General features: G+C 40.6%; 1 protein-coding gene across 2 annotated transcripts; it reads right to left on the bottom strand.

Annotated features, from left to right (window-relative positions):
* Nucleotides 1–29,335: 29,335 nt before the first annotated feature.
* Nucleotides 29,336–70,727, bottom strand: BTC (betacellulin). 2 transcript variants are annotated; one of them, XM_032840149.1, is made up of 6 exons: nucleotides 70,323–70,727; nucleotides 45,241–45,339; nucleotides 37,186–37,303; nucleotides 31,983–32,129; nucleotides 30,804–30,914; nucleotides 29,336–29,389 (listed from the first exon to the last, which is right to left on the bottom strand). In XM_032840149.1, exons 1-5 carry the CDS (start codon nucleotides 70,384–70,386, stop codon nucleotides 30,806–30,808), a joined length of 537 nt encoding a protein of 178 aa, XP_032696040.1. In that variant the 5' UTR covers nucleotides 70,387–70,727; the 3' UTR covers nucleotides 29,336–29,389; nucleotides 30,804–30,805. The 2 variants fall into 2 exon arrangements, with proteins under 2 accessions (XP_032696040.1, XP_032696123.1); XM_032840232.1 differs by lacking the exon at nucleotides 31,983–32,129.
* Between the last annotated feature and the right edge of the window lie 1,362 nt (nucleotides 70,728–72,089).

The raw sequence follows: 72,089 nt of genomic DNA, 5'->3' as shown, positions 1-72,089 counted from the left end.
GTATAAATCATAATCAAGGATCATTCATTTATTCAGCTGACAGTTGCAGTATACCTAATAAGTGCCAGGCACTGTTCCAGGCACAGGAGATATAGATGTAACCTATAGATTTGGTCTTGTTATTATGGAGTTCATGGTCTAGTGAGAACAGAGAGAGGGGCCACAATTAAATGTGATGACAGAGAGTAATTGAGTGAAACCTGGAGTGACTTTCCATAAAAGTAACCTCAGGAGGTTTCAAGAAGAGTTAAAACTTCAGTAATGTGAAGCATCCATACTAAGATTTGGACAAGCAGATCTTCCATTGTTGTCTATCAAAGGCTGCCCTCAGAGGAGAAAGATTGCTTCGTGGAAATACAGGAGTGCTTACCAAGGGGAACAGCTTCTTATCGGCACCCCATGATCTCAGTGATAGACTTCAGAGTTTGTGAACCATAATCTGCTTGTATTGGTCAGGGTTCTCAAGAGTAACAGGATAGATAGATGATAGATGGATAGATAGATGGATGGATGATAGAGACTTGTTAGATGGATGATAAGAGACTTGTTATAAGGAAATGGATCACACAGTTATGGAGGTAAAGAATACCCACAATCTGCCATCTACAAACTAAAGACCCAGAAAAGCCAGGAGCTATTTCAGTCTGAATCCGAAGGCCTGAAAACCAAGGGAACTGATGATCCAAATCCCAGCCCAAGCGCAAGAGAAGATGAGATGAGATGTCCCAGATCAAGTAGCCAGTCAGGAACAAAAGAGGAAAATTCTTCTTTCCTCCATGTCTTGTGTTCAGGCCCTTAGCCGGGTAGACAATGCCCACCTACAGACAGTAGAGAAGACAAGCTACTTGACTGAATCCACCAGTTCAAACGTTAAATCTCATCTGAAAACACCCTCACAGACACACTCAGAAACAATGCTGAATGTAGGCACTTCATGACCCACTCAAGTTAGCATGTAAGTAGCCGTCGTATACCTTGATGCCGTACTTGCAGCACATTCATGGAGGAGCCGTATCAGAGTGAGCGAAAGTACTCCGGTTTAAATACCCCACACTCTAACTCAAACAGAAGAGATTCTGTAGAAGCATGACCCTAGGCCTCTTGGGAGTATTTTTTAAAGTTGGTTTATAGTGCCATGGTGAGTGGATGGGTGGGGGATGTATTACCGGGTTTTTTCTTAATAGGGTAACATTTTATGAAAACGTTACTTCTGAAATCAGTTCTTTCCTAGTCTCCTAACTCAATAATTACACTTCCACATGAAGATTATATTAGAGCAATTATTCCCAAGTGTGATTAAGAAGCTAAGAGAAGGGGCGCCTGGGTGGCTCAGTGGGTTAAGCCTCTGCCTTCGGTCAGGTCATGATCCCAGGATCCTGGGATCGAGCCCCTCATCGGGCTCTCTGCTCAGCAGGGAGCCTGCTTCCCTCTTTCTCTGCCTGATTCTCTGCCTACTTGTGATGTCTCTCTGTCAAATAATAAAATCTTAAAGAAAAAAAAAAGAAGCTAAGAGAAAATAAAGTTTTCATGGCAACATCTAGGTAAGCTGAATTACATTTGAATTGTCATGACCCACATAAGAAACATGAAAGAAAAGAAAAGAGCAGTTATTGCAACCCTAAAACCTCCAACTGTCTATCCTAACTGTCATGGATTATCTACAAATGTAGACTATTGGTTATTGCCATCGATTTTGACCATTCACACTAGGAAAAGTTTCATCACTTGATTAATGCTTCAATATCATTTAGTTGAAAAGTTTTTGTGGCTCACAAATGGAAAACTCCCAATTTAGAAACCCTCGTTTGCTTTTATGTGTCTGTCTATTGGTGCTGTAAATGATTTCTCAAGTTGACATTCACATTCCAAGCTAGGATTGTTCTCAAAGAATCTTGAAATGTTTTCTATATTTGGTAGAACCGTATCAGAAACTAAAATATGCACATTTAATTTTAAAAGAACATACCATGCTTTACATGTAAGCATAGCTCCCAATTCCCTTTACATTTTCTCCCCAGGGGGGAGAAAATGCCTTCCAACTATAGTTGACACAGGCTACTTGGCCTCAGACCAAAAAACTCCCAAAGTCCTGTGATTTCCTAGGAAAATGAGGTGTCAGTCACAGATGGCCTAGTTCAGTGGGCTAAGTGTGCCAAGCACCCCCATGACAAGAGGAGCTGGAGGGAAGATTCTTATCCTCTCCCTCCCCATCTAAATCCCCATTCCTAAGAAGCACTCAAGCACACAGAGCAGGTGTTGAGTAAATATTCTAGAACTAACAAAACATCCAGAGCCTACTAATTGTCTCCCAATATCATTTCCTTCTTCCTTTTCATTCTTATTAGCTGAGCAAATGACTGTCTATCTATAGACTGCTTCTCCCATCTAAGTAGGGTCATGCATCCAAGGGTTGACAAATGGAGTAGGAATGGAAATTGTTCCTCAAAGGAAGCTGCATACCCTCTACTACTCTTTTCTTCTTCCTTTGGATTAGACAACTTTGACCATGCAGGTGAAGACAAATTCTGAGGGGGTTGTAAAGCTGCAAGATAAGGGATTTTGGTGCCTTGAATGATATCATGGAGCAAAGCCACCTGCTTCTGTGGTGTTATAAGTGAGAAAAATAAGCCTCAGTTTATTTGAGCCACTGTATTTTAGAGTTTCTTCATGAAATAAGTTCAATTTGTGCCCCTACTTATAATCCAAAGCAATAAATTTGACCTATATTCAATCATCTGCGTTCTTTGTGCCACTGTGTTATGCTCAGTGGGGGAATTAAAATGATTTTAAAAAGTTTAATTCTTGCCCCCAAATAGCATAAAAACTGTAGAAAAAGATATGTACAGGAGGAACTAGAAAGCAAGGGAGGACACAGTAGTGCTTCAGGAAGGAAAGAAGCACAGTGTCCTGCCAACCTCTCAAAGTGCCACCAAACTCTTTGGTTTGGGTAGAACCCTTAAGCACTGAAAATGTGGAATGGTAAGCCATCCTCCCCCAAAATAAGAACAGTGAAGCTTATTCTCACCCCTCTTTCCTGCCTGTTTCATATTTTTTCTTCCCTCACTGAGAACCCAGGGGCCTCATGCTAATATAAGCCTCACCTGAGGAGTCCTTCAGTTTTGGATGGTACCCTATGTCCATAGTTCCAACTAAACATGTATGTCCAGTGTCCTTGTTCCTTAGAGTCTTACTACCCAGATGACTTTTAAGTAGGCTCCCCACCCAGCGTGGAGCCCAATGTGGGACTTGAACACACAACCAAGAGATGGAGATCTGAGCTGAGATGAAGAGTCAGATGCCTAACTGACTAAGCCACCCAGGGACCCCATGGATGATTTCTTTATGGGCCCAGGTATTAAAGGTAAAGAGGGTTGCTTCTTCTCTAATAATAATAGCTAACATTTTTTTAAATACTTCCTGTATTTCAGTTACTGCTCGAAATTCTTTATATGTAACTCACTTAAGATGCATTGCTACCCCCCAAAGAAAATTCTTTTAGTAAGGAAACCAGGGCTCTGAGAGTTTCAGCCACTTACTTAAACTTACACAGCAAATAAGTGGTAAGCATTTGAGCCCAGGTAGTGGGTTTCCTGAGCTTCTAGACTCTGTGTTTTTAACCACCACATTATACAACTTTTAGCATTTCATCTGTCATCTTTGGAAAATAAGCATCTTTGAATGCTAAGTGGTGTGATAATAGAAATGAAAGTTGCCTTGGAAGGACCATTAGGAAAGAGAATTTGATGTAATAATGTCCCCATATCTGCCCTTGTACATAAGAACTTACCAATTATCTGTCAACCAAGCCCACTGTCCTCTTCATAAGGTTAAAGGAAGCCTCTAAAGGAGACAAAAGACTATTTCCTTCATTTCAAGGACTTACTATGTGAAAGACACCTGCAGCATGTCTGTTCTATGATGGTCTGATGATTCTTTTAAGAAAGAATGGGCTCCTATAAATAAGAAGATAATACACTTAGATACCGTTCTATAGGGTGATAATACTTCCCAAAGTGAAGGGTGTTTTGGTCACCTCTTTAACTCCACTGGTGAGGAAAGGAGTTCCTCCCAGGGATTATCAGGATGGTCAAACACAAGACACCTGACACTGGATTGATGAGCGCCCAGCAGTTTTTCAGGCCTATACCCACAGCCTGGGGGAGGAGGACACTGCATGCCATTCTAGTGGATTTCACTCTAGAACAAAATGAACAAGTGGAGATTGTGAAAGGCAGGTTTTGCAGTAGCAAGAGTGTGCGGTGACCCTGGGTTCTTATGGAAGGATGCAATTGGCTGGTTATATCTTATAGACAGTCAAGGATCTAGAATCTGAGATTGAGGGATGAGCAGACACTGTGCCTGGTCACCGTGATAAGGAGGGTTGTTTGGGCAGGGGACTTTGTCCACAAGGTAGAGCAAAGGAGGGAAGCTTGTGGGTAGACCATTCAAGGTCCTCCAGTTTCAGATGTCAAAGCAGCAGGTAATATAAAACCTCAGTTTCAGGCCTGAGACCACAAGAAGGGAGCAGAGACCTACGGTAGTAAGATGTGTTCAGGCAGCTCACATACATGCCCATAATCACACTGAATCTCCCGGAGGTGAGAGTTACCTCCTTCTCAGGTCTCATTCGGTCCTCCAGTTTTGTCAAGGAGGATGTCTGAGATTAAGGCCAGTGTGACTTACCAGTTCTCTAATCCTTTCTAATCTTCCTTTTTTTTTCTTTTCTTTTTAAAAAATTTTTTCACCATGATTTTTTTCACCTTAATCTCATCACCTATTTCCCCCATTCCCCCAGCCACCTCCCCTCTGGTGACCGTCAGTTTGTTCTCTATAGTTAAGAGCCTGTTCCTTGGTTTGTCTCACTCTCTTTTTCTTTTGTTCATTTGTTTTGTTTCTTAAATTTAACACACAATACTACATAATGTAGTATTTTCTAATCTTCCTTTCAGACAATAACACAGCAAGCCAGGTACCTGCTTCTTAGGTGACTCTACAACTAAAATTCAGAAATAGTTTCCTTCCCATTGTGTTCATATTTCTAGTGGGTGATACTGATTTTCCAATTAAGTGATAGAGTTGCCTTTTAAAGTAAATAGAAATTGAAGTTGCAAGTATTAAAGGAATACTGAATATATGATGCCAATTGACAATAATAGACACAGAAGTAGAACTATTAATGGAGCCACAACATGTGGGAAAGATTCTGTGAGGGACATGAATTTCCTGGTTCCATCTGCTCTGGGCGCCGTGCTAATGACTCTTAATATTAACTGACTCCATCATTTTGGATATTAACACTATCTGAGGAAGTTTGGGGATTTTTTTTGTTTTGTTTTATTTAATTCAAGACACTTAAGCACAAAAGAACATACAAAAAAGTTTATTTGCAAAGACTAGAACCCATGCAATGGGATCAGTTATATACAGTTTACCAAATGGCAAATACACACACACACACACACACACACACACACACACTGCTAGTATGAGTAATAATGTCAACTATTGTTTTCACCATCGAGGAGAGAAACAAAGACTGATTTGGAGTGACAGAGGTTGAGTCTATGTCCTAGCTCTAGTCCCATTGTCCTTTGGGCTACATTTTTTTTTACTGTTTTTGTCATAGATTTTAGGTATTCTCTTTCTAGTTTCAGAAACACTGTTGCACAATGCACAGAAAAGAAATGGAACTCTGTAGCTACAAAGACCGGGGTTCATATTCTTGCTCTGCTACCTACTGTCTCGATAACTTTTGGCAAATGACTTAGCCTCTCTACACCTGATTTTCCTCTTCTGTAAAGCAAGGCATATATCTCATTTGAAGAGGTGCTGTAAATCCTAGAACTAATTCTGGAAAAGGGTATCAGGGTACCTAAGCGCACGTAAGTTCTCGAGAGTTAACAAATGCAGCCAGTTGTTCCAAGTTTGGGATTTAAAGGATAGTGCTTCTCTGCCTGGATTTTAGCTGACATCAGGTGCTTTACTACTCTCTGTATTTCTCTTATTTGCTGCTACAGAAATGTGACACCCAAGGACCCTGTAGAATGTTGTCTCTTCTTTTGCTACTGCTTCCTAACAAAATGTCTCTTAGAAAAATATGTGCTCCGGTTACAGTGACTAAGAGAGGATTTCTATCAACGGACTTGGCTGTAGACAGGGAGAAAGTCTCTCTCCTGGACTTTTATCCAGTATGAGCAAGGTGCCCAAAGCTAGAAGCCTCTGGAGGGACCCCAAAAAGGCTTGAGACTAGAAAATTTACAATGATACCAACACACAAACATAAATATCTTACTAAATTAAAATTGCTAAAAAGCTTAGCTAAAGAGCTACAAAATATAATATTGTGTTGGAGTGGGGTGAATGGTGGCCACAAAGACTTCAGAATCTCTGGAAGCCTTTAAATGTTACCTTATCTAGAGAAAGGATCTTGGCAGGTAGAATTCAGTTAAGGATTTGGAGATGAGGTAGTCCTGGCTTATCTGGGCAGGACTTAACTGCCATCACTAGTGTCCTTATTAGAGAGAGACAGAAGGAGATTACACACCCAAGAAGAGAGTGAAAATGGTAACGTGGCCACAAGCCAAAGAGTGCTGGCAGCCTACAGTAGCAGAAAGAGGCAAGGAAAGGATTCTTCTCTAGAGTCTCCAAAGGGAGCTTGACCCTGCCAACACCTAGATCTTAACCCAGTGAAACAGATTTTGGACATCAGTCCTCAACAATTATGAAAGAATGCATTTCTGTTGTTTTACGCTTTCCGGTGTGTCATGGCAGCTGTAGGAAATGAATGCATATGCCAGCTTATCTGCAGCTCAACTCATATAAATAATGGCAAATCTTACATCTAGAGACCATGCATCCTTAACAGCACTCAACTTTATAAAAGACCTTTTATGAATGTTACGGCCCCAAATAATTTATAATATGCACAGTGAGTGTTTTTTAATATATATGATATAGTGAAGAATGGAGCCTTTGGAATAAAAAAAAATCACTGGATTTGTGGGTCCCTAATTCCTCAGGACCGCTTTGTGGCATCTCCCTGAGTAATGGGGATCAAAGGCTATTTTATTATTTAACTGCAGATCCATCACCCTCCCTCTCGAATACCAAATTCGGGAGATCATGTACACAGCTGGAGATAAAATACCTGTACTTTGTAGGTGAATAACTGTTTTTTTTTGTTTGTTTGTTTGTTTGTTTGTTTTTGTCCGGCTTCACCATTAACTTTTTTTTTCTTTTTTTTTTTTTAATTTTATTTTTTATAAACATATTATATATTTTTACCCCCAGGGGTACAGGTCTGTGAATCGCCAGGTTTACACATTCACAGCACTCACCATAGCACATACCCTCCCCAATGTCCATAACCCCACCCCCCCAGCCCCCTCCCCCCCATCAACCCTCAGTTTGTTTTATGAGATTAAGAGTCACTTACGGTTTGTCTCCCTCCCAATCCCATCTTGTTTCATTTACCATTAACTTTTTAATAAAGACTCTGTCCAAGCTATAAAATGCATTTAGGTAATCCCGGTCAGACAGCTCAGGCTTTGACCATAACTCCGAATAGAAGTTTGCTTTCTGCAAAGCTGCTGTTTTCTTGAGGATTGGAAGTTTTAATGGATGGGAAATCTTGAGGATTGGAAGGTTTAATGTTCTCCCTGAAACACTTAGAGGATAAAATAATTGAACATGAGAGGCAGTGTGGTGCTGGGCAGAACATCCTGGATGAGCAGTCCGTGAGTGTGGGTGCACTCGGCTTAGTGAGCCCAGCCCTGGCTAACCCCTTGAATACGGTCCTCATCTATAAACCCAGGGGCTGGCAACCCGACTTTTAAAGATACATTTCCCTTCTAAAAGTCTGTCTCTGCTGCATCCGGAAAATGTCCAGATCAGCTTGACATCACCTCTGGCTGGTGATAATGGATGATGTTTCCCTTATACGTTTTTGTACATCTTGGGATTTTCAACAATAAGAGATAGTCCCCTTAAAAATTAGAAAATAATAGGGATAAAGGGATGCCTTGAGTTGCATTCAATTTGTGTCTCTACTCTAAAACAGAAGATGAGCTCTGGTTTCCTTGCCTCGGCGTTTACTTGCCATCGAAGTATGGCGTGGTCTGAGTCCTGGACCTGGTCCAACGGTCATTTGAAGATGAACCTGGCCACATGAGATGACTCTGCGTGTCTCCTCTAGAGACTCACTGGGGCCGCAAAACGCACCTTACAGGATGGCTTGTGGAGGTCTCCATCATGGTGAAATGGAGTGAGCCAGCACTGAAACACACTTTCTAATGAAACCTGCCATTTAAACAGCAACGTCTTTTTACCTGAGACCAATTCTCACTCTCCATTTGACTGGTGAGATGGCCCCAGGAAACTTGTTTAGACTCCAGATGAATTCTAAACGATAAACCCTTCTTACTCTTATCGAGCCCTTGCATGTGGTTTGGGCAGAGACGAGTCCACGAGGTTTGGCAGCTTACCTATGGAAGAGGCAATTTACCTTTCTAAAGACTTTCAGTTTTATCATCATGAGCACCTTTTAAGTTCACCTCCAAATGGAATGAAGGTAAGATTCCTCCAGCTCATAATTCAAAATCCACATGTTCAGCTTCTCCTGCTTTCTGTTCCTTTCCCTCTCACCAAGGTAGTCATGAAAAACAAACCTCAAACGTCTTCAAAAGCTGTCACAGATCACTGTTGTAGCATAAACTACTCCTAAAAGCCGTGTTGCCATGGGGATAGATTCCTATCATGTCTTTCTTTTCAACGAAAGCCTGACTAGAATATTTTTAGCAGTGAGCAGTAAAGTCTGTTTATTAAAAGTTGGTATTAATTTGTGCAAACAAATTTCTGTAGGTTTAAAGCAACTGTGAATCACACATACCCATGTTGGCTAGAAATTTTTTTTTTTTTAATCTGAGTTTCTAGATCATTTTCATCATGTGAGTGATTTCTTTCCAAAACTAATTGTTAAAGGAAGTAGGGCAGGGTGAGAAGGGAAACAGCTAAGCAGAGTGAGGAAAAAAAGAAAAAAAAAAAAAAAGGTTAAGCATTTTTCTGGGGATCAGAGAAATCCCGATCATATAACAATGTTTTTTCACCCCGCTCTGAGAAAAACCAATTCCCTGACTCAGATGCTTGAGGAAAGAACTGAGTTTGTGAGCCAGTAAATCATGACTGCCTCCAGCACTCGGTTCCCACAGCTGTGAATGTGGCCTCAGAGCAGCTCTGTGTTTTCTAGGCTGTACTCGGAGGAGTCTGGAGGGCTCTGAGCATGTGCCTTCAGGGCAGCCTAGAGTCTCCATCCTACAAAATTTATCTAGTGAGTACACCAACCCAGATAAAACTTTGCTAGAAAGAAGTAAGATCTGGGGTGGTATTATCTGCTGAAGAATTGAAAAATGGGACTGGTTGATCGCAGATCTAATGCTAGCTATAACAATAAAATGTGCTGTTTTTATATTTTACGATGCCTGGGCCTATCAATTTTTTACATCAACATCCATCACTTCTAGTCCTCATGACAACATTGCAGGACAAACAGTATTATTTCCTTTTTACGGATGAAATCAATGACCTCACACGCATGCCGTTCCTTCCCTCTTTTTTTCCTATTCAGTATATACAAGCTATAAGAAGTGAATTGCAAGAAACCCGTTCCCATGATCAACACCTCTATTTTCCCACATAACTTAATATTTTTTCTCAATTCCAAACCCCTTACATATTTTACTACTTTCTCCTTCTCAAGTAACCTAGGACACATTCTCCCAGGACTTATTCAGGAAAGCATTCCCTAGTTTAATGCCCTTCACTAAATAGGAATCAGTGACCTAAACCAGACCCTACATACACAAATTCTCCTGTTGGTTCAATGCCCATTCATTCCAAAAAGATGTCTGTTGAGCTTTCTCTGTGGCAGGCACAGAGACAGGCCCCACCCCCACAGGTTTCTCATCTGTGCCCCTGGAAGTACCACCAGTCTTCTGATCATCATGTCAGGAGCATTAATGCTGACTTCCAGGAGCCAAACAATCAAGTCCAAAGCTGCCCTTCATACCTCCCCAGCAGGCCCTTGGGTTCTCCTCACAGAGTTAAACTAGTGGGATGCTTATTGAGTCATTGATCTTGTAAGTCAGTCACCAAGAAGCATTGCCGTCCAAAACAGCATCCAGAAGCAAAAAGGAGTTTTGAAGTAATTGGATTTCACAAATCATGGGGAGGGAATACTGAACCATGTTTCTTTCTTCCTTTGTTTCTTTCTTTCTTTTTAAAAGATTTATTTATTTATTTGACAGACAGAGATCACAAGTAGGTGGGGCGGGGGAGGGAAGCAGGCTCCCTGCTCAGGGGCTCAATCCCAGGACCCCAGAATCATGATCTGAGCCAAAGGCAGAGGCTTAACCCACTGAGCCACCCAGGCGCCCCGACCAGGTTTCTTAGCGCACCTTTTCTCGGAGCCGCATCTGTCCGCTGTTCTCTCTGCTGTGCCTCTCTTACCCAAGCTCCCTGGAAAATTCCTTCCATGGCTTAATCCCATCCCACCCTCCTCCTACCTCACATTCTCTCTGTTCTTCACCACAGAGACCAAACAACCCAGAGATGCCAGGAGGGAGAGAAGACCCAGGTGAAGAGGAGAACAAAGGCAAAAGAAATGTAGACAAAATTACATTCCTAACAGCTCACAGCCCATAGACAAATATTAGAGACAGGCAGAGTAGGACATTCCTTAAAGAACTCACAGCTGCCTTAACATTAACGCTTTGCTAGCAACCTTCTTTGACAATAGCCAGACCTCCAGGATCCTATTGGTCTTCTTTAACATACAAAAATCCTTTTGGAAACTTCCTTTATCTATAGCCTCCCCAAGCCCAACCAGTTTAGAAGTTTATAACCAATGCTCTTCACAGTCCCAGTGCATGCAGGTCTCCTGCCCAGAGGTCCTGTCCCTGTGCTTTAATAAAAACACTTTTTGCATGGAAAACGTCTCAAGAATTCTTTTTTTTTTTTGGCTATTTAAAAATTGTTTATTCTACCTCTTTCCCATCCAATCTGATTTCTCATTATGTATACAGGTACAAGCATTTTCTTTTCTTTTTTTTTTTATTCATATATTTTTTTAATTTTTTATTTCTTTTCAGCATAACAGTGTTCATTGTTTTTGCACCACACCCAGTGCTCCATGCAATCTATGCCCTCCCTGATACCTACCACCTGGTTCCCCCAACCTCCCCCACCCCTTCTTGACCATTGGCCACTGGCCCACCTCTCATTGTAGAAAACATCTATGAGTTAATCACATCACCACATCATGAAAATACAGATTTTTGCCCACCTTCTTGTATGGCACATTCTGAAGAGGGACATTCCCATCTGTTTGATTTATATTTTTCTCTTCCTGGGATATAGCTATCTAACTAGATAGATGATAGAGGGATAGATAGATCTACTGATATGGATTGATCCTAGGAGGAGAAATATATGTTGATATTTAATTTACTTACTATTAAATAGATTAATGGTAATATAATTATTATCTATAAACATAAGTGTATAATTATATTTAAACATACAAAATAAATATTTCTGTACCTATTCCTTATATCTTTATATAGATCTCTCTGTAGAGATGGAGATATATAGAATAGATAGAAATAGATATGTAGGGGCTCCTAGGTGGCTCAGGGGGTTAAGCCTCTGCTTTCAGCTAGGGTCATGGTCTCAGGGTTATGGGATCAAGCCCCACATCGGGCTCTCTGCTCAGCAGGGAGCCTGCTTCCCTCTATCTCTCTGCCTGCCTCTCTGCCTACTTGTGATCTTGCTCTCTCTCTCAAAAAAAAAAAAGAAAGAAAGAAAGAAATATGTATACATACATAAACCTATAAATATAGATACAGAGAGGATCTGCTTCCAAATTCTATTTAACAACCTCTTCTCTCTCTCTCTCTCTCTCTCTCTCTCTCATACACACACACACACAGCCCTCTGGTATGTGGCCATGACAGGAAATAACACCTCTTGAGACACCATCTCTTTTCCAGCTTACAGGAGCAAGCCAGCTCTGCGGTCCTGAGCACTCCATTTATGAAATGGCCTTCAGTAGATCATCAAATAAGTCACAAGTGTGAATAGAGAATGACCTGAAACTCCTTCCTAGTTCAAAGAACTAAGTATTCTGTGGGACGTCTGGGTGGCTCAGTCTGTTAAGCTTCTTCCTTTCATGTCAGGTCGTGATTCCAGGGTCCTGGGATCAAGCTGCACATCTGGCTCCCTGCTCAGTTCTGAAGTCTACTTCTTCCTCTCCCCCTGCCTTTTCCCTGGTTTGTGCTCTTTCTTTCTTTTATTTACTCCTTCTCTCAAATAAATAAATAAAATCTTAAAAAAACAAAACCAAACCAAAAAAAAAAAAAAACCAAAAAACTAAGTATTCTGAAATCTATACCCCTTTTATCACAAACAGTGGGTATATATGTCCAAATAGTATGACAAGCCACCAGGAAAAAAAAAAAAAAGAAGCAGCATGTATCAGAATAGTTATCTGCCCTCAGGCTCACTGCTTTTCAAAGCAAAGCCCTCAAAGAACTCCATTATTATTTCCTGGGGGTACCTGTTAACACACAGAATCCTAACCTACACCTTCCTTTACCTAAAAAAATCAAACTGTTGGCTGGCCATTTTAACAATCTCTCCAGTTTATTCTTTTCCACACTAACATTTAAGAACCACTGGCTAGCTAGGCTCCAAGGAGAATTAATTTACCTTCAAATAGCAAAATTTGAGATAATATATTCTTTCCTGTTTTCAGATCATAATGAATAAAGAAATAAAAAAGAGAAGGGAGAGGAAAAGAGAGGGAGGGAGGCAAAGATAGGGATAGGGACGGAAACACAAAATTTGTCTTCCAAAAACTTAAGAACAGACGAAAGACCCCACAATGATGGAGATATGTTAAAGGACACAAGCGTCAACTGAAAGAGCTCCCATGGCCAGAGTGGAGACAATATAAGCAATAAATAATTAGCATTGGACTAGAATACAAAGCATAAAATATATATTCATGAATCCATACTAACATAAATAAATGGTAAAAGGAAGAAAGGAAGGAAGGAAGGAAGGAAGGAAGGAAGGAAGGAAGGAAGGAAAAGAAAGAAAGGAGAAAAAAAATCTCCCATGCAGAAGAATTTCAAACAATTTGACATTCTACCCTCCAGTTGATGGAGCATAATTTCCCAGCCTTTATGTGTGGAATACACATAGTAACTTCCTTCTACAAAATACATTATGAAAAAGGTAGGGAAAAAAAAAAAGAGTCCCTTTACTGTGGAGAAAGCTGACAAACACTACCTTGGCCAGATGATCAAGGTCAACATCCAGACTGATAATTCAGGTTGATAGTATGTATCCTTGACATGATATAATAAAAATGTCAGTATACTTCCATGGTTGTCCTCCTAATAACCCACAATCACAGTCTAATCATGAGAAAAACAATGGACATATCCCAACAGAGGGACATTTCACAAAATACTCCTTGAAGTATTCCAGGCCAACAACAAGGAAAGGCTGAAAAACTGTCCCAAACAGGAGGAGCCTAAGAAACTGTGAGGACAAAATATAGTGTGGTATCCTGGATGGGAACTTGGCAAAAACTAAGGAAATCTGAATAAAGTATGGTCTTCGGTTAATAAGAACATTTTAATATTGGTTCATTAATTTTAACAACTGTACCATGCTAACATAAGATGTTAATAATAAAAGAAACTGAGTGTGAGTGCATGAGAATTCTCTGGACTATCTTTGCAATTTCCCTATGAATCTGTTTTGTTCTAAGAAATAAAGCTTATTTTAAAAAGTGATTTAAATGAATCAGACTCTAAATGTGAAGACATTTTAAGAATAGTTTAATTAATTTTTGCCTTATTCTTAAAGAGCTCCTTCAGTAGGAACAAAGTAAGAATTTTATATTAGAAGGCAAGAAAGAAGCTTCTGAACAACAATAATGCCTCCTCAACCTAAAAAGCAGGAAAGGATAATAAATTGAAAAAAATCAGATAAAAGTACATCCTTTATATTAGACACCATATTGCAAGTTCATTTAAAATTAGCAATGCATAACATTTATTCCCTTGACATTTGTCTTCCAAAGAGTTCACAGTGTTTGAGTGTCAATTAAAAAATGATTCATGTGAAATTTTTATCAAACCAAATTTACTGTGAAATTACTGTCCAGATAATACTTTATTCCGATTTTATTGAGTTCCTTCTTAATCACTGAGCCTTTTAGTTAGAGCTCTCAAGTATAGCAAATGCCTTAGAAAGCCGATTTTTAAGTTGCGATTACAATCCCCTAATGGAATCACAGATCATTTTCCTTCTCTCAGATATGGCGCACAGTAGGCACCTGGTGAAAGACTGAGTGGACGAAATTGCTTTCCTCATTTCATTTGGCAATTTCATTCTTCTCTTTGTCCATTTCATGCACTGATGTTTATCAACATCAACCCAAGGATGTTAGGGATGGATTAATTTATTAAATATTTGGTGCATACCAAGTGTGTACAAGGTGCTAGGAATGCCATTCCAGCCAGACAGAGAGGCAGCCCCTGTCCTTTCTGGTGGGAGAGACAGAAAGTTTGTGTCAAATATCCACATAAAGACACCTGAACAAGATTATGGTCACCACCACAAAGGTTAACACACAGCTTATTACAAGTCCATATACAAGAAAGCTCAGCCTACGGGGGGCCTCAGGGAAGATGACCAGAAGAAGCAACACTGATGTTGAGGCTTAGAGAAAGGAGAAGGTAAGTGGTGGAAGGAGAATGTTATGAGGGGAAGGAACGTTTCTCCCTGGGAATGGTAGGGCTTTGGGCAAGTCCATTGGGCTTAAGCTCTGTATCTACTTCCTTCTCTGCCCAATGGGGACAGTAGTAGTGCCTGTGTCATAGACGTCGAATGAACAATGAGCACTTTATTTATAAAGTGCTTAGCCCAGTATCTAGGACATTAGTAAGTACTTAATAAATATTTTCTGGTGACTGTAACAGCCCGGAGCCACACTTCCCAAGTTTGAATCCTGGCTTGGCCACTTACCTAGCTGTGTGACCTTGGACAAGACCTTCCCTTCCTGTCCTTCCGTTCGCTTATCATGATACTACTATGTATCTGCCTAGGGTTGTTGGAGGATCCCATGAGTTCTTATGTGAAGCATGACACAATTCTTGGTACATAATATGGTAAATGTACTAAGCTACATGAATGTTAGCTTCTATTAGGAATAAAGAAATCTCACAACAGTCCAATGAGGCATTTAAGAAATTATTCTATGGCTTTTAGAGAGATTGAGACTCAAAAAAAGGTAAGTACAGGCCGAGGTTTACTTAGCTAACCAATTCCACAAACAATCTCAAGCACACGATTTCTGATTTTAACCTCACTCCATGAGGCCTCCCCAAGCCTGAGCGAAAATTGCCTTCTTGGAATCTCAAGGAAGAACCCTTGACATAATAATATGACTATTGGTAATAATGTCCCTTGGTTCTTTCCAAATCCATAAAGATGCATTTCCTGACAAGTGTCTGAGCTGTGAAGAAATAGATGGGAATTCTTGTCCCTCTGAATGACTTGTGTCGGAATATTTTAACAATAGCGCTAATGAAAGTATCCTTATTAACAGAAAACACAGTCTCAGATTTGAATCCGAGCAGTATGATGAGCTGAGGAAAACACTTTGACTCCCTCTTCACCTCTTAAAGACAGATGAGAGCTTTTCTGATCACAAAATAAGTTGTCATGATCACCCTATGGAATATGAGTCTCCAGGGTCAAAATGCTGCTGGGGAAACACCAGTACCCAGAGGGGACGTGCATACCCCAGGTCTGTCTAATTCCAAATCCCCTGGCCTGTCAGTCACGCCACTCCCGCCAAAACGTGCGGCCACCAGAGGTCATTTGCCATTGCTCTTCGATGAGAAAGGGGGCAAAGAGGTATAGGAGTGACTGGTGGAAGATGCTAAAATCTCAGGAACTTATTGGGGACGCCTTTAGTATTCATTTAGTCTATCTCGGACAGGGACCTGTGTGGTTTATGTTTTCATAGATCGAACAATTTCAGATCTGGGGGAGAAAAAGTCACTGAGGCCAAACAAATCCTTAATATTCAGCCTCATCTTTCTATTCTCTTTTGGCTCGGTTTCCATGACAACTCATATTTATTGGGCAATTCTGTGTGTATTTGCTGAAGGCAGGTGATTGCTTTTGCTCAGCCCAGGGGTTGGGGAAGGCAATCTGGAGAGAGGTCTTTTAGGAGAATGTATCTTGTTTTATTTTGTGGGAAGTCTCAGGCTAAATTCTTTAAAAATGACTTGAATTAATTTCTTAAAACTTTGTGGTAGATTATCTGAAAGATGAATTAAACTAAAATCAAATCAGTTATAAGAGGAGGAGGAGGAGGAGGAAGAGGAGGGAAAGAGATGAGAGGGGTGGGGAAGGGAAGGAGGAAGGGAATAAACGCAAGCATGGTGTGTGGACTTCCTCTAATAACACCAGCTCAATTATTTTTTATTATTTTTATTTTATTTATTTGAGAGAGAGAGAGAGAGAGAGAAAGCATGAGCAGGGGGAGAAACGGGAAGTGGCAAGGGGAGAGGCAGTCTCCCTGCTGAGCGGAAGGTCCCATGTGAGACTTGATCCCAGGATCCTGGGATCATGACCTGAGCCGAAGAACAAACGCTTAACCTGACTGAGCCACCGAGGTGCCCCAACCCCAGGTCCATTCTGGCCAGTTTCATGCTTGCCTTCATACTCCCTGGGCATTTTGCCAACATCCACACCTCTCTTATCTTTCTGCATTGGGATTTCTGCTCCTGTCGCAGCAGCAAAGCAGAAGAGAGAGGCTGGATGACTTAACAGGGAAGCCAGGTGCTGACACGGCCACGGCCACTGGACAGCAGGGCCACTGATTTAGAAACACTACCTTCCCCTTTCTTGGGGCTTCCAAATCTCTGCTTCTTGGCCTGAGGGCTTTCTCTCTCCTAAGGGAGGGTTTCTCTACCTGTGAGCAGGACAGCCCAGAAGTACAGAGGATGTAACGCCATTTCCAGAGGGGACCCTCTGTCAGTGGAGGACCACTGACTGTGGATAAGAGATTCCATCTTGACCCAAATCCTGGTGGAACCCTTCCGAGGGGCATTCTATGGCGTTCCTCAAATGGACACAAGGAGGGTTAAGCTCAGCTGTCTACAGCAATAATTCCCTCACTGACATGCCCTTCTGGAGCTTCTCTCAATTCCTGCCTCAGCTGCCTCACTTCTGCACTTGTGTATCCTGAAGCTAGTTCCCAACTAGACAGGTGCTCCCAAGCACTCCTGTCAAAGTCTGCTTTTAGGTGAGTTGGACCTAAGGTGCTCAGGTATCCCCTTCTTGGCATCAATGTATCTGGGAAGTAATAGTAATAATTTAAATTATTATTAGTATTCATAATTAAAGCAAAAGGAAGTTGAAGCTGTCTTTCTCTGGTTCCATCAGAGAAATAGAACCTCCCCCGGGGTTTCCACACAGAGAGTTTTACTGTAGGGAATTAGAGGCCTACACAGCCATCGGAAGAGCTGGGGAGTCAGAGGTCAGGAAAGCTATGACTAGAAGCATGTGATTCCCAAGAATCCACCTGAAAAACTCCGCAAAGCTTATATCTGTCATCTAGCCAGACATTGGCTTACAACTGCCACCAGAGAAAGGCAGCTTTTCTTTTCTTTCACCTTGCAAATCTTGTGCGGAGCGGAAGAGTCTTATCCGGGCCTGTAAGAGGAGAGGGCTCCTGGAAAACAGGATCCCGGGTCTCTGGCCTGCAACGTAGAGGGGAGTGTAGAAAAGGAGGTGGGAAAGCTGAGATCACAGCAGAACATCCAGCACACACAGGTAGAATACCCCTCAAGCCCCACCTCGGGCAGGGCCAGATAAACGCTGACCAATTCTTGCTCTTCATTTTTTCTTTCCCAGACTCCATGAGCGTCACCACGTCTCATATCATTTGATAACATCTAATCATGCAGAGAGGTGCCATGTCAACCAGATACATCAGAGGCTTCTGTGACAAGAAGCCTATAGTAAACGTACATACCCCATTGCCTTGACTTATCTGATGCCCCAAGCTGCGCTTTCAGCCAAGTATTGATAAAGCATCTTAGCCTTTACAAAACCTCTTCTGGAATCAGCAGTCATGTTCACCACCTTACGCCACAATGGCCTCCATGACCGCTAATACCTGAACCCAGCTCATCTTCCCAGATTCTTTATTTGAGTCCAATCTCTGTGTTGAGTACGCAGTTGGGCGAAGACCTTCAGTCGTCTACTAAGAGCTGACTCTTACAAACGTTACTCTGAATGGGTTCCCTGCATGTGGGTTGGAAAGGCAACTTCCTATATCATGTAGAGTAGAGATCATTGCTCTGATCGCTTGAAACCTGACTTTTTCTTAGCTTTATCCCAGTGGCAAATGCTGCCACCAGTCACCCACTCCTGACTATTCCCTTTCTCTTTCCCCTTGGGTTTCTTTACAATGCACTTTCTTTGTTCTCCCCCAATCTCTGGTCACCTGCCTCAGAGTTCAGACTCTGAGACCAGCAGAACACACAGGACAGGAGGATGCCCCCCAGACAACATGGGCTGCCTTCCAGAACAATCCAAGGACCCACATGAGGCTGAAGTCCTGTTCCTCACCACCTGCCCACCACCTAAGTGAGAGAAACAGGAGGAGATAGAGGGTCTCTGAGAGCCTGAGCTTTGTATTCCGAGGGGCTCAGGAAATTTCTGGATGGAGCTCCTTACCTTACTCATCTGGGCTAAATTTAAACCAGACTGGACATTTAATTAGTTTGTTTTCTCACTTACTAGCATATAAGCATTCAGGAGAGAAAAACTAATTAGTAATGAACCAAATTAATTTATTGGATTTTTCTTTTCCTGCACAACCAATCTGGAGCATGAGTAGCATTTTTTTCTACTAAAACACTCAAATTTGCATTTCTTTTCAAGGATTTCACAGCACCTTGTAGAGCTAAGACTGCCACTCCACATTCATAGCTTCAGAAATACCAATCACTTGTGATTTTACATCTTGGCAAAATCCGTAAGTTCAACCCATGTGTATAATTTATATATTGCACCCACTAGCAAGACACCTTAGCTGAGATGTCCAGTAAGCAATCTGAAATTCAGTGAACGCACGGCAGAGCCTATCTTCTCTCCCTAACCTCAGCACCAGTCTCACTTTGCCTTTGCTATCATGAGCGGGGCATTTCCACAGCCCAATCTCCCTTGCTCACAGAATCAAAGGCACCTCTGTCTCCTCTCTCTCTCATCAGTCCCCAACTGCTTCTAAGGCCAGATCTAATGTCAAGTAGATCTCTCCATTCCCTTGTTTACATTATTACTGCACCCCAAGCTACTGTACATCAACATGCAGGATTCTCTTCATGACCCCAGCATCTGTCCTCTTCGGTCCATCTCCAGCACTCTTGGATGATACTTCCTGAACCTATTATTTCATGATGGTTTTCTCCTGCTTCAGGCACGTCTTTTTCTTGATCTGGACTTGCTTTGAACTTCGGGTCTACTTTATTTGCTAGCTCCTCTACAAAGATGCTCCCAGAGTCCTCAAGCTATTTTTTTTTAAACAGAAGCTGCCATCTCAACTGCTTTCCCCCAAGCCTCCACCCATGCCCGCTCCTCTTCCTCAATCCAGATTTCAACTAATCACATCAAGAGCCACCCCATCATTGTTGTGGAGCTCTCAGTCCTCTCTGCCTCTTCCTACTCTCACATCCCCCAATTCAACAGATCACGAGATCACGTTGATTCTCTTACCAAAGTGCCCTCAGTATATCACAGCCTTAATATTTATACCTCCCCAATCCAGCTCCTGTCATTTCTCCTGTCCTTCAGTTCTCAACTTTCCAGTGTACCCTTCACAATGCCTGCAGAATCATCTTCCTAAATGATATATCTTACCTTGTCACTTGCTTGTCCAGTAAAGTCCACGAATTCTTAGCATGTCATGGAAGGTGCAGTATTATCTTGTACTGTCCCTACCCGACAGCCTCCTCTTAGGTGTACTCCCCTCAACACTCCATGCTTCACTCTCCCATGCTAGGGTTGTCAGACTTAGCAAGTAAATACAAAATGCCTACATTGATAGCATGTTTGGACATCCTTACGCAAAAATGTTATTTTTTTGATTACCTGAAATTCAAATTTGACTGGGTGTCTTTCACTTATACCTCAACATTGTCCCATACAGCCTTCTCCAAATGTGCCCCCACTCACAAACCCATGGGATCTTGTCAATAATGGTTGTTCTCCTCAAATGGAATTATTTGCTCAACTTTCTCACTTACTGAACTCCCATCCAATCTATAGCTCTCTTACCCATAGAGGACATCCAGCTCCTCTCCTTCCTGGGGCATAGACCTCATCTGCAGTGAGTTAAACCCAAGGCCTCCCTCTCATTTCCCCTAAGGTGCTATTTTTTTAAAAGATTTATTTATTTATTTGAGAGAAAGAGAGAGTGTGTGTGCATATGCATGCAGAGTAGAGGGGGATGGGCAGAGGGAGAGAGAATCTTAAGCAGACCCCTTGCTGAGCACAGATTCTGACTCTGGGCTCGATCTCACCACCCTGAGATCACCATAAAGTGCTCTCTTTATTAAAGCGAGAAAGCTTTGTGATGTAACTCGAGCAATACATGTGGAAGACAGAAGGTCTTGTCTAGCATAATAATGCCAAATTGTTCATTTTCAAAAATAGCGTAAACATTTCATATTAAAAGGAACTCATTTCTTTGGGAGGGGCATGATAGAGAACAAATTCTTCTAGTGGCAAAGTTTGTTTATTTAGATACTTAATAAGGAAATATTGGAAATCCTCCCTCTTTCTCCACCTTGCCTAAGGAGAGGGTAGGAAAGAAGCCAGCCAACCCTGAGACAAAGTCCATCCTTTCTTATGAAAAAACGCAGACATTTTATGGCTAAGCTTCTAAGCTTGTGAGACCCCAGAAGGACCCAAGGAGACTGAGATCTGATCAAGGAGGAACAGAATCCAGGGGAAGTAGAAAAGAAGCCCTTAAGTACTGGAAAACATCTAAAGTCCTGGGATGGCCCTGAATGAGGCCAACTTCCTCCCTACCAGTTCTTAGCTTGAACAGTCTGAGGACAATTGCCGAAATCTCTTCAGCGACGGAATGGGTCTGCAATATAGTACACATTTGCTTTCAGGCAAAGTAGGCAAGTGTCCCACTCTCCTGGTCACAGTCTGGCCAGCCACCTCTTCAAGGTGGGCTGCTGAGCTTACTCAGAGCATCTCCACACAGACAGTGGCCCAGCCAGAAAAGGGTTAGTTTGGTCTCAGCTTGAACCTCCCTTTAGAAATGTCTTCTTGCCTACACTTGCTACCACATCCCACTCATCCTTGCAGGCCGAGATAAAGGTCACCTTTCCTGAGTCTTCCCTAACCACTATAATCCCTAGTACAAACTACAAAGATATTCTTTGTACATGTAAAATTCTCATCCTCTCTACTAGAGAACAAAATTCATGGGGACATGGACTAAGTCTAGTCCATTCACCCTTTACCCTGAGCACTTGTCACTATGCTATGCATATAGTCAATGCTGACTATTCCAAATGAATGAATTTATTCTGATTTTTCTTATAGCTACTTGTGTGTATGTCTTTTGTCCTACTTGAAAAATGTGCTGTCTTTTGTTCTCCTCTCCACCCTCCCTGCACTTAGGACACTTCTGTGTGTGTGCCCATCGTCAGCTTTTGGTAATATTTAATTAATTGAATTAGGATCTGAAGGTTAGTTTACAAAAATGATGAGTTTGATTTAAAACACATAACTGATGTCACAGGAGGTGATAATATTACCATGAAAAAAAAATACAAGATGCTGCTGTACAAGTATAATGTTCAATATACTGGAAAAGCTTATAACACTGAAACCTCCTCTATGGTTTCTACAAAATGCTATTTCTTAGTTCTCATGAAGGTAAACATCTGCCTAGCCCATGCCTGAATGGTCCCAAATTTTGGATTGGTGAGGTTTAAACTGATGAAGTCCCATTGAATTCAAGAGACTTAGGCAATGTGGAATTAATTTTAGTTATCAATAAAATTCTTAAATTTATATCAGTTTATACAAACTTTACTAATTATAAAAGCTTTAGAAACAGCCAAATACTTCCCAGGCTGTTTACCTCTTCATATTTTTTGTGGTTTGAAAGATTATTTTGGCCCCACCAAATTAAATACTCTCCACTAAGATGACGATATGCCTATGTTAAGTTTGTGTGCATGCCATATTGCTCAATCTACATGTGTTTTACTCAAAGTCCTTTTCTCCATTTTCAGATATTTTAATTTAAGGAAAAATAACAAAGGCTGGTAAACTTGGCTGAAAGTCTGAATTTTAAAAACAAACAAACAAAAAACAAATCAGCTAGTTGCTACAGAATCTTCTCATTTGTCTTCCGGTTCGGTTGTTTACTTTTTAAAATGTTTCAAAGATTTGTCAACCATAGTCTTAGTAATCATTTATTTAGCCAGTGGGTAGAGTCTAGAACAACACGTTTCTGTCTCTTTCCATTTGAAATAGATAATTTCATTGTACATTTCTTTCAAGATCTGAGATAACAAGGTTAAGAGGCAGGTGACAAGGATTTACCAGTAGAATGATTTGGCAGGAAACTCTAGCTTCCTGAGCCTTAGGTTTATCATCAAGGAAATGGGTATAATAATTATTACTGTGCAAACACACTGTGAACAGCAGTCCTGAGAGGCTACACCCAGTCCCCGACCCAAGTTAATTTTACAACTTCCAGTGATGGCAGTGTGGGAGGAATGAAGTCCAACTCCCATCTCCAAAAATAACAGACTTATCTCAGCACCATTTAAAAGTATTAGACCAGGCGCCCGGCTAGCTCAGTCGGTAGAGCACGAGACTCTTAAAAGTATTAGACCTTGAAGTATTTTCACCAGCATTGTAATAATTCTTCTTTAATTTTTCTCATTGGGTACTTTCAAGGAGGGAGAGAGAAAGAATCTAGGGAGAGAAACAAGGCAGTTTCATAGGGCCAGTCCCTGAGTTGGAATTCTTCACCCTAACGACTCATGGCTCATTCAGACAAGAGTAGAAAGATACACCTTTCCAGAGGGATTGTGAATCCTGAAAAATATAGAAGACTTCAGTGTATCAAGGCAGTGACTTAACTTCAGAAAAAGTCTTCCTTGTCTTCCGTAACAGTATTTTGAGAACATCATCACCATAGTCACTACTATTATTGATCATACTACTAATAATTAACATTAAGTGGGCCCAGACCCAGAGAGTGTTTAAAATATTCTAGGTGCTGAGCTAAGTATTTTGCATGTGTTGTCTCATCGAATCCTTACAGTCCACTCTATTTATTGTTTATTTTCTTTGTATTGGTGAGAACATTCATAGGGTGAAGCAAACGGCAAGGGCCTCACTATAAGTGAGATACCGAAGAGTGAGGCCCAGGTTTGTCTGAAACCTGTGCATTTTAACAGTTTGGAAGCAAGTTTCCCCCATCCCTGTGCTGTTGAGAGAATGATCAGGAGCATTGGTTTGGTTAAGAGTTCAGACATTTTGAAGTTCAGAGTTAGGAAGCAGAGGGGTAGAGATCCAATACCCAAGACTAGATTCTCTTTAAGAGTAAAATAAACAGGGGCGCCTGGGTGGCTCAGTGGGTTAAAACCTCTGCCTTCGGCTCAGGTCATGATCCCAGGGTCCTGGGATCAAGCCCCGCATCGGGCTCTCCGCTCAGCGGGAAGCCTGCCTCCTCCTCCTCTCTCTCTCTCTCTCTCTGCCTACTTGTGATCTCTGTCTGTCAAATAAATAAATAAAATCTTTAAAAAAAAAAAGAGTAAAATAAACAAAACATGGCCCCCTGGGTGGCTCAGTGGGTTAAAGCCTCTGCCTTCCACTCAGGTCATGATCTCAGGGTCCTGGGATCAAGCCCCATATTGGGCTCTCTGTTCAGCAGGGAGCCTTCTTCTCCCTGCCCCTGCCTGCCTCTCTGCCAACTTGTAATCTCTGTCTGTCAAATAAATAAAATCTTAAAAAAAAAAAAGGGTAAAATAAACAAAACCAACCAACAAACAAAAAAACACTGTGTACATGATTTTTTTTAAAGAATTGATAGTTCTGGTTCATTAAGTAAACAAATGTTTTTAGGTGTTAAAAAAGAATAATGTTAGAAACAGGTTTATCAAAATTAGTTTACACATTGCAGTATTTCAAAAATCATTTTACAGGGTAAGTCAAAGAAAGGTTCTTTCTCACTTATTACTAAAACCCAGCACATTAAAAATTGTCAGCCCCAGCTTGGCTCATAGAGTTTTGGAATATTTTATTATTCTGCACACATCTTACAAAAATAATTACACTTGCCGCAGTGAGTGATATTAAGGAGATCTGTATTTGTGAAGAATTTTGTTTGTTTGACTTCTTTTAAATAGACCAAAGGAGAAGAAAAAAGAAGACTGCTTTTGAGGTACCTCTGTTGCACATTTACTTTTGTGTAACTTAAGCTTGAGAAAGCGAAGTAAAACACGGAGAAAGTCTTTAAAAAATGTCTGGTTACCATTGTTTTTATAATACAAGTTCTGACTGGAACTGTTGACTAAACATACCTGGAGATCCACGCTGAAATTTCCAATAGCAGAAACATTCCTCCTAACTTAGCTCCCCAAAATAATTGCTGACATAGTTTTTGAAGTTATACAGTTTATTTAGTTTCCTAATACAGAATTTCAGATGACTTCAAACACCAATAGCTAAAAGGCCCTGGGGGAGAATTGGTTTACAGAAGTGCCAACTAGATGTTATTATAAGATACACATTCCCAAGACTTAGTAACGTTAGCAAACAGGCAAGAATAAAGTACTTGCACGTTATGTTCGGCATTAACACTCAGCTTGCCAAAGATGATCACATGGGAACAGGTTCTTTTTCAGGAAGATTATTTGAAGCATAGATGATTCTTTGAAGAAGAACAGATGCCCAGATGTAGCACCCTATTCATTAACCATGACAAAAAAAAAAAAAAAGCATAAGCCAAGATTTTTATACCAAAGAAACAGGGTTATACTTTTTTTGCTCTTAATAGTCACTACTAAAATAGGTAAATTATTTGGAGATCAAGGGAAATCTGCTAATCCTTCCAAAAAATGACTTATTCTGTGAGTCCTCCTCTTGAGTTTCATGCTCCAAGCCTGTGGCACAGATTAAAATTCTAATTAATGGTAACATCCTCTGGATATCATAACTTCTTGGGTATGCCTTGTTTTAAACTCCATGCTGTGAAAGATTATACTCACTGGAATATAAGCTCCATGAGGTCACAGATTGTTTTTAACCATATTCTTCACTGATGTAAGCCCAGCACTAAGACACTTGGCACTTAGTAGGCACTTACTAAATATTTTTGAATGAATGACAGCAATGCCCCTATGTGTTTAGGCTCTCATAACAAAATATATGCAGGTCTCATTGAGACATCAGCTTGGTTTTAAATCCATGACACAAATGTGTCCTGGACTTCCTTCACAAAATTTTGCACTAACCAGAGCCTTGTCCAAATAACAGGATATATGTGACCCAGAGCATTTTATCCCATTCTCTGTGTAACTTGCCTACTCCACAGGCAATGATATGAAGTGGGAAATGTGAGAGACCCACATAATCCACTTCAGGAAGGAAATCCCATTCACTTAATAATATAATATCATTGGAACCAGGAACATCTCACCTGTCAGCTCATATGTTCATGTACTTCATCATATCGTGCCCAGAGCATTCTGGAATGAAGCAGAGAGCGTTGATTTGTTCTTTTCTCTCAGTCCCTGTTCCTCCACTGCTAGAGCTTCCCAAGGAGTTCTATAGAATTTAACAAGGATCCAAGAACTATCCAGCCTGCCCCAGGGGCAGAGACCTTTATTTCTCAGGAACAGTCATCAGTTCAGATGTAATATCCTTCAGGAGCCTTCTGCAATGCCTTCTAAGCTGATTTAGTCATCCTCTTCTCATATCTCATTTACCTGCAACCTCTCCCAGAGCAACAAATTGAACTGAAATGATCAGTGAGTAGCTGCCTTTCCCACCAGACTGCAAGCTTCCTTGGGGCCATGTCTCATTCCTGCCTAGCATTTGTCATGGTGGGTGGCACAGTGCCTAGAACAGTAGGTATGCAAACAATGCTTGCTGAATTCCATGTTCCCTGCAACCATCCTTTAGAATGGCCATATGGTGAAGATGGAATACAGTTGATAGAAGTGTTCCTCTCCTACAATGGTAGACACTATTTGAAAAACATAACTTGACATTCTGTTTCATAGAGGATGTCATTTCTGATTTTAAAAACTCCGAGGATACCTGGGTGGCTCAGTCTGTTGAGCATCTGCCTTCAGCTTAGCTCATGAGTCCAGGGTCCTGGGATTGAGCCCCACATCAGGCTCCCTCCTTAGTGGGGAACCTGCCTCTGCCTATCCCTCCACCTTCTTGCTCCCTGCCCCTCCCTGCCCCTCCCCCTTCCTGCTCCCTGCTTATGTTCTCTCTCACTCTCTTTCTCAAATAAATAAATAAAATCTTAAAAAAGAGAGAGAGAGAGAGAGGAAACTTCTCCACAATCTCATGATGCACCAGAGTTGGTCAGGACCTTTGTTCCAGGTTCCAGAAAATCCGAATAGAACTAGCTTAAGCCAGATGAAGTATTTAATGTAATGATAATATGTCTCATAGAGCCCACAGACAGGAATAGAATGAGGCTAGTTTTAGAATTACACATAACAGGGACTCAGACTGTCAGAAAACTTGAGTCTTGTCTCTGTTCTCCTCTGACCAGCTTCTTTTGCTTTTCTGGGACACGTGAAGCAAAACATGGCCACAATAGCTTCAAAATCCGCATTTTTATGTCCTAAGAACCCAGAAAGATTAACTTCTGTTCAGGTTCACAGTCCCCTTGGGAATGATTCCAATTCACCCAACTGCATGAAGTACTCACCTTAGACCAACCAAATGCAGCTATAGGTGGGAGTTCAAAAATATGGCCATACTGTTGGACAATCTTTTTTTTTTTAATTTTTTATTAACATAAAATGTATTATTTACTGCAGGGGTACAGGTCTGTGAGTTGTCAGGCTTACACACTTCACAGCACTCACCATAGCACATACCCTCCCTAGCTGGACAGACAATCTTACAGGTGCCCACCACACTTCCAAATTCATTAGTTTCTAAGAAAAACCTATAACCAAAATAGATTATTTCAAATGCATGAATTGTAATCTCTATAAAATATAAACATTTTTAAAACAATAATCTGCAAATTTCTTTCTCTTAATAATTCATGGTACTGATAAAAAAAACTTCCAAATAAATATGCTCACTTTGTTTTAAAAATAAATTTACTTTATTATATGATAATGTTGACAGTTTACATAAACAACATCATTTAGACTATACAAAACAATTATAAAATACATTTTTAAAAGATATGAAAATCTTTGAAGTTCTTTCTTCATATCAGACCTACCAAATTTTAAGAGACGCCATTTACATCTTAGGATCAAAACAAAATTCCCAAGCCTGACTTGATTTGAGAGTTTCCACTGGTCAACCAACATCAGTTCAGGGAAGAAGAAACATTTTCAGCATTTTGTTTTGTTTTTAAATGCTGTAACAACCGTTTGTTTCAAGCACTTTGGTATCAAAGTACACCGAGAAAAAGCAAGGGCATAGATGAGCCCAGAAGACTTTTGAAAACAAAGCATGCGCAGCAGGAATCCAATGGATATAGTCCTGTTTCAAGGATGGTTATTAAGTCAGAAGGAAAAACAGATTCAGAAGATAACTAGTTGTTTGGCTTAGCTCTTCATATATTTGAGCTATTTCTGTGAAGACAACCTCATTCTCACTCAAAACACGATATGTGCTAGAAAGTGACATCCAACTTCATCTTCAGTCTGAATTCTCCTCTTCACTTTGTGTATGAAGTCTATACTGCAGAGTAAAATCTGCTAGGATTCTGGAATAAAACCTGCTTAGCTAGCTTCACAACAGCAGAAGTACAGCAAGTGGGGGACACCTTCCATCAGTTTTCATAAATCACCCACCCAGTCAGTGTAGACATTTTCATATTCTGTGGAATACTGGCTAAATATAGATTTAGCTTTTTCAGTTTTAAGAGTCTTTATTAAATATACTATGGAGTTGAAGGAACATTTGGCAGGACGGTCCCAAGTAACAGATGCTCACGGTCATGATTTCATTGCATCAACAGCCACTTGAGAGCAATCACAGGTACTGATTTTTGGAAGAACAAAAATGAGGCTATGGTCACAGACAGTGTGTGCCTGGGCTCTGTTGGGGTGTCACTGACCATTGCCCAGGAATAAACAGCCTCTTCTTCCAGTGCTATAATTTATCCCTTAGTTAGCATGAACACTTACCTGGGCTTAAAGATGCTCAAGCATTTACTTTCCATCTTTATTCATTACCCTAGCTATGAGGGCAAATCTGTTTGCTTTACTAATGCAAGAATTTATTCATGCCGCAGAGAATTTATAAAGGAGCAAAGGAATATAAAAGAAGTCAGTGCTGCAGAAAACATGATGGTAATATTAACATATACAGCCAGGACTCTCCAACCTGAGTTTCTCCAGGAAAATATCCCCAGCATCTCAGAGTCATGGCAAAACATAATGTAGTATGAAGTCTTGGGTTATATTAGTGAGTTGGGTTGTACCCACTCTGATCAACAAAAATCATAGTTAAGAACCCAAACTGAAGTTGGATATATCTTGGTTCCAATTTCAGCTCCACCAATTCCTACCTCTGTAAATCCGGGTTGTGTTATTTAACTTCTTTGTGTCTGTTCCCATATATGGGAAATGAGGTTCATAGGAGATATTCATAGGTTCTTAAAAGGATTAAAGGAAATGATATACTTTAAACTCTTGGTCCACAGTATGTGCTGGATAAATGGCAGCTTTATTTTTAATGCAGTTCCTAAAATCTAAACTCTTTCTCACTCTCTTTTTTTGTTTGACTGGTAATACTGGTAACAAAACTTTAAGTGGACTTTTATTAAAATTTCTTAACTGAGTGCTTTTTCCCAATTACTGAACAATAGTAAAATTACTTATTATTATAAAAATAGTAAAAAGCACAGACTAACATTACAGACAAAAAGTAAATACATCATTTAAAATTCATTTCTCCTGGCTCTTTTCCTGAGACACATTCTGTCCATTTCCTAATGAGCAAGGCATCTTGAAGCTTGCCACCAGCCTGGAGGTAACTTCATAGCCTGCAGGAATAAGGGAAAAGACAGCAAGCTGGTTAAGAGAAATGTACTATGGACATTAAAAAAGAAAAATCTAGAGCCAGCATTTTTGTCTTCAGTTCATTAACGATTACTGTCATCCTGTAATAAGCTAGGAGAACATTACGATTTCTCGACAAGCAGTTGCTATAACCCATGCATCTGCTGGGTGTTTCTGGGAAAAGAGATTCTTTCTACTGCTACCTGAGCTATGGAGAGTCACTGCTCTCTCTTGCTGGAGGTGACCAAGGAAGCACGTGGCTCACTGCTACCACTATGACTTAAGAGGAACTAGCCAAGGATGAAGCCAACTCTTTGATATGTGAGAATAAAAAGAGAGAGAAATAATGTTTCCTGGTGTGAGAGCCTCTTGTTCACCCAAGTGTGCAGACTATCTTCCCTCTGGACTGCCAGTTCATGTGAGCCAAAACATGTCCTTCATTTTAAGTCAGATTGGATTTGCCTCTAACACAGCCAAACTATTCCAGCTCACCAATGGTATTAGCCCTCCTCCTTTTGTACCCTAGGAACCTTTCTCTGCCCACCTCCCTCCCCAACTCTGCACTCCAAGGGGAGGGGCCTGACACATCACCAGGGCTCCCTTGTCTCCTGGGTGCTGCTTGGGTTTGGCTAATGGGAGGCACTTTAGGGAGACCTAAAGGCAGGAGGTGAGAAAGTTGGGGGGTGTTTTTTCTGCCTTTCCTCCTCTTCCTTGTTTTGGTTCCAGCAGTGGCTACTTCCATCCTCAGATATAGCTCCTACAGAGTATAGGCCCTCTGGTGGCCAGCCTCTGAGTGCCAAAGTAACCTTCCCCAGCCCTTCCAGGCATGGGAGGGAGCAGCCTCCTGCCAGTGTTAAAATTCCAGGAGCCTTGAAGTTCCTGTGGTTTCCCCAACCCTGCCCTCCCAGTCCCTCATCAAAATCTCCTTCTTGGATCCAGGTGGGATCCTAATTGATGTAACATTTAAAGAGCTTAGAACAGTGTCCGGCATAGCATAAATGCTCAGTAAATGTGGTTATTATTAAAACATGGTTATTAGTTTTTAATGTGAGATTATTAAACTAAAATCCCTCTTCCCAGCACCCAAAAATGAGGAAGAAAAAGTGTAAACTAACTGCTACAACCATGCAGAATTAGAAAAGAGGATGATCTCAGAACACCAGAAAAAGTGTAGGAAAGTCCTCATTCCACATGTCTCTCAATGCGGTAACATGCAAAAGAGAGAAATGAGAAAGTCTTTTATTCAGCTTCAGATTCTATGAAAAAAATCAATTTACTTTTAGCTGTTTCTAAGCACAATCAAATTCCAATCATTGATTTATTAGACAAATTAAGCCCCATTTCACCAGGTAACAGTTACCTGAAAAGCATCCCATCTACCAAATTCATCACACTTACCATTAAGCAATACTAGTCTCTTGAATATCTTCATTTATTGGAGTTATATCTTTACCCAGAGTTTCCATTTCTTCTTCCTTCTTCCTTCTTTTACGACGCTTCTGAAGAGGACTTGGAAAACAAAGTGTCAGACATTAGCACAAGCCTGTTAGTTCATGGGAACATATAATCAACCATCAAGCGGGCCTATGATCTTATTTCTAGATGGCTAAAAATTTGTAGGGTCCTTTTTTTCTTAAATATGTTAGGTTCTCTCTCAACCTATCTCTCTCCAGGCCCAAATGATAGCCACAGTTGGCCAACATGTGAATAGAGTTACCTAAATACAAATACTATGGTACCTAGTTGTTGATGAAGCTTGGTTAGCACAAGCAAAATTTCCAGGACCAGTTATTTTACTAATAAGCACTATTTAGTGCATGAGTAAGAAATAGGACAAATTGGAAAGAGACATAAGAAAACCAAGAGAGTGAGAGTGGCCTCTGGATATGTTAATTACACTTACCGATACATTAAAAAAAAAAAGTGTTAGATACTCTGGACTGCAGCCCAGTTTCTTAAAGCATAATTCCAAATCGATGTGCTAAAATAGGCCATTTCTCAGCTCTGCCCCAAAACTGGTGTTATAAAAACTCCGTTTTGCCATTAGGCAAGTAAAAGAAATTTTTAAATAACTTTCCATTTTATAGCTAAAAGAAGTCATACAGATTATCTGGTTTAATCATCCTGTTTTACAGAAAATAAAATGCCAGATTAAATATGTTAAGAAGGGGTTCCTGGGTAGCTCAGTCTGTTGAATGTCTGCCTTACATACACAATGGAGTATTGTTAACTACAGTTGCTATACCATACTGACATCCCAGGGACTTACTTATCTTACAACCGGAAGTGTATACCTTTGATCACCTTCACACTTTTGGTCCACTTTTTTTTTTTTCAATCAAGAGATTTAAACACACTTTATTTTTAATTATAATATTCATGCTCAGTAAAATGACAAAAACTATGCATTGTGTGTTTTATCATAAGTAGATACTTCAACAAAAATAATGGCAAACCTCAAAATGTGATTTATTTAAATCATAGCAAAATGGAAAGAAGAAGGAGGAAGGAAAGAAGAAGACACAGCAACATACAATTTCTCAGATTTACTTAAAAGTAAAGTTAAAAAAAACTTACTGACAGCATGCGCAGACACCGACCACCAAAATGATAAAAATGACCATAACTGCTATCAAACAAATAACCAAAATCTGCCCTCTATCTCCTCTGAGGTAAAACAAGTCAACTCTCTCACATCTCGCCCCAGTGTAGCCTTCATCGCAGCTGGAAAAACAAAACAACAAGGTAAACAGTGCAAGACTTTGAAGAATCTCTACCATTTCTTGTTTGAAGAAACTAACACTGTTGTCATTAACTGGAATTAATAAAGGGCGCAGTTCCTTTAATTTTTTTTTTTTTTAATTAAGCTGTATCCCACTGTGTTCACAAGTAATTTCACTTTCTTTGCTTGGTTGAAAACCTGTCAGCACTTGAACATTAACAATATGGCTAATATAAATAAACAGAGATGACAGCAATTACCAAAACTTAGTTAAAGTTTTAGATTCCGAGCTTGAAAGAGAGGGGATGGTAAAATTCCCTTCGCAGCCTTCCCAAGCACTTAAATAATACTATGACAAGGAATTCAAAATCCCCAGGACTTCCCATCCCATTGTAGGGCCCTCAAAATGCCCCAATTCTCTTGCAAATTATTTAAAAATTACACTATTTAATATGATCCAACCTGGTAATGGGTGTGAAAGTTCATAGACCAATGCCTAACATGTAGAGGGCTCGATAAATGTGATTCAACAGGATTCCTCTCTCTCTCTCTCTCTAACTTCCACCCACCAGTTCTGACTCTGCTACTCAACGTGGCCACAGATAAGTTGAGGCTCCTTTATTCATCACCTCTCCAACCACATCCTTCCAAAACACAGTGAGTCTTATCCTTTCCAGCTCCTTTATCTGATGCTCGAGGGACGCCATGTCCTCCACTGTCCTGTAAGTGGCCCTTTCTCTGTGGTTGTCATAAAGTGCAGTGACCAGACAGCAACAAATCTCCTAGGGGGATGTTCACTTTCCTCAGTCTGTCAACTCTTTATCAACATAGACTTAGGATATACCCCAATAGAGCAGGTTCCCTTTGACCAACCCAAGACTTGTCTGAGCAATGCTCAAGAAGCTAAAGGCTTGGTGATTTGGGGACTGTCCAAAGTATTCTCTGAATCACGTTAGATGCTTCAAATGTGCATAAGAAGTTTGTTGGAGGACACTTCCAAACTGAAAATACATGTTGTGAAATTTAGTCCTTTAGCATTAACAATGCAAATTCAACCCTTCAGACTCATTCAAAACAAAAGAGATGGTGGTGGCATATACAATCACATAAACCTCAAAAAGATGAAATTCTGCTTCTTAAACAGATTTCTCTGTAACCTCGGTTGGTTTTCTTGGCTTTGTTTATTTTGTTCTGTTTTTATCTTTTAAACATAGGATCTATTTGCCAGGCCATTCTATAGGTTATGTTTGACAGGAGCAAGGTAGTTAATTCCCACAAAGCCTATATTGCACAAGTAAGGAGATCCTTTAATGCCAACATTATAACTGATATAATGCTTGAAACAACTACAACAAAAACTAGCTCAGCCACAGCCATCAATTGAAAGGTAAGGCTCAAGGCAAGCAAAAGAGAAAAGATATCTAATGGCATCTATTGCAAAAGGACCCCAAGGATGTATGAGGGAAAATTGCTTCCTGCAAGATAGCCAGGCATCTTTGTCACAAGGTCAAAATCACAGGAAGAGACCTTAGAAAGATCTTGAAATATCAAAAGTCTCTTACACATAGGAAAGGAACTGGAGGGGAAAATCACATTTAATTGCATGTGTGAGAGGGATATTTTTTAAAGAGTTTTTTTTTAAGGTCATAATTAAGATCTTACAAATATAGTCTCTTCCAATTAGCTTGTTTCTCTAACAAATTTACTGAATATGGCATTTCTAAACAATAACTTGCCCATAAAATACACAGCAATTACTTGCTGCTCTTTCAGAATGTTTTTCTAATGATAAGTTCTGGGTTCAGTGGCTTAACCAAGCTTTAATTGAATTTCTCAGTAAGCAGTACTTCCTGCAAGCTATAACCTGATAAGGTCATGCAAGAAGGTCAAACATGTCCATAGCCAAGTTATATAGTGGCTCTTATGCTAGTTCCCTTCTCAGCAAACCAGTAACATATCAGCTAATGGTCATTTTAGTGGAAGAGAAAGAGATCAAGAGGGCCAGATCCTAGTAGACGTTTATTAAATGCTGAATAACTGAATACATGAGTTTTTATTTAATAAGCATCTTACAAAATGTAAAATAATTTTTAAAGATGCCCATGACCCTTCAGGATTCTGGCAAACCAGATTTAGGATCACTGTTCTGAAATAATCAGCAGACACTATCATAAGAGACTTGTAACTATTATATCAGTTGATCCTTATAACATCTTTTGAGATAGCTGCCATTTATTAATAACAGAGATATAGAGAAATTACGTGAGTGGGGCTGGGATTCAAACTCAAGAAGTTTGACTCTCGAGTTTCTGCCCCAAGCACATGCAACCCTGCTTAAATGAACTGTGCTGCATAAATAAACAAAAAGTATGTGTCTGGAAACAAATCATCCCCATTCTAAGAAAATACTGAGAAGACTCAAGGGATTTGAGTTATTGGAAACACACCATTTTTTTTTAAATGTAAAAACAGGAGTCCACGATTCCTGTAATTCCAAGCACAAGGGGGTACCTCTGGTTTTTCAGGATAGCAGAGTCCCCCATGGCAAGAGGGTTTTGTCTAAATCTATGCTATGCCAAGTCACTCAAAAGGTCAAGTCACGTCAAATATGTCCCACTCATCTCAGTGGTACAATTTATGGAACGTCTTCTCTGTGCTGGGTACTATAATAAGGATTTTTTTTTTAACAGATTGCTTTATTTTCAACACTTGAGAGGGGAATATTACTACCTCCTTTTGTAGTAGATAAACCGAGACCCAGGAAAGGTAACAGAACCACTATTAACAGTGCTTATAATTGGTGCAGACAAAATCTTAACTTAGGTCTACCTGACTCCAAAAGTCCGTGTTCTGATTCCTATGTTCTTCAGCTTCCCATTGATTCTATAGCTTTTTACCACTAAGAAGCTGTTCTTGGACCAGAGGAAGTTGTTCTTAGTTTTGACAGCATAACTTTAGATGGACCATGCTAAAGGGACTTATTTATTTATTCACTGGTCATTTCCTGAACACCTATTAAATTCTGGCCCTGCGCTTGGCCCTGGAACACAAAAAATGAATAAGCCACAAGACCCACCTTTAGGTGCTCACAGACTCAGAAGAGACCCTCAAGGAAACCAACAGCCATGCTCCAGAGGAAAAGAGTTTTCATAGGAGGGTGATTGGATCTCAGAGAAAGGACATCTAACACACCTGAGTATGTGTCTGAGAAAGGAAAGTCAATGCCAAAGCTGGGGTCCAGGAGGAGCTGATGTCCGAGTTACACCTAAAACATCAGTAATGATAAGCTCTCCAGACTGTGGGAGCTTGTGTGATAAAGCATGAAAAGGAATGTAGGATTTCAGAGGAACATTTGGGCATACAGTGAGAGATATGGCTAGGAAGGTGAGCCAGGATCAAGAGGAGCTTGCAGAGGCCATGGAAATGAGTTTTAACCTCACACTGAAGGATATGAGCTGTGTTTTGATCTTGGGCGGGTAGATTACACATTGTGGTTTTCATTTTAGAACGAAGGAATATTAAAGAACAATAAATCTGCAGACCTAGGGATAAGTTGGAAAAATATACTGTGTTAAAGAGCATTAATATATTTTTTTAAATTTTTTATTTATTTTCAGCATAACAGTATTCCTTGTTTTTGCACCACACCCAGTGCTCCATGCAATCCGTGCCCTCTCTAATACCCACCACCTGGTTCCCCCAACCTCCCACCCCCCACCCCTTCAAAACCCTCAGATTGTTTTTCAGAGTCCATAGTCTCTCATGGTTCACCTCCCCTTCCAATTTCCCTCAACTCCCTTCTCCTCTCCATCTCCCCTTGTCCTCCATGCTATTTGTTCATTAATATTTTTAAAACTTGGGACACCTGGGTGGCTCAGTCGTTTAAGGGTCCAACTCTTGATTACCGTTGAGGTCTCGATCTCAGGGTTTTGAGATCCAGCCCCAGGTAGGGTTCTGCACTGGGTGTGGAGCCTGCTTAAGATTCTCAACTCTACCCTCCCCCGCCACCAAGAGCCATGCTTGTGTGAGCATGCATACCCTCTCTCTCTAAAGGAAATAAAATAAGAAATAAAAATAAATATTTTTTAAAACTCAATATAGTCTCTTAAGCCAGTGAGCAATTAGAGGAAATTAAAAAAGAAAGAAAGAAAGAAAGAAAGCAGCTCTCTTCTTTCCCAACACACACACACACACACACACACACATTTTTTTTAAATTTCCTTACATTAGCAGTTCTTATCCCCCTGTCAGTATCAACCAGTGTATTTACTTTTTAATTAAATTTAATTTTAATTAAATTTCGATGGAGTCCATGACCCTTAAATGTTTCACTAAATTAGGGTTTGGAATCTCTGTTCTGAGACACTTATGAAAAAAAAAATATATACTGTAGGAAATCCACATAAAAACATAAACATTCTATGACTTACGTCAATATTATACTTAAAAAATCACCTTGCTCATCCATCAGGAGAGGTCTCAAAAAACACTTAGAGGGACATCTCTTTAGAGTAAAATAATTTTTTTTTTTTCAAAAAAGTTGTTTGTGCCTGAATCAAGTTAAACTTGGCCTCAATCTCCTAAGAGGGGGAGCGAGCACTTTCCTTCCAGTCCCCTTTGCAAATGTCTGCTTACAAACAGGCTCGTTTCCTGGCACTGAATGGACACCTACAAAAGTAGCTTTTCATCTGGCAGAAAAATCCTTCGTATTTACGTTAACTCCGAACTACCTCACACACGCCAGAAGAATTCGCAGCCACCCGACCACCTGGGCGAGGAATGCAGGCTAAAAGCACGTCCACACTGCGCAGAGGGTTCTGCCTGGACACGGACTGGGAGCCGATCCGGGCTCTGTTTCAGGAGGAAAGCGCCCGCCAGTTCCTCCCTGAGAAGCCGCCCAAAGGGGCCCAAAGCACGTGGCGGGGGCTGGGGTGCCGGCCAGGAGCGGGGAAAGGGGTCCCGACCCAGGGCTCGGGGGCTCAGCCTCCCCTGTCCCCGCACGCCCCCGGCCCGCGCGGTGGCGCGGCCTCTGCCTGCCGGCAGCTGCGCTCCACTTACACGCACGACGGCGTCTGCTCGGCCACCACGAAGCGACATCGCCCTTTGATGCAGTAGTGCTTGTACTGCTTGGGGCACCGCGCGAAGTGGCCTCTCCGCTTCCACTGCGTGGTGGTAGCTGCCGAGTGAGAAAAAGCCCCGTCAGTCAACTCGCTTCCCAGACACATCTGCGTCGAGAATCCCATTCCCCTCTTTGCGGAGGTTTTTCTGTTGAATGGACTCCAATTTCTTGGTTCTCCTTCTCTCCACGTTGGGATACAAGCCAGACTTTTGTGGTCCCCAAATAGCTCTAGAGATAGGGTCTTGGGGATCTTGGTGGGAATGTTGCATATTTTAATTAAGATTTATGTCCTGCCTACCTCTCAGAAACCTAGGCGTTGCTTAAAGGGTAAAGCATAGTTGCGATGAGAGAAGGCTACGAGAGACTTTTTTTTTTTTTCATTTAAAAAAAATGACCTTTTTTTTTTTAATCTCCTCTCCCCTCCTCTCCTCTCCCCTCTTCACCCTTCCCTTTCCTTTCCTTCCCTTCCCTTTCCTTTCCATTCCTTTTTTTCCTTAAACATGCACATAGCACTTACCAAGCTGGACGCTAGTTATATATATAACCCGTGTCCAGCTTGGTAAGTATAATATAATTTCATATATATATATATAAATTAACAATGCATATAACAATATAAATTATATAATAATATATATATGTTAACTTAATGCTTATAACAGCCTTGTGAGGTAAGCATCATTCTAATCTCGCATTAACAAATGAACAAAGAACAACACATGAAGGCTAAGAAACCTTCTAAGATCACACGCAAGTTAAGTGGCAGAAGCGAGACCCAGATGCAGTGGGTCTTGCCCCAGAGTCCATGACCGCCCGACTCTGGCGTTCAGCCAAGCCAGCTGTTCAGCAGGTAGCTGTCATGTGCTCTCAGCCTGATGCACCCAGAAGTCACGCTTGCCTGAATGAGAGATTCTCCCTCATTTAACCCCTGAATGATTTCTCTTGCTCTGAAGAAAGAGGAAAATACTGGAAGCTTCGTTTGAAGGATTTGATCCTGCTCCAAATTCCTTGTCTTACCTTTTAGAGTTTTCCTTGCCTAATGTTTTAAACAGGGACAGTAATATGTAACAGTTTCTCCCTTGCTTACATGTAGAAGGTTTTAATAGATAAGGATTGACAAGAGAAATGGTACAGAGATAGTGACTTGTGGCCCATGAGCTGATCCACACCAGACACGTGTCCACACCCAGAGACTACAGCCAACAAGCCAGCTCTGACCCAGGGTTGGACTGGTCATGGTGTGACCAGCAGCATACAGGACTCGGACACCTGTGGAGCCAGAAAGACCACGATGTTCACTTCAGAAGGTCATTTCACACAAGGTTTGGTATGGCACCTGGCATCCCGATGACATTCATAGTAACGACTCCTAAAACTTCTTAATTAATATGATAAAATGAGTACATATAATTGCCCAGGGCCACCAGGAAGAGGAATTGCCAAGAACTTTGAATGAGCTATAACCAGCAAATTCCTGTGATGCCAGGTCACAAAGTTTCAGGGGGTGGCAGAATGTTGCTGAGGAACTGGCTGACCTGGTTTTGGTTGGTGACTTGGTTACCAGCTATGCTGACAGCTTGTGCATGCCAGACATTTGCTCCCACACATGCCAGTCAATGGGACTCTTACTGAAATTTCTTCCAGAAATAACTGCAAAGTGTCTCAAAAACAAAGATCTGTATGTTTTGGCAAATAAACTTATCAGTCAACTTCCATTCGTACTTTCTATTTCCAGAGCCCTGTAGTAAGCCCTGGAAAACATCAAAAGAGTAAAGCCTATCTCGTCTCTGGGTAAGCTTATGAAGTTGTCTGAGCCTCAGTTTCCCCACCTGGACACTGAAGATGATACCATCTACCATGGAGGGCTGTTGTGGATCTAGAAAATGAACTCATGCAGAACTTCCCAGCAGAGGACCCCAGACAATCAAGTCCTCTGTAACTGAGTTGATTCTAGAATCTTGAAAATCTTGGCAATTCTAAGAGAACATGGATCATTACAAAGAGTGTTTATCTAATAAAAGAAAAAATTCTGGAAAATATGGATTGCTTTTTTAGGAGGAGGTAAGCAAGCTGTGCACTTGTGGAGAATGTTGGAAACAAAAGCTCAGAGTCAGGAATACGCAAGCCTGATACCGCAGCAGGGAGGAGGCAGATTTAATGGAGATGTAGGGGACCTGGTGGGGAACAGCTGAGGACAGCTGTGAATGGAAGTTAGAGACCTCAAACGTCACTAGGCTGAGGTGTTTACACTTTAAATACAAGACAGGGGAGAGCTGAAGAAGGTTCTTATAGATTAAATTAAATGGTATATGTAAGAACTACGCTTTTTGAGTTTAGCATTGTATCAGTGTATTAGTAGGAAGCTGAAGATTGGATTAGAGTAAGGAAGAGGCTGGGAGCAAGGAGAAAACCACTGCCTGAGCCATGCAAACATGTGACGTGGGCCTGCAGCAGGGGCATGGAGGTCTAGGAGATGAATTTAAGAAGCAGTAAGACTTAGTGATAGATCTGCTGTGGTCCAGAAAGGTCCTTCCTTCTTTGCAACGCAAACCTGACATTAAGCTTAAGCTATGTGGCTCTGTATCCTGAGCTTTACTACTTCCTCTAGTTGTTATGCTCCTTTAAATGCAGCCAGCCTTTTAGTAAACCCCATACTCAGCAAGATACCAAAAAGTGCCTTGACCAGCAGCTGCTGGGTGCAGTGACCTGACCGGCCTCAGCCCATCCAAGCAGCACAGACCCAGGCCAGGGAAATGGTTGCCAGGCCCTGTCTGAATTATTCACAGAGCTCTCTCCTTTGCCAAATAAACACGATCTTAAATATCCCAGCATTATTCGGGTTTAAAAACCCTTCCACACTACCAAGCAGAAAACGTCCAGTGATTTCTCTATGGAACTTTAAAAACTGGAGAAAACTACATCGCACATACGGCACGGCCCTCCCCCCACCTCCCCAAACAGATGGGATCATCGTTTCTCTCTGATGGAAATGAGAAGTCTTATCAGCATACCCCTTTCAAAAGGCCCCCTCAATTCCAGGTGCCTTCATCTGTTACTCATCAAGGTCACATTATCTGAAAATTGAACAACTGTGAAATCTAACATTTTCTGCCTATTGTGAGACCTGATGACATTGAGCAAGGTATGGCAAGGCCTACCCTTCCACTGCAGAGATGTTTATCAAGAAGTTAATCCTATGACAAAAGAATGATTCGTCCCATGTATTGTGTTTCTTTGTTGAGAAGCAAATGACCTGGTCTTGAAAACCTAATGTGAAAACTCCCCTCCTACTGGAGGTGTAGAAACTAATTGATCTTTCTTCCCTCCCACCTTATTCTTTTCCAACCCACGTTTCCAAAACCAAAACATTCTATGGGAGTAAGTCGGTCCCACATACTGAAAAACGTCAGCACAAACTCTCAAGCGGCTGGGCGCCGCAGGTAACCTACCTCGGTCTCTTCTTGGGATGCCAAATTCCAAAGACTCTAAAGCCAATTAAGTAAGAAACTATGAGGGTTCCTGCAGGTAGGTGTATGACAATATCTAATTCTACGTAAGAACATCTTTTTTTTTCCATCATATGGGCAGATAGACAAGAAGTGGTTGCCTTCCTTGGGTCATATGAACATTTAGATGAGATGTGATAGATTCGTCTTGGGTCAAACTTCAGTGGAGGAATAGCGCACACAATAAAATGACGTAGTTTAGGGATGGAATCTTTCTCATTTTGATGGATACTTTGATTAAACCACACAGTTGCTTGATCTTTCTTGGAGACAATTCTTATTCTCAAACCCAATCAGGCCTTGTGATGCTTTATGTTTGAAACTCCTCAGAATTGATACATTAGCTTTACTTTTCATAAAACTTAGTTCTTCCAGGTGTGCTCATTATAAATCTATTTAATGATTTTATAAATTATATCAATATCATCAGCTTTTCTAAAATCAGCTTCAAGGGTAATATATTTTATGTAATTCTCATTACAGTGTGATAACCATATAGTATCTCTAACCCCCTAGGTAAATATGCAGTTAAATCTCTGTGCAAGAGATTTAAAAGGAGGGCCTAAATTTTGAGATAAAATTCCCATCAGTGTTAACAATGAGAGAAAGGGGGTAAAAAAAATACCTATACATTTTTCTTCCCCCCTCCCCAGTAGATACTCGACCTTAAAAAAGGAGCAGCTAGTGGACAGAAAAGTTTAAGTTTGCAGAGACGTATCTTCCTAGTCTATGAAGTAGAGGCTAAGCCTTTAATCTTCTAGTCCTTGACTTCCTGGCAACTTCCCAATAGGGATTTCCTCCCTTTGCAACCTTCTTAAGCCTGGAGGTGAGGAAGAAAGTTTTATATTTTCTAAGTTAATTTTCCTTCTTATCTTGCCAACTATCTCCTGGAGACAGGGGAATATAAATTCATTCTGCCTTTGAAGAAGTACAAAATTTGAAAATCTCTCTTATCTGAGGACTCCTATTTGTGTTGCATCCGATGCCATTTTCCACAGAAATGCAAGAGTTGGTGACTCCAGGTAAAGAAAAAAAAGTCTCACAGATGTATTTGTTAACCTTCCAGTGTTACTAGAATATGCTTATGAAGGGGGTTAATCAGAAGAGATCGGCATGTCTTTTAACCAGGAGGGCTGGGCCAAGGATTTCTCCGCCTCCAGGGGAGGGCCTTCGCTTAGAGCTGCCCTTTCTCATTCTATCCCTTTAAAGGAAGAAAAAAATAACTTAGTGTTGGTGTGTGAGTGTATTTGCACATTTAAAATTATTCAGCTGGGGGGCACATAAAGAAAACTGGACAGGAAGAAAACTTGCATTTCTTTTGTTTTTTTGAGAGTGCGTGTTATGGGATTCTGGTGTATATAATGCCTCCTTTGCTTGGTCTCCTTTGCTGGTTCTCCCATATCCCCCAGAATCTAAATTTTACAATGCTTTGGGACTCAGTGCTTTCTCATCTCTTCTCTTTACACTCCCTTTTTGAGCATTTCCTGGCTTTGAATGCCTTTATGGTAACAATCCCAAATTTATGTTTCTATCCCAGATGTCTTCCTTTAGTGTCCAACAGCACAACGAATATCTCCACTTGGTTGTCTAACTGACATTTGAAATTGACACTACCCAAATGGAACACCTGATTTCCCCCCTCGTATCTAGTCTTTCCTCATCTTAAAACAAAACCTACTTTCTTTCTATGATTCAGGCCACATATCTTAGAGTCACTTCGATGTCTTTCTCTTTTACTCTACATCCAATTCGTCAGAAAATTCCATTGGTTGTACTTAAAATATATTCACTTTTCCTTCCATCTCTACTCCCTTGGTCTAAGTGTGACATTTATCTCTAGACCAGAAGTAGTCTCCATGGCAACAATTTCTAACTAGTCTCCCTGCTTCTGTCTGTCCCTGCTTAACTGTCTCATCTGCTCACAGACACTGAGTAATGTTATTAAAACTCAGAGCTGAAGGTTTTATAATCCCCAGCAAGGCTCTCCATGACATTACCCTTTACCTCTCTTTCCCCATTACCTCTAAGACCTCATCCTTGACCATGTTGTTCCTTATTGCATTTAGGGTACCTAGAAGAGGGTCTGCTGCATTGCTGGTACACAAAAGCTTTGGTAGGAATGAATACTTTCCTTCCTCAAGACAGAAAAGGACAAAATAAAAATGAAATGCTTAGAGATTGGGGCTATTTGTAAATAAAATTATAAAATCATTTAGAAACGAGAACAACTCCTAAAGATCATCTGATTCATTTCTTAATTTTCCAGGTTGCAAACGGATGTCTCAAAGCTTAAGTGACTTGCCCAAGGTCACACAGACAATAAAGACACTATGCTCCTGCTCCACATTAATTCCTTTTCAAGAACAGTTTTTTCCTTTCGGACTTTACTTTCAAGGATTATTTTCCAGAATTTTCTTTGCATATTCAGCATTGTGATCTTCCCACATGATTCCAGCAGTTTAGCATGGTGATTAACAATTATACATTCTAGACCCGATCTCTTCAAATTTGTGGTAGGCTACCCCACTTGCTACATGACTTTAAACAAGCCAACAATCTTCTGCACGGCAAAGAAACAATTAATAGACTGAAAAGGCAACCTATAGCTGCTATGGGAAATACTACAGAGTTTTCTGAGAGAAAAAAAATACTGATAAACAGAACTACCATATGATCCAGCATTCCAACCTCTGGGTATTTAACCAAAAATTTTGAAATTAGAATCTCAAAGAGATACTCATACTCCCATGTTTATTGCAGCACTATACACAACAGTCAAGATGTGGAAACAACCTAAATATCTATCAAAATATGAATGAATGTGGTTTATGCAAATAGTGGAATATTATTCAGCCTTTAAAAAGCAGAAATTCTTGCCATCTGCAACAACACAGATGGACCTTGGGAGCATTATGCTAAGGTAAGTAAGCCAGTTATAGAAAAACAAATACATGATTCTTATAAAAGGTATTTAAATAGCCAAATCCACAGAAGCTGAGAGCAGAATGGTGGTTTCCAGGGGCTGGGGAGGAGGGAGGGTGGAGGTGTGAGGGGAATGAGGAGTCGCTGTTTAATGCGTACAAAGTTTGGGTTATGCAAGATGAATAATTTCAAGAGATATACTGTACAGCATCCTGCCTATAGTTAACAATCTTATACTGTACACTTCAAATTTTGTTAAAAATGTAGATCTCATATATAAATATTCTTACTAAATTAAAAAAAAATAGACAACACATGTAAGATAATGATGAGGCAGGTTTTTTAATACTCTCAATCACTGGATGACAGAATAATCTCCCAAAAGAAATGTGAAAATGCCATCATTGAAGCTATTTAAAACTCAACTGAAGATAAAATTGGCTTTGTTCTTCTCTCTACATGAGTGACAAGACCCACACAAGCATGACCTAAGATGCCAATGGATTTCACAGCATGTGGGCACTTTCCAGACCACCTACTAGTATGAGGAAAGAAAGAGGAAGATTGGGCTGGAACTGATGACTCACAACAGGACAACTTGCTCAGTATGTTCCTGGCTCAGTTATGACTTCTCCAGGGTGCTAGGAAAGGAGCACTTAACACCAAGTCACTACCCTCCCAGCTCCAAAAAGTTTCCAGGCAATACAGGAGGCTCTCTCCAACCTACTTTTAGAATTGGCCTATGTTTTATTTTAAAACAGAAACAACCCCAGAAGACCAGACCATTCAGTCTATAAAAAGGACAGACTAAGGGTCATCAAACTATGGTCCAATGGCCAAATCTGGCCCACAGCCTATTTCTCTAAATAAAGTTTTATTAAAATAGATCTAAAGTTGTTCATTTGCAGTGTGTCCATGGCTACTTTCACAATACAATGGCCAAGCTGAGTAGCTGTAAAAAGGCTGCATGGCCCACAAGACCTAAAATACTTATTATTTGATCTCTTAGCAAGGCTCATTCTTTCTTTGGACTAATAGCTTTGAGAATACTGAATCAAGCATCTCTAAGGTAAAAAATATGTAAAAGTCATTGCCTTTTTCCCTTCTTTTAAATTGTGGAATAGAAAAAAAATAATTTGAATAGAATATGCCAACTTTTTATGAATCTATTCCAAGATATTCCATGTAGAGTCTGGAGGACACACCTGCAACACCTAAAATAGTGTAATTATTAAAAATGGAAGCTCTGGAATCAGAAAGACCTGGATGTGAATCCCAGATTTGCAATTTACCTGCTCTGTGACTTTTGGCAAGTTACTTAATCTTTCTGGGCTTCACTTTGAAATAAGGTCAAAAATACTGTCCAGCTCAGAGGACCCTCGTGAGGAATGAAAGCATTACTATACATACAGCACTTGGCAGAGAGCCTGGGACATTCGTATGTGCTCAAAAAACTACCTAGTTTTATGATTACATGAGTATTAAAAATTAAAATTAGGGAAATCAGCTTTCCAAGATTGAACATGAGGCTGATAAAATACAAATGCATCACTTGTTAAGCATTACCTGCGCAGTTTTCCCCAGGATCTCGACAGAGAAGGCCATCCTTTTCCGGACTCCTGGTTGAATTCCCATCTGCCACAACACAGTGGAGGATCACTAGACCTTCAAGTTCAAAACAGAACCAAAACAAGCATGAAAACTTGAAAATTTCCTTAATGCAAAGTACTCTACCAAAGTCATGACCCATTTATGAAAATAACAAGCCTGTGACTTTCATTTCCAAGGCATTCTCCCACAGCAAGGGGCCTGGGGTGGGAGTGGGTACATAGACCAGCAAGTCTAATTTTTTTACCCTCACGGACAAGGACAGAATTTTCAAGCCAACATCACTTACATGTAACTATGCATCTTGAGTGAAGAGACTTGGCCATAGTTTATGATGAAGACATCATAGAAGCAGAGGAATAAAAGGGTTCTCAGCTGCTGCACAGATGCACGGAGAATGGAGGACATGTACCCTCTCCATTCCATACAGATTCGATGTTTCTCAAGTATTAACTATTGTTTGTACTTCCTTCTTGAGATATGTGAACTAGATATTCAATTTGTGGAAACTGTTTGAAAATTGCACCTTCCCTCAGCTGGGTACTCCTGTTGCTGAGAAGGACAGACCTCATGGAAAGGATGGTGGAGAGAGGAATACTGTATGGTGGTTAGAACAGTTTAAAATACAATGGGTAGTTCTTGTGTGGACCTGATTCAAGAAAACCAACTGTAAAAAGTCACTAATGAGCTAATGAGCTCATGAGCTAATGAGCTAATCTGAGAAATTTGGCCCTGACTAGACATTGGATAATATTAAGGAATTACTACAGATAGTTTTAAGGGTGATAATCATATTGTGGTTCAGGATAAAAAACAGAGTCCATATGTCTTAAAGATATAAATTTAAATATTTATTAATGAAATTAATGTATCCAAGATTTACTTTAAAATAATCCAACAAGGGGCGATGGGTACAAGATGCTGAGAGACACTTACAGATGTGACAAGATTGGCCACATAATAAGAAGTTGGAGAGGGCAGGAGAAGGTAAGGGAGGGCAGATGGGGAGAGATTAGATGGCTTGGGAGTTAGCTAGACCTGAGTTCATGACCTGTTTTTGCCACTTTACAGTCATGTACCCTGCGCCAATTTCATAACCTCTCAATTTCCTCATTGGCAAAATGGAGATAATTATCATCTCCTCTTCAGAGCATTACTGTGAGGATTCAATCAGGTAAGTATACAAAACAACACGTTGTTGGCATGTAATCAATGCTCACTTAAATTACTCATTATTATGTACCTGGCAGGAATCGGATAACTTGCCCACTGGGTATATTGACATTTATCCATCTAACCAATGGTTTCTAAACTATGCATGTTCTCTAATTCAGCTCAGTTCAACAAACATCCATGAGCTTCCAGAAAAACACAGGTGGACAGGACAGACTCTACCCTCAAAGCGCTCCGAAGCTAGTAAGACAGGCAATCAGCTAACCAATTAGCTGTAACACGAAGTGAGACTGTTGCGCTAGAAAACAATAGTATCTGGCAAGTACAAAGGCCAAAAGAGTTTTCAAAAAGAATTTTTCAATATGGAGACTCTTTGCTAGCTATCTAATTAGGAAAGGTTCAAAAAAAATTTTAAAAAGGTGGTAACTAACATTGGAAACAGTGAATAGAAATAGAAACTCAAATCCACTGATGTTGGGTAAATTAGCACTTCTTTACTGGAGGACAAATTTGTACTGTATGTGCTAAAAGCAGAAATATAAAAAAAATGCAGTTATTTCATTTCTAGTAATTATTCAGAAAGAAATAATCCAAGATACATAAAAAGATGTAACTGAAAAATTCTCTACATGACACAGGTTCTAAAAAATTGGAAATTCCCTAAGTATCTATAAAGATACAGTTGACTAAATACATGGAACTATTTTCATGCAACAAAATGTTATTCGAGCATAATTCAAACAGTAATAGAACATTTTGATATATTCCTAAGAGAGAGAGACTATAGAATAATAATGTAGTGGGATTTGTGTGTTTGTCTGCATCAGTGTGTGATAATAGTATAAAATAGGCCCATATAGATAGATAATCAAAAAGTTGGATAAATAAGTAGATAGAGAGTTGTTCACATTGGTTAGGAGACTTTTATCTTAATTTTCCTTATTTGCACTTTCTAATTTTCTAGTAGCGTATTTTATTTGTTGCAACAATAAAAAAAGGGAATGTCTTCCCAATTGAAATTTACCCCAAAGATACAGAGGTAGTGAAAAGAAAGGCCATCTGTACCCCAATGTTTGTAGCAGCAATGGCCACAGTTGCCAAACTGTGGAAAGAACCAAGATGCTTGGTTCTTGGTTCTTCAACAGAGGAATGAATAAAGAAGATGTGGTCCATATACACTATGGAGTATTATGCCTCCATCAGAAAGGATGAATACCCAACTTTTGTATCAACATGGACAGGACTGGAAGAGATTATGCTGAGTGAAATAAGTCAACCAGAGAGAGTCAATTATCATATGCTTTCACTTATTTGTAGAGTGTAAGGAATAACACGGAGGACATGGGGAGACAGAGAGGAGAATGGAGTTGGGGAAAATTGGAGGGGAAGATGAACCATGAGAGACTATGGACTCTGAAAAACAATCTGAGGGTTTTGGGGGGGTGGTGAGTCTGATGGTGGGTGTTAAGGAGGGCACGTATTGCATGGAGCATTGGGTGTGGTGCACAAACAATGAGTTCTGGAACACTGGAAAGAAATTTAAAGAATAAATAAAAATTTAAAAAAGAAAACAAGTATCAGGGGCACCTGGGTGGTTCAGTGGGTTAAGCCTCTGCTTTGGCTTAGGTCATGATCTCAGGGTCCTGGGATCGAGCCCCACATTGGGATCTCTGTTCAGCAAGGAGCCTGCTTCCCCCGACCCTCTCTGCCTGCTTCTCTGCCTATTTGGGATCTCTGTCAAATAAATACAAAAAAATCTTAAAAAATATATATCAGTATTTTGGTTAAAAAAAATACACACGCACAATTTGGCCACCACATTTCTAGATTTTTCGTATCTTTTATCCCAACATCTGCCACTCTCCTTTCACACTTATAATAAACCAGAAACATATAATCATTTTGGGCTTTCCAAGCACACTGACTATATATTCACTCATCTTTGTAATCCTGGTAACTAACACAGAACACAAATGTTGAAAAAATGAACAAATCAGTCTGTAAAAGAACAAAACAACTTTCAGATTTAAAAAATCTTAGTATCTATTTCTAGTGGAAAATCTCAATCAGTTTCTTTATTATTATAAAATAGGTTTAATTCATTTTTAAATTCCCATACATGAGCTTTCTCCATTGGCAGAATCAGGAGGACTTAATTCCGGAGTTACTCTGTTCTAACAGTGAGAATTTTACAAAACACTCTAAATCTTACAGAGATTCCATATCCACAAACTGGGGATGACAATATATCATTCAAAAGGATATTGTGAAAATAAAATTAGGTAACACGAAAAAGCATGTGGCTTGACACCTAGTATACAATTTTAAGTCCACTCACACTCCTTTCTATCACTTATCATTTAACCCATCATTCTCCCCTTCCACCTAACAGAGGGAGTCCTGATTGCCCTGAACCCCTGCCCAGGGCCTTCAAGCACTCTGGCTGGCTAGTGCCTGCGCCCAGACTCTGTTCCACTATGAATCACTCCACATGTGGGCATTAGCTGGTGAAGGGATGCCCCTGGGGAGCGCGCTGGACTGGAACCCTAGGGAGGAGGCTCTCTCAGGCAAACCAAGGCACTGGGGTAGCATGCGCTATTCTCCCCACCCACAAACTTCAGGTTATAGTCACAACCTGGTGGCCGTGAACCAAATCCAGCCTGAAGAACCATTTTCTTGATCTGCATGGTTTTAAAAAATTGAATCATGACAGCTCATATTAAACCTGGATTTTTCTGCTTCCACTGAAAGAGCAGAAATTCTGGCAACATGGTGTGAAACAGCTTCCTGGCAACAACTGGGCACAGCTAAGCAGCAGGTGACCCCTTGAATGCCCCAGACCATCAGGCTTGCTGCGCTCATTTACTTGACCTGCCTAGACCCTGACAGGAATTTCAATTTGTGATCTGTACGGAGCAACTCGGGAATCACAGAAACGCTCACAAAACCATTTAGTCAATACTGAAGGCTGCTTCAAAGAGGAAAGGCATTCCTGTTCCATCCATAATTCAACAAATATTATTGAGTACTGTGATACAAGACACCGAAGGCTCAAAGGTAACAGATACTATCACTGACCTTAAGGAGCTCACATTCTGGTAAGGAAGGTAGACACACAGATCTTTAAGGTGTAGTATAGTAAAGACAACAGCAGAGGTGACACAGGATGGAGAGTCAGCTCTACTTAGCTGCAAAGACTTGAGAGAGAAGATGAGGATTGGGGGAGTTTTTAATGAGGACAAAATGATTTTTTAACACATCAGTTAGTGAGTTCTAGAAAATAAAAATTGTGTAAGCAAGGTAACATAATCATTGATGTTATTTGTTTCTGCAGTAGACAATATTTATATGATGATAATAATAATGTAAATACTGATAATTGAAATTATTATATCAAAAATGATAAAAAAAGATCAGGGCCAGTAATTAGCCCACATACACCATGTGGGGAAACTGCGGTGTTGAATCAGTATCTATGCTGTGCCAGTTCTTAAATGTTTAGACTATCACCCCTATAGCAATATACTGAAATTATGAGGGTAGAGGAACTCAGTAGGTAAAATTTAAACTTGACAAGTCAATAAATAGCATTACAAGCAAGGTATTTAGAAAGATGGAGGTAAATACATAAATACAGAAGAAACACTTAAAATACTCAGAAGTGGTTGCTTCTAAAAGGTGGAGAGGAGGGAAGCCACAGTGCCAAGATCTGCTATTTGTTGTTATAAACCTTTTAGCACTATTGGATTTTTTAAAATCTATGTCTATTTATTACTTTATCAAAAATAAAATTAATTTTTAAGAAAATGGTAAATAAAGTTGTAATTAGCCAAGGAATTCTAAACAAAAGGGGCAGCTTGTAAAAGGACACAGTGGAAGTAATACAACTTGTCTAGCCTGTCTGGAGGGTGAGTACGGATTTTGATGGAGAGAAGGCTGGGGCAAAAATAAATATGACCATCTTAATTACTTTGGATTCTGTTAGGCACCCAGTTTGGGGTCACTGAAATGCTTTAAGTGAGAAACAACATAATCTTTTCATTTGGTTTGTTGTGTGTGTGTGTTTGTTTGAAAAGGTTACTTGAATACCAGTATAGGTGATTCAGACACATGTAAGCCAAGGTGGAGGCACTGGGTATGGGAAAGAAGAAATGAACATGAGAGATATTCACAAAGTAAAATTTAAAAGTTGGTGGCTGGTGGGACAGAGTGGGAAGTGAGAAAAAAGAAGTCTAGAATGACCCCAGAGTTTGGAGCTTGAGTGGCTGAGTGGATTGTGGTTCCAATCACAGACATATGGGACACCAGAAGATAAACATTAGGGAGAAATATTAGTGGCATGAGAAGTATGCAAATGATCTCAGATTACTTTTCAAAGATGTCCAACTGAAAAGGGAGGGGAAAGACTAGTGAACAGATTAAAAAAAAAAAAAAGGAGGGGACTTGTTTTTGTTTTTAATATGAGAGAAAATTGATAGAAAGAAGCCAAAGGTATAGGAAAGAGACAAAGGATGGGCTACCAGTAGAGGCAGAAAAGGTTACAAATCATAGTCTGAAAGGCAGGGCCTCTTCTGCAGTTTTTGATTCTTTGTAGTTAAAGTTAGTAACTTTGCAACTATCACTTCATTTTCAGAAAATGAAAGGTCTTTAGAAAATAAGGGCTTAAAGGTATTTTACATTCTATACATCTCATGTCATTGTTCAAAGGAATCTGGCTTAAACTGAATGCAAACACCCAAAAGTATCTCAACTTTTACACTATTGACATTTGGGGCTGGATAATTCCATGTTAAGGATAGCTGTGCATCACAGAATACTGATTAGCCCTGGCTTTTACCCTCCAGATGCTGTAACATCCTACCCTCCCCTCTCCTCCTATTTCTGAGTTGTCACAATCGAAAATATCTCCCACCGTTGCTAAATATCCCTGAGAGGAAAACTGACCTGAGAACCACTGCAATTCTCTCCAACCTGTTTTAATATTTTTTGTCCAAAATATAGCTTTCATTTTGAAGGTGTTGCTTTATTATAAATCAATTAAACAGCCTCAAAGCCTTAAATTTTGACTTCTTAAAAAATTTCTTTGGGAAAGGTTCATTATCTTGTGGCAAGATCACCGAACTCAGTCATTAATTCACTGTGTAACCTTGAGTTAATTAACAATCTATCCTGAACTTTTTCCTTAAGAAAACTTAGAATCACAAGTTTCCTGCCCATTCCATAATCTGGTTCATGAAAATCAAATGAAATAATATAGTAAAATAATTTATTCAAAAACATGTTATTAAAATCATTATCTTTATCAGAGAATGTATGGATTATACTTTAGAGAAAATGAAAGAAAATATGGTACCTAGACGTGGAAAACAATAAGATTTTCATTCAAAAGAGTCACAATTTTATTAAATTTCAGAATTAGTAAAAACCTTCGAGGAATTAAAATATGCTACCAACCAATTCTCAACTTCCTGAAATCACCCTCTGAAAAAGTTCTTCAACCCTGCCTTCTAATTTCAGCACAGTCTTCTCTCTCCTCTAAGTGAGACCTTCCATCCATTCTTTCAATTGCAGCCATTTCATTCAAAAAGATTATTGAGCTTTTACTTCTAAAGCTCTATGAGTGCTGCTTTACATTAAGCTGGTTTTTTGCCTTCCCATAACTTTACTCTGTTCACTGGAATCTCCTGGAATAAGTCTAATCTCTCTTTCCCATGAGAGATTTTTATTTGAAGCCAAATATCAAGGCTTTCTGAAAGGATTCCTCTTCTTCAGGTTAAGCATGCTGGTTCCTTCAACCACATTTTACCTGTCATCATCAAGACCCTCATAATCCTTGCCATGGTCCCCTAAATGTAAGGTCAAACCAACATGCCATTTCACATGGTTCTGGCAAAGATGGAATAGAATGGGGCTCTCGTCCCCCACACTGTAGACACTGTATTTCTGGTAATGCAGCCCCGTAGCACATTAGCCATTTTTGGCTGTCTGATTAAATACTGAGGTTTCAGTCTGTTTTTAATAAAAGGAAACTCTTATATCTCTTGTGCTACTGGGAAGCAGTGTAATGATGGGATTATTTGTTCTTTTTTATCGTGGCTCTGTTTTGCTTCACTTTTGTTTTTTACTTAAAAAAATGATTTTAGACTTTTTAGAGTTCCCTTTAAAAATTGTATTAGGTTTCACCTATCAGTAAAATATTTCATAATCTTTTTGTTTTCTTATTCTTTCATTCAACCTATTTCATGTGACCTGCAGAATTTCTGAAAGATGCTTAAAGCAATAAAAACAAAATAAAATAATGTTAGATTAGTTGTGTCTGCTAAGTGATGAGAAATTAAGTCTATATTTCTGGTGTTAGTTTTTAAATATCTACTGTACTCATAAAACTAAAGACAAAAATGAAAAGAAATCCAATTCTACTTTCATGAGTCAAAGTTCCATTTATGAGATGTTCAAATTAAAAATTACAGAATTTATTAAAAGTATTATCCCTGTCAGTCATCATGGAGAATGAAGTCATTGGGAACAATATGAGCATTGAAAGAGACCCAGTCTGACAAGGAGCATGACCCACTGTCTCATAGTTAACTGCTAAATGCTGAGGTAAGTTGTACACCAGCTGGGTCAACTATTTAAAAAGATCAAATGTGACCAACTTAAACAGTTATGTATGTTGTATTTGCCTCATCTCTGAGCTGAATTTTCCATTTTTACAGCCAAGGGCATTTTTTATTTTAAAAATAAATATAACATTATCAAAAAAATAGCCATTCATCTGTATTCTGATGACTTAGGAATCTTCGATATCTTAGCTTCTATTTGTATCTACCAAATCCAGGGATTTCTTGTGAAATTGTACAAATCTCATTTTAGGATTTGAACCACACCCCACGCCCCATTAGAAAATCCAACTGTAAATCAAAGAGAATTTATTAATCTACGAATATAAGCAGGAATTGAAAGAATATCTCATAGTCAAATCCCTAAAATTCTGTTTATATAGAAGAAAGCAGTGTAGATTAATGGGAAAAAGATAAACTGGGAGTCAAATGGCACCAGATTTGAATCCTGGTTGTACCTTCTAATCACCAGTTTTGTGATTATGATTAAGTGACTCAACATTGAACTTCAGGGTCCCCATCTGTAAACTGAGGACAATAGTGAGTAAGCAACATGGTAGATCTAGCTATGTGCTTTAAAAAAGAGAAAAAATAAGGTATGAATTATTAACCTTGGTAATGCCTGGCACAGGGTAGGTCCTCAACCCAATAGCAGCTGTGAAAGAGCTGAAGTAAAAAAGGATTCTAATTCCTCTGGTAAAACAGTAGATTATCATTCTCCTAAGTGGATATTGACAAATTTCTACATTTATGTTGTGATTTGATCCATGTGTAAAATATGGCTATGAAACAAAATATGAAAGATAAATATGTATACATATACATACCACATTCCTACAGTGTGCTTATATGTATGTACTTAGTGAGGCAAAACAACATGTTGGCCTTTCTATAGGCTGTTTCTCTCCAGAGTTTTTAAAAGACATTGGAAGTGAATGCGCCTCAGCTGATGGAAGAGAAATATGGCATCTTGTATGGTTCTTTGTATTCTCAGGACAGTTCTGCCAGTGACTCAGCATACTGAGTATGTCTGCCAGGGCTACTGATTCAGTGGGTTGGTTAAGTGATTCAGTGATACAAACACAGTAGACCAAGTCAGATCTTGGATGGTGCTGTCTGACAACCAAGGGGATTGTAAATTATAGCTCTAATTTTAGAAAAATAAAGTTAATAAAGTTTTAAAAATTTTAATCAACATTCAGAGTATAAAAACTATAAGGATCTGGGGGATTTTTTTCATTGTATCTCCATTGTCAAGAAGAGAAACAGAACCCTGAGTATACATACTATACAGAGAGCATTTTCTAAGTCTGAAAAGAGATTACATCTAACATGCAGTTGGAGGAGCTCCTGGGTGGTTCGGTCAGTTAAATATCTGGCTCTTGATTTCAGCTCAGGTTGTCACCTCAGGGTCATGAGATCAAGCCTCCAGTCAGCTCAGAGGGTGCTTAAGATTCTCTTGGGTGCCTTCTGACCCTCCCCCACTGCTCGTGTTCACTCTCTCTCTCCCTCATACTCTCTCTCAAAAAAAAAAGAAAAGAAAAGAAAAGAAAAAGAAAGAAAGAAAGAAAGAAAGAAAGAAAGAAAGAAAGAAAGAAAGAAAGAACAAACATGCAGTTGAAAAAAATATTGGGGATTGGAATGATGTTTATCATTGTGGGCTTGTGATTGACTGAGACAAAAACTAAAAGAGGTGAAGTCTGACATTAGCATTCTCTTCCATCTATTCTTGTTAACTCCTTTTCCATCTTTTTTCATTGCTGATTTACCTTCCTATAAACCAGTATCTTTGTACTTCCTTGACATTCCCCCAAATAGAAGATAACTTTTAAATATAATTTCCTTTCCAAATGCGTTTGCTTTCAAAGCAGATGTGCAAGGAGAGAAATTGAGTAACTCAAATACTCTAAACTCAAGTGCTTCAACCTGGGTCTTCTAGAAAGCAGAACCTGAGATATATATGAAGGGATTATCACTTCATTTGGAGGTCCAGGCTCTGGAGTCACAAGAATGAGGAAAAAAAAAAAAAAGAAAAAGAAATGAAGCAAAGAAGAAGGCAAAGCAATGCAATGTGTGTACCCATCACACAGATGCAGCTCCAAAGTATGCCACAAAGAGACACCAAATTTTGCTTGAACCACATGTCCACTCATACAGAAGCTATACAAAGCATTTTAAAAAACAAAAAAAAAAACTTCATCTTAAAGTAGTTCATGGAAGAAAGAGTGAAGGAGAAATACGTCTGCCGCAATCACTTTCATCACCCATTTCCTAGACAAAATTCCAAGTAAGGGGTGCTAATTGCCTCAGCCTCTGGCCCTTTGCTGAATGAGAGGCCAAAACTCGTGCCCTGGATATGGTGTTTTCCACGTCCAAAACAAGGGACAACTCACTATAGGTAGGGAGCTGGGCAGAGACAAAGGAGATAGTCAAAGGGCTCTTCAGAGGGGTATATTGTTTGTGCCCTGGTCCAAGGAGCATTTGAGGCATCAGGACATTTCATGTTCTAAGAGAAGGAGGGACTCTTCAAAGGTGTCTCAAATCATATCACCTGAAAAACTGCCCATACTATCAAACTCAAAGATAGACTTCTGGATTTTCAGGACTAGGAAAAGAAGTAGAGACAGGACAGAAAAAAATGAGGGGGTCTTCATAGTTTATGTTCATTCAAAATCAGGAAAGTAACACATGAACTCTTTCCTCTCCACATGTAAAATTTTATCCCAAAAGGTAGAAACAGTATCTTGGTGTTTAAGAAAAGCTAAGAATGATGGATAACACTTTTTTAACTTATAAATGTACTCCAGGGGGGCACCTGGGTGGCTCAGTGGGTTAAAGCCTCTGTCTTTGGCTCAGATCATGATCTCAGGGTCCTGGGATCCTCCCGCATGGTGGGGGGGTGGTCCTTGCTCAGCGGGGTGCCTGCTTCTCTCTCTGCCTCTGCCTGCCACTCTGCCTGCTTGTACCCTCTGTCTGTCTTTCTCTGACAAATAAAAAAAATCTTAAAAAAAAAAAGTACTCCACAATCTTAAATTTTTAAAGCCCAGAGAGGTAAGTAATTTAACCACCTGTCATACATAAACTACTTCATGTATCTGAAAATTGTCAACACTACAATAATGTCTTTGCCAGTAAATCAACCTCTTTTTTTTCTCACCATGACCATTATTAAATCTGTAACAACAATGACTAAATTGAATGGGAATCCCATAATAACCTAGAGCTAGTTTCTTAGAAATCATCAGTTGTCAAAACTTGATTTTCTGATTCCCATTCCTTTATGATAAGACCATTCCAGACAGTCAGACATTACAATACTTTAAATGAAAAGCTCTGGGCTCACTGAATTTCCATAATAGTTCATAGACAGGAGGAGAAAGGGACCAACCAAAAGAACAATTTGTTATCAGGGAGGATTATCCGATTGCAAAATGAGGAGAGAATGTGGAGTTGGCCTCTGGATTTAGTGATAACACAATCTCTGACCCATGAGGTAACAGTCATCAAACTTTAATAATGGTAAGGGAAAGAACATAGAATTTAAGAGTAGATGCTTACCCAACCTGAAAAAGCCCCAGAATTTAGGCTCTTAAAATGAGCTAGGGAAAGCCAATCCAACTTAACATTAATCCATTATTATCTTTATCAACAAAATGATTTTCAGAGAGCAGAAGTAGAAAGAAAGAAAGAAAGAAAGAGAGAGAGAGAGAGAGAGAGGAAAGGAGGGAAGGAAGGAAGGAAGGAAGGAAGGAAGGAAGGAAGGAAGGAAGGAAGGAAGGAAGGAAGGGGAGAAAGGTAGAAAAAGAAAGAAAGATAGACAAGGTAGTATATTTTAAATGTCAGGTATATAGAAAATGGAGACTATTGGAATCCCAAAAAGAAGCAATGTGTTGAGCTGGAAAAACCATAGGGAAAAGTTTCACAGAGGTTGGGAACAAAACTGGGTCAAAGGCGTTGACACAGAAATGAGCCTAATGTGTTTTGAAGATACTGAGTCAAGCTGCCCAGCTGCAGTGAAGAATTATGCAGGGTATTAAGAACAAGGGCCTTCTTGAAGTGTCTGGTGTGACTGTGAAATGATTCAATTGATTTTCCTGTGTGACCTCTGAAAGTAAAACACATGGAGACATGGTCACACCACATATTTCCAGCTGAAGCTCTGAAGTGTCCGTTTGCCACATCCGAAAGACAGATTCCCAGTAAAGAATCTGACTAGTCTAGAAAACCACTTAAGAAGTATTTAACAGTGGTGAATACTGTTGGGTAGAAATCACTAAGAGAGAACAGGATGCATTTCCTTTGTCAGGCTCTTTGTCTGCAAAGGCAAATGGGAAGTGTAGCTTATTCTTGGGTGTAGTTTCATCTCGCATCTAAATCACATATTCAGTCACTCTTCTTGCCCTCCATTTCAGGACAATTGTCATGTATCTAAAAGTGATCAGAGAATTTTCTCATAGAAGCTTTCTATCAAAAGATGGCAATGTTGAAAATATGTCTCCTGAAATAACCAAAAATCACATTTGAAGCCTTTGTCAATATCATTTATCAATTATAGTTATGCCAGGGTTTTTTCCAATTCATAATTGAATCCTCACTGATAAGTTATTATCCTAATAAATGGTAAAATAAAAGGTCAAACCTGAGCCGGGGGCATGGGATTAGTACTAAATCCCAAGATATCCTCTTATCACATCATGTGAGGAATATGTAATATCCACATGACATCATTGGTGATGTTACCCTTGATATCTCATTCATGAGAAGACAAGGTCACTGAATACAGTTTAAGAAGGAAAAACCTCAAATTACTTTTCAAAATTCTTTACCATTGGTTGACAAGTTCTCAAGTGTCCTGCCTATTTTCTTTCCAGAGAAGTCAGTTGACAGTGGCTTATTTTGAAACCCTGTTCTTCCAAACTCCAAAGCATTCCCAAATGGCAGTAACATCATGCTGTGTTTATAGAGACTCAAAAACCCTTGATGGTCATTTGGCACACCTCCTATCTAACTCAAGAATCACCTTACACAACTTCCATAAGTGCCACCAGACCATAAGCTTGTCCAGGCATGGAAAGCTCACTACATCCCAAGCCGCTGATACCATTTTTTTCAAAGTTCCACCTGGGAGAAAACTAAGGTGAGAGTGGCCTTCCTGGAATTTTAGTTCATTAATCCAAGTTGTGCCCTCTGAACTACACAGAGGAAACCTATTTTGAGACAAAAAGGGTTTTCAATGATTTGAAGTTGACTCTTATAAACCAAAATTTTCTCTTTTCTACCCACCACTCCAACTTCTATCCTCTCAGTCATGTGTGTGTGTGTGTGTGTGTGTGTGTGTGTGTGTGCGTCTTCTTCAGTTACCACAAATGTCTTATCACTGGCTTTTTAAGAACACCATTGATTTCCATGTAATTCACCCACCAATGGCCTCTTCCTGAGCCTCAGCCCCCTCCTTCAGCAGTATTTGATATGGTTGCCCTTCCCAAATCTTCCATCGAAAATCCACCCCCATTCTCAGCTTCCCTCTTTACTCAACTCTTCCAGCTCTCTTTCCAACTCCCACACCACATACTTGGGTGCCACCAATACTCTACTCTCAGATTTCTTTTTTTTTTTTCAAATGTTTTTATTGTGGTTAAACACTCATGACACAAAATTTCCTATCTTCACCATCTTTAAATGCTCCGTTCAGTAGTATTAAACACATTCATACCATTGTACAATCATCACCGCCATCCAGCTCTAGAACTTTTCATCTTGAAAAACTGAAACGCTATACCCACTAAACAGTAACTCCCCATTCCCTCCTCTCCCACCCCCTGGCAACCACCATTCTACTTTCTATCCCTATGATTTTGCCTTTGTATTCTTTTCCATAATGCCATTCTATGTCACAAAACACCCATGGTCTGAGCATTTAAATAAATATTTACTTAGAATTTATCACTAGGCACTGTGGTAGATTCTGAAATTACAATCAGCTAAATGACTACTTTCTATTTTTAGCCCTATTTTCTAACCAGGTGATTGTCCAAACAGACTAGCCATTAGGACCTCCTGTAGGGCTTTTATTGTACTAAACTTTTTATTTTGTGATAATTTTAGATTTATAGAACAGCTGCAAAATACAGAGCATTCCTGTACCCTCCTCACCCTCTTTTCTTTCCTCTAATGTCACCATTTTACATTACCATGACACAGTTATCAAAACCAAGAACCAATATTGACACATTACTGTTGACTTAAACTCAAGACTTTATTCTAACTCCACAAATTTCCATTAAAGTGCTTTCTCTGGGTCAGGATTTCTAGTCTCCTCTGGTCTGTGATGGGTTCTCAGTCTTTCTGTGTTGGCATTTTTTGTTGTTGTTGTTGTTGTTTGTTTTTTTAATGATATCATTGACAAATTTGAAGTGTACTGGTCAGGTGTCTTATAGAATGTCCTTCAATTTTGGGTTTGTCTGATATTTTTATAATGTTTGGACTGGGTTTATGGGTTTTAGGAGCAAACTCTACAGCAGGGAAGTGTTCCCCTCATCACACTACAGGGGGGATGCATGACATCTACATGACGTCATTGGTGACTTTGACCTTGGCCACTTAGTTAAGGTAGTGTGTGCCAGATTTTTAAACTGTAAAGTTACCATTTTCTTTTTCCTTTGGAAACCAGCCTACACCCAAAAGGACCTCCTATATGGGGGAATATCAACATATATTATTTGCAATTACTCTGAAAGGAAAATTGTTTTTTTCCTCTTGGAAGGCCTTTAAAATTTTAGATTGATGGGGGCATCTCAACCAGACTTTAGTAGGTCTGGGGAGAGGCCTGATAATTTGTACTTTTTACATTTCTTAGGATAGCAATCAGATTTGGGGTCCACTGTCCTAGTTGAAGTCAACCTCCATATTTCCAAATGTTCAAAAGACATTTGGATATCTCAAAAGCAATTTATATTCCAGCCAAAAGAAAAGAAAAAGCAGCTTTCTTTTACATACGGCACCATAAATTTCTTCTTCTCTTTCAGGTTAAGTCTTGGAGACAGCTTTAATTCCTCTTTCCCCTTTCTTACCTACACATGACTTGTTTTTAGATCCCAAAAAAATCTCACTTAGAAGCATTTATTGGATTTTTTCTTTTCTCTTTATGGCCTGGTCCAGACCTTCTAGGCTACTTCCTAGCCTAGAACAGCAGCTTTCTTTTTACATGCTCTCGTTTGTCTGTCCTCATCTGCACATAAAAACCTATCTTAAAAACCGCTGCTTTCCTTGGGGCACCAGGATGGCTCAGTCAGTTAAGTGTCAGACTCTTGATTTTGGCTCAGGTCATGATCTCAGGGTTGTGAGATGGAGCCCCCTGTCAGGTTCTGTGCTGGGTATGGAGCCTGCTTAAGATTTTCTCTCCTTCCTCTATGCTTCCATTCTCCCACCCCTTGCTCTCTCTAAAGAAAACAAAACAAAAGAAAACAAGGCACTGCCTTCCCTGTATTCATCCCCTATTGAAAATACTACAATAGCTACCCATTATCCATTATTATTACACTCCCAAGAAGGAGGCCTTCTGACATGAGTTAGGGATAAAATGACATCTTCAAGGTTAACCAATGGAGCTGTCATGGAAGGGGCTGGTGGGGAAAAAGTGGGAGTCACTGAGAAGAATAAAGCTCATTAAATTTGTTCCCTTCTGTTTTTCTCTGTGGTCAGGAGTTAATTCTCTTGAATTGGTCCTCTTGGATTAGTCTCTTTCTCCAAATGCAATTGGTACCCTAAACAGGCCTGGAGCTACCTCGTGATTATGAGCCACCCCCAGCCTTGGGAAGCCTAGCAGCTCATGGTTAGAAGCCATGAAGCAAACCACTGGGGTCAGCCTTAAGCAAGATCGCCTCTAAGCCAAGGTGAGGCCAGCTCTTCACCACGCTACAGGGCATGCAGTAAAATGGAATCTGGATATTTCCCCAGTAACTGAACAACTCCACAGGTAGAAGACCATATAACATTTTAAAATAAAGTCTTTATCTATAACTAAATGCATGGATTTATCTAAATTAGAAAATGTCCTGGCTCTAATTCCTAGGAAATCCTGAGAAGATGGCATTGCATCAAGAATTCAGGATCCTGACTAATGTTCTCATTCTGGAAACCAGGTCCTGACCCAGTCAATATTCCCCTTGATACCACACAAAATTAACTCTTTGTTCTAGGCATGTCAGTCTGCTCACTTTCTGCCACACACACAAAGGAAAGGTCATTATTAACTTGTTCACCTTCTAATCTTTCTCCCATTGTTTTCTCCATTGTTAGTTAGAAAAACTAACTCAAGTCCCTATTTCCCTGATGATTTTTTTTCCCCAATCACTCCAGCCCATAACTTCTCCTTCTGAGGTCATATTTAGTTTTTACTATGTAATTTAAACTGTTAGGTATTCAACTACTATACAATGTTTCATTTCTGGTAAACATTATGTCCAATATAATGCAAATTCTTTTTGGAAAGACAATGACATACTTAGACAATTCTCCTTAATGCTAAACACAGTATTAGACACACTTTATAATAGTATTAGACGAACTTTAAAATAGCAAACAATTTTAGATATGTCTTCCTTATTATTACATGTTTTAGAAATAAAGACTACTTACCAACAGCCCACCCCCAACACTATACCTTGGGTGAAGGAGTCCTGTGTTTGGATAAGTTCATGGTTTGCTGGTGGTGGTGGTCAATACCTAAATTTCATGAACAAATCTCATTCTATCAAGTCAACCTACTCAGTAAAACCAGGTGTAGCTACCATCTAAGTGAAGAACTGCCTAAAATAATTCATTTTTTGCAAATTCAGACATTAAAGATGGAATATAAAGAGTTATTGGGAAACACAAGGGTTCTGTGACTTGATTATGGAAGCTAGTGTGTGTGTGTGCCAGTATGCAAAGTCTACATCATAATCTTTGTGACTGACTATGAGAAGCTACTGGTCTAGGAGGACGCCTATGTTACGTGCACTCAGATTCATTTATTGGACAAATATTTAGTGAGCACTTATCATGTAGGAGCACTGTTCTAGGCCCTGGGAATACAGCTGTAAATAAATCAGACAAAAATCTCTGCCATCATGGAACCTATATTCTAAAGAAGCAGTTAAAGGCATTATTGAAAGCATGGTTATGAGGGCGCAAATTCCTGCCTTTTTCCCTTTGCTTCCAGTGGTGAATATTACAGCAATTTCCTTTGCTCAAAGCACAAAAACACCAACACTCCAACTGGTGTAAGGAATGCAATCATTCTGTTTCTCCATTTTAGTCAATACCTATGAAATAATTTTAATTATCTACATAGTTACAAAGGTGAGAATATTAATAATATATTGAACATTTATTAGCCAATTATTCTGCTAAAATCTTTTCCTGAATTATCTCATTTTATCCTCAGAACAATCCTGTGTCACCAAAGATAGGCATTATTATCATTTATACCATTCTCTAGATGAGACGATGCAGCACGAGGAGATTAAATAACTTTCTTGATGCTACAGAACAATATTATGAAACAATAACCTTTATGCATGGCTCTCTACTCTTTATAAACTGAAAAATAACTATTTTGTCATAAGAAACAATTTCTATTTATTTTTCCATTTTTCTGATTTTTAGAAACAAATTTTGACAGTGTGTCATCATTCATTTTTCCACAGTGACAGATTTATTTCTTTTTAATTAAAATAATTATTAACTCAAATAAATGAGATAATCCCATTTTGACGAGATTGCCTAAAACATTAAAATTATCTCCTAAATATTTTATTTTTCTCTGCTAGTGCAGAGACTTTTGTGTCTGGTCCAACCTTAAGATGTTGGTCTTGGGTGTCAATGCCAAGCAAATGCTACAGAGCTTTTCACTGCATAAAACTAGGATCAAAATTGGCAGATGAGGAAGAATCTATAGAGACATTTTTAGAAAGCAGATATGCATTTTGCTTTTGCAGAATTATTTTTTACATTTGTTCCTGTCTAACAAAACCAGTCAAATAGAACTCTTTTGAGAATTTGTATCTATTTCCTCTTTCACAACTAGTGGGAGCAGGAATTTGAGAAATAAAGGCAAGAGAAAGTTTTTCTATCAATTGATAGACCCTGGTTATATTAAGAAAGTACCCAGAATCAAAATATCCACAGTTTTAAAAATATGCTGATTATAATTAGTGATTTCTTCTGTACTTTCCTGCTATCTATTATAATAGCTCATGTGTATCCAGAACTTACCATGTTCCAGGAACACTTTAAGTGCTTTGTGCTATGACTAATCTAGTCCATACAATAGCCTTGGTTCTATTTCTACAGGCTTTCATAGATGAAGAGACTGAGGCCAAAGAGGTTTAAGAGATTTGCCCACGATCAAGGAGTTAGTAAGTCACAGCACCGAGAGGGTCATGAATAGACATAGCCTAGCTCAGAGTCTACACTCTTGACCGCAGCATCATACCGCCTCAGGATATGCTGTTTAGCCATCGTCAGTCAGGAACATCATCCCACCAACTGTTCACTATTGGTTGGGATAGACGGTGACTAGGATATAAAAAAGCAGGTTTCCTGGCTGGGATGAAGAGCCAGGAATCCAAGAACCTGAGGCATATGCAGAGCTGGGGATGCCACAGATGCATAGGTCAGCATCAGGGAAAGCAGAGCTGGTAGGAATAGCTAGGATGAAATTCAGTGCTTTTTCAATAAGTCAGAAGAAGTGGGTCACTCTTCAGTGCCATGATATGTCATTGCACTGCACGTCAGTGACCTGTCTCCTCTTGTTTACCTCATTCAACAGCAAGTATTTATCTACTATGTTCCAGGCTTTATGGCCTCATCTTCAGAGCTCATGCTCATAAAGCCAGAACATTAGACAAGTTATTTAATGCCTTTGTGTTTCATATCCTCCTATATAAGTGGGAATGATACTAATGTGTAACCTGTGTGTTCTACAGATAGTGTTATATGGATACAGCGAGTCCTCAGGTTCTTAGAACAGTGCCTGGCATGCATACGACACAACCGCTCTCTTATGATTTTGGGTGTAAAGATCAATGAAATGATGATATGAAAATGCTTTTTTTCAACTGTAAAGGTGCCCCAAATGTAAAGGTTATGTTGAGATTCCATAGGAAAGGTCAAGCAGGCATCTGTTCGTGTCATCAGCAGTATCTTGTGTCAGTCACCCTAGGAGATGGGACCAGTCAAGTTTCAGAAACTCAGAATGACATCCCGGTGGGGAGGTGGTCATGAAAAAGTCAAGTCTCCATCTCCTACAAGTGCCTCATTCAGCCCTGATGAATGATGACAATTTCTTGGTAGTCGTACTAGGCTTCCCGGAGTAAGAGGCAGAAGGAAGCTGTCCTCCCCTGTTCTGGAAAGACCTGGACCATGTGACTCACCACAGGGCAGGGGGACATGGGTCTGTGCATCATGTGCTTCAGTCTAACCATCAAGAAACCCAGACCATCGATGACTATGAAATATTTACATATAATGTTAGATTAGTTAGGGATTCCTCAACATTAACATGTGAGACTGCAGTCAGCCTTGACAGGCAACCTGTCTCAACTTCTATAGGATCCACCATAGGTTTGATTCCATTTAATACTGAATAGAAACCATGAACAAAGGAACTTGGTTACTCCCAGCTAATGAAATGTGTGTATTAGAAAAAGTTATAATCATCATTAAGGAGAGCATGTGATGTAATGAGCACTGAGTATTATATAAGACTGATGAATCACTGGCATCTATCTCTGAAACTAATAATACATTTATATGTTAATTAATTGCATTTAAATTTTAAAAAAGAAAGAAGAATGGCTAAAAAAACAAAGAGAGAGAAAAACTTATAACCAAACAAGTCAGCAAATTACCTCACACTTTACAGAATTCAAAGGTCATTTTCTTAATGACCTGTTGGAGAATGCCCTTCCTGCACCCATTAAACATTTATTTTAAAGCCCCTATTCTGACTGATGAGATGTGCCCTTGAAGCAAACACTGAGAGACAAGGAGCACTCCAAATCCCCCATACAGAACATAAGAAACAGAAGTAAACTTAGTACTTGCAAAACGAAAGTCCTTTGATGAAAGGATCTCTAGCATTACTGGAAGCAAGTCCCAAGTGAAAAAAGATGAAGAAGCAGATCTCTCTACATCTCTGAATTGTGTCCATGTTTTGCCAGCAAGAAACAGAACCGTTTTCTTTACCCAATCTGCTGTTTTTTTAATGACTGAATACTGTAAAAAATTTACATTCATTCAGTCAATTAACTAATAGCTTTTGAGGTCCTACTATGTGCCAGGCACTCTTTGTGCATCCCCCAGCCAAAAAACTAAATAAGGCTAAATGAATGAATAAATCCAAGGCTTTGCAGTGAGGGAAATATTAAATTAATAACTCATCCTGTTATACTATCAACTCAGGCACTTTTAAACTGAAAAAAGGCTGAACACAAACATTGTTATAGTTTGGTTACACTTTTCATCACCATTTTGGAATCCATGCCTTTACTCTCCCAGTCAAGTAAATAATATACTACATATCCTCAAAAAAAAGTAAAGAATGAAGAAAAGTACTCCGTGGCTATTGGAATTTACCTCGCTGATATTGAAAGTAGGTTATTGCCTAAGTGATCTGAATTAAGATTAAATACACCCTCTCCAACCATTAAAAAAAAAAAAAACCCTCTCATTTCTTTAAATTTAACAATTAGAGATTCATTTAAGCTACCAAATTTCCTTCCTTAAGATAAAAATATGTCTGGGAAGACTAGCTAATAATAGTATTACAAAGCATACCCATTTTAATCAGATTGCTTTCTTCTTACATTTTACTTTGGTGCCCTCCTGATCCCGACTGCTCCCCCCACCCACCCACAGATTCTTTGTGGATCCAGGGAGCCGTCATGGTAATTTTGGAAGGGTTTCAAGATCATGGCTTAGGCTTAACTGCATGCAGCCTGGACCCTTCCTCCTGGAAGTTGCTAATCCTAATGGAGAGTTTACAAGTATGGCCCATTGTTCATAGAGCTGATTAAAAGTAGAGCGTGTTGCCTGTCCCTCTGACTGTCCCCCCGACTGTCCTCCTCATGACACTCATGTCTGTGTCCCAGCATGAGCCAACTACAATAAAAGGGTGGAAAAAAACAAGATGAGGTTCTTGCACTGGGCTCTCTGAGGACTCACGGGCACCCAGACACTAGGGTGAGCAGTGTCTGCAGAGACCCAGGGACAGACATGGGGACTGTCTGTCCTCAGGGCCTTTGACTTCAGCACAGACATGGGCAGACCAAAGCATCCACAGGGGCACCTTCAGCTGGGTGTAACAAGGCATGCTTGCAAGCGGTGGGATCTTCCAGGATTATTTGGGAATTTCCACACAACAACTGAGAATGGAGAAAAAGCAAAAATCAATTTGTAGCAGCTGCTTAAGTGCAAAACCTGGGATTTTGAAGAGGGAAAAAACACTCCTAATGTTCTTCTAAGCCAGAAGTATAACTGGAGAGGCATAGCCTAAAATCGTTCAGCTTTTGGGGTTTCAGTTACTTCATTTGTACAATGGGAATTTTACTTGCTGTCACCCACCTTCTTGGTGACTTGGAAGCTAGACTCGTAGTATGATTACACTCGTATTCTCAGGCAGAACTTAAACCGACCCGCAAATATTAAATTTTTTTTTCAAAGACTTTATTTATTTATTTGACAGACAGAGATCACAAGTAGGCAGAGAGAGAGGAAGGGAAGCAGGCTTGGGATCATGACCTGAGCCAAAGGCAGAGGCTTTAACCCACTGAGCCACTCAGGCACCCCAATATTAATGTTTTCAATTTTAATGAGGAGGGGAATATATTTTTAGTCTTAAAACTCACTCATTTTTTAAAAGGTAGCACTTTTTTACCTTTTTCACTGGTTATGATTTCCATTTTAGTTTTATACTGCCACTGGGTGAGAGGGAGAAATTTAATACAGAATCAAAAAAGATAATCTGATTTCTTTGAGATAGAAAAAAAAGATACTTTAAGCAAAGTTATTGCCTCTTTTAGAGATTTATTTGCTTATTTGTTTAAGATTTTATTTATTCATTAGAGCAGGAGCAGAGGGTAGAGACAGAAGCAGAGGGAGAAGCAGACTCCCTACTGAGCAGAGAACCTGATGCTGGGCTGGATCCAGGACCCCAGGATTATGACCTGAGCCAAAGGCAGATGCTGACTGAGCCACCCAGGCGCCCCTAAAGAGAGAGAGAGAGAGAGAACAGGCAAGTGTGCGGGACCTGGGAGAGGGGCAGAGGTTGAGGGAGAGAAAATCTCAAGCAGAGTCCCTGCTGAGCCTGGAACAGGAAGCTAGGCTAGGTCTCACAACAGTGAGATCATGACCTGAGCTGAAATCAGCCTAACCAGCTGAGCCACCCAGGGGCCCCAAAGTTATTGCGTCGTTACCATATTTCTCAAAGAAATAAGAATCCATGGTTCTCTCTATTATGATAAATTCTGCATGAAACAAAGATCCCATTACAAAGTAAATGAAAGTTATATAGTGCTCAAAAATTTCTGTTGAACTTCCCAGTGGAAATGTTAGTTAAAGATGAGTACAATGTCAAGTTGCTGAGGGCCTTGGGCTCATCTGAAGCAGCTCCTTCATTTTACAAATGAGAGAAATAATGTTCAGAAATTGGACATCTCAGTCACAGAATGGCAGAGCTGGAACCAGGTCTCATGTCTGCTCCATGCCTGATCTCCAGGCACTCCCCTCTCCCACTGAACCCCTCCCCCGTCACACACACAAACACACACACACGCACACATTAGTGCATCACACAGTACATTGCTCACATTTTCTTCAAAAAGTAACTAACATTTAACATGTGATTTAACTTAGGAATGAGACTGAAAAGTCAAGTGCGTGTGAGAGAAATAGAACCACTTTATGGGACCACTGATGCCAACAGATTACATCCTTTGGGATTTTGCCTGCAGTGGGGCTCTTAGGAGATCTGGAGACTGAATTCAGTTCCCTAAGCCAAACATTCAACAGGGCAGTTGCCCAATCAGGTTACCCTGAGTGTGCCACGGAACTGGGTTGGAGTTTTGTTTTGTCTTTTCCTTTCTGCCTTGTGACAAGGTTTGAGAAAAACATAAAGTATTACGTGATAGTAAAGGGGAAAGGATATCTATCAACCTGGAATCATCACTTCTACCACAACATTTCTGCTGCCACAGTGCCCTTATCTAGGCCTTAATTATTCTTAGTCCATGGATTATATCTGAGACCATCAGGTCCTCTGGCCCCCAACTCCATCCCCTCACCCCACACTGCACCCTGTATCTTTGGACTGTCCTGCCTATTTCAAATCCTACCCAAGCGTCAAGGCACCCACTCATGTCCTTCATGCAACTTTTCCCGCTGCTCCATTCTCCCTGGTGAGCTAGCCCTTCTCTGTCTGGTTTTATGAATGTTGCTCTTACTGTTTCATATTGGTTAGTCTTGCATTCCTAACTTCAGAATAACATCTTTTTTTTTTTTTTAAAGATTTTATTCATTTGGGCGAGAGAGAGCAGGAGTGGAGGGGAGAGGCAGAAGCAGACTCCCCGCTGAGCAGGGATCCTGACACAGGGCTCCACCTCAGGACCCCGGAGATCATGACCTGAGCCAAAGGCAAAGGCTTAACCAACTGAGCCCCCCCAGGGGGACCTCAGCATAACATCCTTCAGGCAGGCCTCATGTCTAGGAATCTCTTGAGCCCTCTTCCCAGCCCTATTCTCATATGCTCTAACATCTTGCTGACTAGAGCAGATTTTCAATCAATACTTTGTTGGAAAATCCAGACGAGGTGGAGGAAGAAAACGGCTGCTTCCTCCCAGCAATGTAGCCCAGAGCATCAGCACTGTCTCTGGACCTAAGGCTCTCTACCTATGGTTCTTTCTCAGACTCCACGTGATGCCCCTACTAGTTGTCACTCACTTCTTTCTCTGCTGGGTTCCTTCAATCAGTCCATTCTCTGTAACTATGGCCCTAAGTCAGATCTGCTTCCAACCAAGGTCATGACACCTTTTAGCCACCTCTCCTACTGCAAGGCCCAAAGCCAGATGAAAGTGTCCACAAACTTTCCACCTCTTTCCCCACCACGGGATAAATCCAGTCGTTCCCAGGCTTGAAGGTAGAGGAGATATCATGGAGACACTTAAAGCTGTGGAGACCCCCCCTGCTCCCACATCAACCCCCCAAGCTCAGGTGCCCCTACCCTCAGCCCAGCTAAAACTACAAAATATTGCTTCTCCCTTCCCCTCCCTGCCTCAAAATGATCATGATGTAGAAGGGATGTCTTGATGTAATAGGATGTGCCCACCTGCATGCCTTCCTCGGTCCCTTCCCACATCCACCTGCAAGAACTGTCCCCGGCACTTTCCGTCCCGCGCTCTGCCAACACCGCCTCCTGAGGAAGCGAGGCCAGCCTCTAGCGGGTCCAGGGGTCCTGCTCCTCCAGCCCCCCACTCCGCCCTCGGGCCGGACCGCACCCAGAGCTCCCAAACCGAACAGCCCAAGTGTACTTTTTCTCAGTGAAGGAAAGTTTTCTCTCTCCCATGTCATCCCAAAATAGGAAAGAAGAAGTTCCAAGTAAAACTCCGCACTGCTTAGATAGTGCGCTCCGTGAAACAGGCCATTTCCCCTTCCCTCTCAGCAGCCCGGGACTAAGGTCGCAGGAGTTGTCTTCCACTCTCCTCCGGCTCCTCCCCACTGTCCTCACAAGGGCCGGGGGTCTTAATCCATTCCTGCCCCTCTAAGAGTCGCCCCCCTATCTCTCGAACACCCAAGGCCCACACACACCCGCCAATTGCTCTCCACCATCCTCGGCACTCCCGGGGCCCATCTTCAGCCGCCGGTTTCCTCCCTTCTGCCTCCCCCAGCTGTCCTTCTCGGTCCAGGCTCCCCTGCCCCCTCCTCCGTCGGTGGGCTCCCCTGCTGCCCCCTCACTCGCGGGCACCTGTGCCAGCAGCGGGGCCGCGGGATCCCGCCCGCCCTCGGGCAGCCCCAACAGGTGCAGCCCTAGGTGCCAAGAGCCGAAACCAGCTCCTCGCGCTCGCCCAGGGGTCAGAGAGCTCCGCCTGGGCCCCGACAGCCCCCAGCGCGTCCTGGGGGCCCAGACGTGCGCGCGGAGCAGGTTCGCGCTCCCTGCCACTCCGCCGCCGACTTTCCTGCGGGGGCTCCGGCGTCCGGCGCGCCACTTACCCAGGGCGAGGGCCAGGAGCAGTGGCAGGGAGCCGGCGCCGCTGCCCGGGGCGGCCCGGTCCATCAACCCCGCGCTGCGGGGCCGGGCAGCCCCTGGACGAGTCCCCCTCCTCCTGCGCCCCTTCCCCGGCCGCGGGCGCCCGAGGGCGGGCCTGGAAACCACTCTCTCTGGCCAGCCGGAAACGAAACTACTTCTCAGCCGGGCACCCGGGCCTGGGCAGGCAACACCCGGGGCGCGGGCGGCTCCGGGAGTGCAGCCCGGGCGGAGGGAGCCTCCTATTTATCCTCGCTCTTCCTGCACACACCCCAGCCTCGGGGCGCGGGACTCCGTCGGGGTAGCCTCCACGCTGCTCCCACCCAAGTTGCCCCACACCCACACCCACACTCAAGGACCGGCTCGAGCTGCCCTCGGGCCAGCTCACCCGCTCCCCCTGCTGGGTCGCACCTGACTCTCCGCTTCCCTCCCCTTTGGGGACCGAGCCAGGTACTTAGGTAGCGGAGCGAACACCCCCGAGGGCGGTGAGGGGCCGGGCCAGCGGGCGGTGCTTCGGGCTCTAAGCTCCTCTAAGCTCCCGCAAGGCGCTGGGAGAGCCTCAAGCCCCACGCGTGCCCTGAATTCTAGCTTCCCTTATTTCGACCAACTGTTGGTGTCTCCGAGGGACCGGAGCCACCATTCAGTGTGATTAACCTTAGGGCTTTGACAACTTACAGGACTTTCCTTTACCTACATCATTTGTTGCACATCTGGGAGTTTAGCTCCCCAAGAGCTACGTTAGCAATTTCATTTGTTTTCTTATGTATCCATTTACTCCTTGATCCATTGCATTCTCCTTTATTTCAAAAGCTCATGTACTTCATTGGTTCTCTAAAAATAAGGAGAATGCATTTTGCCTGTGGCTTGCCAAGCACTCTCTCTCCTTCATCGCACCTCCTCTTCATGGAGAGGTGGGATGCAAGGGCTCTGCACCAAGCATTTTCTGGAACACAAGGGCACCCTCGCAGCTTTCAAAGATGAGAAGCAACATCCAATGTTACCTTATGTGATTAATATATCTGCCTCTAAAATAACTAAAGGGTACAGCTGTTTTCATACTGGTCCATATGCCTCTTGCAAGATCACTATGTGATCACACCCCCCACCCTACCCCCACCCCACCCCAGTCCAGACTTGTATTTATATAGTATCCAAAAGTCCAATAAACATTCATTAGCATACGAAATGCAGTTCAAATATCTGTCCCTTCCTCCCCATTGTTTAAGTTAAACAAATTATGATGCACTTTTCTTCCACAAGTGACATTTCATTTCAAAACCAATTCATATTATTTTAGTGCCCCAGGCAACTGATCCATCCAGGAGAATAAAAAATCAGCGGTTAATTTCGCGAATCCCGTTCTAACCCTCACATGACAGCTCATAAAACATTGATATGGTAAGCATGGGGTTTAGAGAAATCTAAGGTTGTGGGATAGAAGGTTACTACATTCCAAATAAAAAGGGCAGGTGCAGAGAAGGCAAGGGATTTGACATCATCTCCCCTCCTCTCCCTTTTCTTTTCTGATATTCTCTCCTCCCTCCAGTGCCCCATGCTAAAGTATCTTTCTCTCTGAGATGGTACCCTATCAAGGAGCTGTCCTGCTCTCCGCAGCAGAACATCACTGTCTTCTTTTTCCATAGATACTAATAAAAAATAAAGCACACCTAGACAACAAATAAATAAATAAATAAATAAATAAATAAGTAAGTCTAAATGTTTGTTGGGTATCA

This window comes from Lontra canadensis, unplaced genomic scaffold (genome assembly GCF_010015895.1).
Source record: "Lontra canadensis isolate GAN:19392208 unplaced genomic scaffold, GSC_riverotter_1.0 scaffold1, whole genome shotgun sequence".
NCBI lineage: Eukaryota > Metazoa > Chordata > Mammalia > Carnivora > Mustelidae > Lontra > Lontra canadensis.
The sequence above is the reverse complement of the archived record's forward strand: the minus strand, read 5'-3'. Positions and strand labels throughout refer to the sequence as shown.

What these genes read in the sequence shown, in the direction of transcription:
- BTC (XM_032840149.1), bottom strand. Translation starts at nt 70,386, where the DNA reads ATGGACCGGGCCGCCCCGGGCAGCGGCGCCGGCTCCCTGCCACTGCTC. An exon ending in GCTCCTGGCCCTCGCCCTGG is followed by an intron (nt 45,340 to 70,322) that starts GTAAGTGGCGCG and finishes TTGAACTTGAAG; the next exon opens with GTCTAGTGATCCTCCACTGT. An exon ending in TCCTGGGGAAAACTGCGCAG is followed by an intron (nt 37,304 to 45,240) that starts GTAATGCTTAAC and finishes CTCACTCGGCAG; the next exon opens with CTACCACCACGCAGTGGAAG.